This window comes from Arachis hypogaea, chromosome 12, assembly GCF_003086295.3.
Source record: "Arachis hypogaea cultivar Tifrunner chromosome 12, arahy.Tifrunner.gnm2.J5K5, whole genome shotgun sequence".
NCBI lineage: Eukaryota > Viridiplantae > Streptophyta > Magnoliopsida > Fabales > Fabaceae > Arachis > Arachis hypogaea.
This window is the reverse complement of record NC_092047.1, coordinates 41,120,921-41,193,009: the sequence shown is the minus strand read 5'-3', so window position 1 is coordinate 41,193,009 and position 72,089 is coordinate 41,120,921. Positions and strand designations below refer to the sequence as shown.

Genomic DNA, 72,089 nt, shown 5'->3' with positions numbered 1-72,089 from the left:
TACACAGACCAAAAGGCATCCTTCTGTAGGCAAACACTCCAGAAGGACATGTGAATGCTGTTTTCTCTTGGTCCTGAGGATCTACTGCAATTTGGTTATAACCTGAATAGCCATCCAAAAAGCAGTAATATTCATGACCTGCTAGTCTCTCTAGCATCTGGTCTATTAATGGTAAAGGAAAATGATCCTTCCTGGTGGCTGTATTGAGCCTTCTGTAGTCAATATACATACGCCACCCTATAACTGTTCTTGTAGGAACCAGTTCATTCTTTTCATTATGAACCACTATCATTCCTCCCTTCTTAGGGACAACATGGACAGGGCTAACCCAGGGGCTATCAAAAATAAAATAGATAATCCCAGCCTCTAGTAACTTAGTGACCTCTTTCTGCACCACCTCCTTCATGGCGGGATTTAGCCGCCTCTGTCGTTGAACCACTAGCTTAGCATCATCCTCCAATAGTATCTTGTGCATGCATCTGACTGGGCTAATGCCCTTAAGATCACTTATGGACCACCCAAGAGCTGTCTTGTGTGTCCTTAGCACCTGAATTAGTGCTTTCTCTTCCTGTGGCCCTAAAGCAGAGCTTATGATTACAGGAAAAGTGTCACCTTCTCCCGGAAATACATATTTCAGGGATGGTGGTAGTGGTTTGAGCTCGGGTTTAGGAGGTTTCTCCTCTTTCTGAGGACTTTTCAGAGGTTCTTTTATTTCCTCTGGTTCCTCCAGATCAGGCTGAACATCTTTAAAAATGTCCTCTAGCTCTGATTCGAGACTCTCAGTCATATTGACCTCTTCCACCAGGGAGTCAATAATATCAACGCCCAAGCAGTCGTCTGATGTGTCTAGATGTTGCATAGCTTTGACAACATTCAACTTAAACTCATCATCATTGACTCTCAGGGTTATCTCCCCTTTTTGGACGTCAATGAGGGTTCGTCCAATTACTAGGAATGGTCTTCCTAGAATGAGAGTTGCACTCTTGTGCTCCTCCATTTTTAGAACTACAAAGTCAGTAGGGAAGGCAAATGACCCAACCTTGACAATCATGTCCTCAATTATGCCTGATGGGTATTTAATGGAGCCATCAGCAAGTTGAAGACAGATCCGGGTTGGTTTAACCTCTTCAGTCAAGCCAAGCTTTCTGATAGTGGATGCAGGGATTAGGTTGATACTTGCCCCAAGATCACATAGAGCTGTCTTGGTGCAATTACCCTCTAATATGCATGGTATCATAAAGCTCCTGGGATCTTTAAGCTTTTCTGGGAAGCTTTTCAGAATGACTGCACTGCATTCTTCAGTGAGGAGAACTCTTTCAATTTCTCTCCAATCCTTCTTATGACTCAAGATATCTTTCATGAACTTGGCATAAGAGGGTATTTGCTCAAGTGCCTCTGCAAACGGAATCTTTATTTCAAGAGTCCTGAGATAGTCTGCAAAGCGGGCAAATTGCTTATCCTGCTCCTCTTTGTGGAGTTTTTGAGGATAAGGCATCTTGGCTTTGTATTCCTCAATCTTAGTTGCTGCAGGTTTATTTCCTACAGAGGTAGGTTGAGAAGCCTTCTTAAGGGATTTATTATCAGCACTTGCAGGTGTCTGATCCCTCACTGGCATTCGGAAGCCAGGGCTGGAAGCTGGAGTGGCGTTGGACACCAACTCCTTACTTGTTCCTGGCGTTTGAACGCCAGAACTGAGCTTCCATTGGGCGTTTGACGCCAACTCCTTGCCTGTTTCTGGCGTTTGAACGCCAGAGTTATTCCTCTCTGGGCTCTTACTGTCCTCAGAGGGATTTTGGATTGCCGGTTGTTCATTTCTTGGCATCCTGCTGCCTTGAAGTGAGGTATTTAATGTTTTTCCACTTCTTAATTGAACTGCTTGGCACTCTTCTGTTATTTATTTTGATAACTGCTGTTCTGTTTGCTTCAACTATACTTCCATATTCAGATTAGCCATTCTTGTGTCTTGTAGTATCTCCTTGAATTCGGCCAGTTGTTTTGTTAGAAAGTCTAATTGCTGATTGAATTCTATAATTTGTTCTGCAGGACTGAGTTCAGCAGTTACTGTTTTAGCCTCTTCTTTCATGGAAGATTCACTGCTTAGGTACAGATGCTGATTTCTGGCAACTGTATCAATGAGCTCTTGAGATTCTTCAATTATTTTTCTCATATGTATAGATCCACCAGCTGAGTGGTCTAGAGAAATCTGAACTTTCTCTGTAAGCCCATAATAGAAGATGTCTAACTGCACCCATTCTGAAAACATTTCAGAGGGGCATTTTTTTAGCATCTCTCTGTATCTCTCCCAGGAATCATAAAGAGATTCATTATCTCCTTGTTTAAAGCCTTGGATGTCCAGCCTTAGCTGTGTCATCCGTTTTGGAAGGAAGTATTGATTCAGGAATTTTTCTGACAGCTGTTTCCATGTCCTTATGCTAGCCTTAGGTTGGTTATTTAACCACCTCTTAGCTTGGTCTTTTACAGCAAATGGAAATAGTAATAATCTGTAGACATCTTGATCTACTTCTTTATCATGTACTGTTTCAGCAATTTGTAAAAACTGTGCCAGAAACTCTGTAGGTTCTTCCTGTGGAAGACCGGAATACTGGTAACTTTGCTGCACCATGATAATGAGTTGAGGATTCAACTCAAAGCTACTGACTCCGATGGGGGGTATACAGATATTACCCCCATATGAAGCAGTAGTGGGGTTAGCATATGACCCTAGAGTCCTTCTGGACTGTTCATTTCCACTTAGGTCCATGATGGAGAAAGGGAGATGATGTGGATTGTAAATACTTGTTATTTTTTTATTTTTTATTATTTTTTTTGGAAACCGAAAATAAAATAAAATAAAATAAAATAAAATAAAATAAGTGAAAATTTGAATATAAGTTCAAAAATTAAAAGGAAATTGAAAACTGAAATACTTAATTAATTAAAAAGATTTGAAAAATAAGGGATAAGGATTTTCGAAAAATGAAGAGAGAGAAAGTGGTTAGGAAGTTTTGAAATTTAAATTTTAGATTTGAAAATTAAAATTTGAATTTTTAAATTTTTGAAATTTGAAATTCGAATTTTGAAATTTGAATTTTGAATTTTGAAAAAGTCAACAATATAAGATAAGGATTTGAAAGAGATTTAAATTTTGAAAAGATTTGATTTTTAAGTTTGAAAATTAAATTTTGAAATTTGAATTTTGAATTTTGAATTTTGGAAGTTGAAAATTGAAATTTGAATTTGAAATAAGATAAGATAAGATTTTGAAAAAGATATGATTTTTTTTTTTGAAAAAGATTTGAATTTTGAAATTTTAAAACTAAGATAAGTTAAAATTTTGAAATTGAAATCTGAATTTTTATAAAAATTTCGAAATATTTGCTTAAAAATAGTTAGAAAAGATATTTTTTTGATTTTGAATTTTATGATGAAAGAGAAAAACACACAAAAGACACACAACTTAAAATTTTTAGATCTAATGCTCCTTGTTTTCGAAAATTTTGGAGAGAAAACACCAAGGAACACCAAACTTAAAAATTTTAAGATCAAAACAAGGAAGACTTAAGAACACTTTGAAGACTCACAAGAACACAAGAACATGAAGAAAGAACACCAAACTTAAAATTTTTAGAAAACCAAAATAAAATTTTTGAAAACTAAAGAAAAGTTAACAGGAGAACACCAAGCTTAAAGTTTGGCACAAGAATTATTCAAAGAAAAATTATTTTTGAAAAAGTTTTAAAAAGAAGATAGCCAGTTACCAAGAACATAAGCACCATGCTCTAGCCAATTGAGCTATAAATTTAAAGTGTTTTAACAAGGTATAAATAAATCTTTTTTTTAGATGCTAATAATTCGAAAATGCACAAGAAAAACAAGAAATATCACAAAACAAGAAAAACTAAAGATCAAACGAGGAAAATAAACAAGAACAACTTGAAGATTAAGAAAGAACAAAGAACATGCAATTCGAAAATTTAAAGGGAAATAAAAACATGCAGTTGACACCAAACTTAAAACATGACACTAAACTCAAACAGAAGAACTCAATTATTAGTAAAAATAAAAATAAAATAAAATAAAATAAATAAAAAAATAAAGTTTCGAAAAAAAATTTTGAAAAAGAAAATAAGGATTCTAAAATTTTAACAAGAGCAATAATAAAAGACTCTGACCCAAAAGACAAAATCTTCCTAATCTAAGCAACAGGATGAACCGTCAGTTGTTCAAACTCGAACAATCCCCGGCAACGGCGCCAAAAACTTGGTGCACAAAAATTACTTCACACTATGTAATTCCGCACAAATAACCAGCAAGTGCACTGGGTCGTCCAAGTAATACCTTACGTGAGTAAGGGTCAAATCCCCCGGAGAATTGCTTAAGTCTCAGCCCAAAATGGATCCAAACCTTGCGTTGAACGCCCAAAATGGCCTTATGCACGTGAATTGCTTAAGTCTCAGCCCCAGCACACACCAAGTGGGCCCCAGAAGTGGATCTCTATACCATCTGTTATGGTTTACTCATTTTCTGTAAACCTAGGCTACTAGTTTAGTATTTAAACAACCTTTAGAGATTTATTTTGTATCTCATGACATTTCAGATCTGAACTTTGTACTCTTTAACGGCATGAGTCTCTAAACTCCATTGTTGGGGGTGAGGAGCTCTGCTGTGCCTCGATGAATTAATGCAAGTATTTCTGTTTTCTATTCAACATGCGTGTTCCTATCTAAGATACTCATTCGCACCTCAATCTGAATGTGATGAACGTGACAATCATCATCATTCCCTATGAACGCGTGCCTGACAACCACTTCTGTTCTACTTTAGATTGAATGAGTATCTCTTAGATCTCTCAACTAGAATCTTCGTGGTATAAGCTAGATTGATGGCGCCATTCATGAGAGTCCAGAAAGTCTAAACCTTGTCTGTGGTATTCCGAGTAGGACTCTGGGATTGAATGACTGTGACGTGCTTCAAACTCGTGAGTGCTGGGCATAGTGACAGACGCAAAAGGATAGTAAATCCTATTCCTGTACGATTGAGAACCTGCAGATGATTAGCCGTGCAGTGCCAGCGCACCTGGACCGTTTTCACTGGAAGGATGGATGGTAGCCATTGACAACGGTGATCCACCAACACACAGCTTGCCATAGGAGGACGTGCATGCTTGAATCAGAAGACAGAGGAAAGCAGAGATTCAGAACACAAAGCATCTCCAAAACTTCAACATATTCTCTATTATTGCACAACAAGTAACCTTTAATCCATGCTCTCTTGTTTATTCGCAATTCAACTGATAAATATAATTGACTTCCTGACTAAGAATTACAAGATAACCATAGATTGCTTCAAACCAACAATCTCCGTGGGATTCGACCCTTACTCACGTAAGGTATTACTTGGACGACCCAGTGCACTTGCTGGTTAGTGGTACGCGTTGTGAAAAGTGTGATTCACAATTCGTGCACCAAGTTTTTGGCGCCGTTGCCGGGGATTGTTCGGGTTTGGACAACTAACGGTTTATTTTGTTGCTTAGATTAGGAAAAATTTCTCTTTTTGTTTAGAGTCTCATATTATTGTCGTGCTAAAACTTTAGAATCCTTATTTTCTTGTTAAAATCTTTTTCAAAAATAATTTTTCTATTAAATCCTATGCCAAATTTTAAGTTTGGTGTTTTCTTGTTGATTTCTCTGTGTTTTTCGAAAATTTTAGTTTGGTTTTCTAAAAATTTTAAGTTTGGTGTTCTTCCTTAGTGTTCTTGAGTTTTTCTTGTGTCTTGATCTTAAAATTTTTAAGTTTGGTGTTCCTTAGTGTTTTTCCCTTAAAAATTTTTGAAAACAAGGAGCATCAGATCTAAAAATTTTAAATCTTGTGCTATCTTATTGTTTTCTCTCTCCTCTTTAAATTCAAAAATATCTTTTCTCTCTGTTTTAAAAGCAAATTTTCGAAATCTATTTCTAAAATTCAGATTTTTATTTCAAAATTTAAAACCTTTTTAAAAAAAATCATCATATCCTTTTCAAAACTTCCTAACCACTTTCTCTCTCCTCAGTTTTTCGAAATTCTTCACTCAATTTTTTATTTATTTTATTTTAATTTATTTCATTTTTGAAATAAATAAATAAATAAATAAAAATATTTTCTCTATTTTACATCATATCCCTTTCTCCATCATGGACATAAGCGGAAATGAACAGTCCAGGAGGACTCTGGGGTCATATTCTAACCCCTCTACTGCTTCATATGGGAGTAGTATCTGCATACCCTCCATTGGAGTCAGTAGCTTTGAGTTGAATCCTCAGCTCATTATCATGGTGCAGCAAAATTGCCAGTATTCCGGTCTTCCACAGGAAGAACCTACAGAGTTTCTGGCACAGTTTTTACAAATTGCTGACACAGTACATGATAAGGAAATAGATCAAGATGTCTACAGACTATTACTGTTTCCATTTGCTGTGAAACATCAAGCTAAGAGGTGGTTAAATAACCAACCTAAGGCCAGCATAAAGACATGGAAACAGCTGACAGAAAAATTCCTGAATCAATACTTTCTCCCAAAACGGATGACACAGCTAAGGCTGGACATCCAAGGCTTTAAACAAGGAGATAATGAATCTCTTTATGATGCTTGGGAGAGATACAGAGAGATGCTAAGAAAATGCCCCTCTGAAATGGTTTCAGAGTGGGTTCAGTTAGACATCTTCTATTTTGGGCTTGCTGAAGGAGCTCAGATGTCTCTAGATTACTCAGCTGATGGATCTATCCACATGAGAAAGACAATTGAAGAGGCTCAAGAGCTCATTGATACAGTTGCCAGGAATCAGCATCTGTACCTAAGCAGTGACCCTTCCATGAAAGAAGAGGTTAAAACAGCAACTGCTGAACTCAGTCCTGTAAAACAAGCTGCTGAATTCAATCAGCAATTGGACTTTCTAACAAAGCAGTTAGCCGAATTCAAAGATAGACTACAAGAGACAAGGATGGCTAATATATATATGGACGAACAGTTTAAGCAAACAAAGCAGCAGCTGTCAAGGCAAATAACAGAAGAATGCCAAGCAGTTCAACTAAGAAGTGGGAAAACATTAAATACCCCACCTCAAGGCAGCAAAAAACCAAGAAATGAGCAAACCACCCAAGATTCACCTGAGGACAGTAAGAGCCCAGGGAAAAATAATTCTGGCGCTAAACCGCCAGAAAATTGGTGGAAGGCTGGCGCTGAACGCCCAGACCATGGCCAAAACTGGCGTTCAACGCCAGAAATGGGCAAGGATCTGGCGTTGAACGCCCAAAATGGGCAGGATCTGGCGCTGAACTCCCAAAATAGGCACAATTCTGGCGTTCAGACGCCAGGAACAGAGAAGGAGTTGGCATCTAACATTACTCTAGTCTCTAACTCTGGCACTCAATTGCCAGTGAGGGATCAGACACACACAAATGCTGAAAGCAACCCCTCTAAAAAGACTTCTTCAACCACTTCTGTAGGCAATAAACCTACAACAACTAAGGTTGAAGAATATAAAGCCAAGATACCTTATCCTCAAAAACTCCGGAAAGAGGAGCAGGATAAGCAATTTGCTCGCTTTGCAGATTATCTCAGGACTCTTGAAATAAAGATTCCTTTTGCAGAAGCACTTGAGCAAATACCTTCTTATGCCAAGTTCATGAAAGAGATCTTGAGTCATAAAAAGGATTGGAGAGAAACAGAAAGAGTTCTCCTTACTGAAGAATGCAGTGCAGTCATTCTGAAGAGCTTTCCTGAAAAGCTTAAAGACCCTGGGAGTTTTCTGATACCATGCATATTAGAAGGTAATTGCACCAAGACAGCTTTATGCGATCTTGGGGCAAGCATCAACCTAATACATGCATCCACTATCAGAAAGCTTGGCTTAACTGAAGAAGTTAAACCAACCCGGATATGTCTCCAACTTGCTGATGGTTCCACTAAATACCCATCAGGCGTGATTGAAGACATGATTGTCAGAGTTTGGCCATTCGCCTTTCCCACTGACTTTGTTGTGCTGGAAATGGAGGAGCACAAGAGTGCTACTCTCATTCTAGGAAGACCCTTCCTAGCAACTGGACGATCTCTCATTGACGTCCAACAGGGGGAAATAACCCTGAGAGTCAATGATGATGAATTCAAGTTCAACGCTGTCAAAGCCATGCAGCATCCAGACACATCAAAAGACTGCATGAAAGTTGATCTTATTGACTCTTTAGTAGAAGAGATCAACATGGCTGAGAGAGTCTTGAATCAGAGTTGGAAAACATCTTTAAAGATGTTCAGCCTGATTTAGAGGATTCAGAGGACATGAAAGAGCCTCTGAAATTTCTTCTAGAAGAGGAAAAACCTCCTAAACCTGAGCTCAAGCCATTACCACCATCCTTGAAATATGTGTTTCTGGGAGAAGGTGACACTTTTCCAGTGATCATAAGCTCTGCTTTAAATTCACAGGAAGAGGAGGCACTTATTCAAGTGCTAAGGACACACAAGACAGCTCTTAGGTGGTCCATAGGTGACCTTAAGGGCATAAGCCCAGCTAGATGCATGCACAAAATCTTATTGGAGGATAATGCCAAACCAGTGGTTCAACCACAGAGGCGGCTAAATCCAGCCATGAAAGAAGTGGTGCAGAAAGAGGTCACCAAATTACTAGAGGCTAGGATTATTTATCCTATTTCTGATAGCCCCTGGGTGAGCCCTGTCCAAGTCGTCCCAAAAAAGGGAGGCATGACAGTGATTCATAATGAAAAAAATGAACTGGTTCCTACAAGAACAGTTACAGGGTGGCGCATGTGTATTGACTACAGAAGGCTCAATACAGCCACCAGAAAGGATCATTTTCCTTTACCATTCATAGACCAGATGCTAGAAAGACTAGCAGGTCATGATTATTACTGCTTTTTGGATGGCTACTCAGGCTACAACCAGATTGCAGTAGATCCCCAGGATCAAGAGAAAACAGCATTCACATGTCCATCTGGAGTGTTTGCTTATAGAAGGATGCCATTTGGGCTATGTAATGCGCCTGCAACCTTCCAGAGATGCATGCTCTCTATTTTCTCTGATATGGTGGAAAATTTTCTGGAAGTCTTCATGGATGACTTCTCAATATATGGAGACTCATTCAGGTCCTGTCTTGATCACCTGAAACTTGTTCTGAAAAGATGCCAAGAGACCAACCTAGTTTTAAACTGGGAAAAGTGTCACTTCATGGTGACTGAAGGAATTGTTCTTGGGCATAAAATCTCAAACAAGGGAATAGAGGTGGACCAAGCAAAAATAGAGGTAATTGAAAAATTACCACCACCTGCCAATGTTAAGGCAATCAGAAGCTTTCTGGGGCATGCAGGATTCTATAGGAGGTTTATAAAGGATTTTTCAAAAATCGCAAAACCTCTAAGCAATCTGCTAGCTGCTGACACGCCATTTGTGTTTGACACAGAGTGCCTGCAGGCGTTTGAAACGCTGAAAGCTAAGCTGGTCACAGTACCTGTTATTTCTGCACCAGACTGGACGTTACCATTTGAGCTAATGTGTGATGCCAGTGATCACGCCATTGGTGCAGTATTGGGACAGAGGCATGACAAGCTTCTGCATGTCATTTATTATGCTAGTCATATTTTAAATGATGCCCAAAAAAATTACACAACCACAGAAAAAGAATTTCTTGCAGTGGTTTACGCCATTGACAAGTTCAGATCATACTTAGTAGGATCAAAAGTGATTGTGTATACTGATCATGCTGCTCTTAAATATCTATTCACAAAGCAGGATTCAAAACCCAGGCTCATCAGATGGGTGTTGCTTCTGCAAGAGTTTGATATAGAAATAAGAGACAGAAAAGGGATAGAGAACCAAGTAGCTGATCATCTGTCCCGGATAGAGCCAGTAGAAGGGACGCCCCTCCCCTCTCTTGAGATCTCTGAGACTTTTCCGGATGAGCATTTATTTGCCATTCAGGAAACACCATGGTTTGCCGATATTGCAAACTATAAAGCTGCAAGGTTCATACCCAAGGAGTACAACAGGATACAAAAGAAGAAATTAATTACTGATGCAAAGTACTACTTGTGGGATGAACCCTATCTCTTTAAGAGATGTGCAGACGGAATAATCCGTAGGTGTGTGCCTAGAGAAGAAGCACAGAGGATCCTATGGCATTGCCATGGATCACAATATGGAGGCCATTTTGGAGGTGAGTGAACAGCCACCAAGGTCCTCCAATGTGGCTTCTATTGGCCCACACTCTATAAAGATTCCCGAGAGTTTGTACGTAACTGTGACAGTTGCCAAAGAGCTGGTAATCTGCCTCATGGTTACGCCATGCCTCAACAAGGAATCTTGGAAGTTGAGTTGTTTGATGTATGGGGAATTGACTTCATGGGACCTTTCCCACCATCATACTCAAACACCTATATTCTGGTGGCAGTTGACTATGTATCAAAATGGGTTGAGGCCATTGCCACACCCACCAATGATACTAAAACAGTGCTGAAGTTCCTCCAGAAACATATCTTTAGCAGGTTTGGTGTCCCGAGAGTACTAATCAGTGATGGGGGCACTCACTTCTGCAATAAACAGCTTTACTCTGCCATGGTTCGGTATGGAATTCGTCATAAGGTGGCTACTCCATATCATCCACAAACTAATGGGCAAGCTGAAGTCTCTAACAGAGAATTAAAGAGAATCCTGGAACGGACAGTAAATACCCGTAGAAAGGATTGGGCACGGAGCTTGGATGATGCTCTGTGGGCTTACAGAACAGCATTCAAGACCCCTATAGGGACCTCTCCATACCAACTCGTGTATGGTAAGGCATGTCACCTGCCCGTGGAACTGGAACATAAAGCCTACTGGGCAACCAGATTCCTAAACTTTGATGCCAAATTAGCAGGAGAAAAAAGATTGCTCCAGCTAAATGAGCTAGAGGAATTCAGATTCACAGCTTTCGAAAATGCCAAGCTTTATAAAGAAAAATAAAAAAAGTGGCATGACAGAAAGCTGTCATCTAGAATCTTTGAACCAGGACAGAAGGTTCTGTTGTTTAACTCTAGACTCAGGCTATTCTCCGGGAAACTGAAATCCTGGGGGAGGGGACCATACGTGATTACAAGTGTATCACCATATGGTTATGTGGAGCTTCAAGATATTGATTCTGATAAGAAGTTCATTGTCAATGGACAGAGAATCAAGCATTATCTTGAAGGCAACATTGAGCAAGAATGCTCAAGGCTGAAGCTAGATTAAAAGCTCAGCAAGGTCCAGCTAAAGACAATAAAGAAGCGCTTGCTGGGAGGCAACCCAGCCATGGGGCAACAATCCTCTAAGCATTTTGCCCTATTTTTATTTTTATTTATTTATATAAAGTTCACTGACACTAAGGTGAGGAATCATTTGTATAAGTCCACAGAGTTACAGAAGGACTCGGCACACAAAACAGAGAAAAAGAGCTCACTGGCAAGAAAACGCCAGTAAAAGTGTATTTTGGGCGTTCAACGCCCAAAATGGGCATCCACTGGGCGTTGAATGCCAGTAATGGTAGCAATCTGGGTGTTCAACGCCAGAAATGGGCACCCACTGGGCGTTGAACGCCAGTAATGGCAGCAGCTGGGCATTGAACACCCAGGAGAGCAGCATTTGGGCGTTGAACGCCCAAAACAAGCAGTGTTTGGGCGTTCAAACGCCAGGATGGCAGGGAGGAGACAAAACTCATTTTTATTCAAATTTTTTCATTCTAAATCTTGATTTTCATACTTCAATTCATGATTTCTTACATAAACATGTTAAGAACCTTGATTTCTAAATTCCATAATTTCTAAAAACCCTACCCTAAAAATATCAAATGTATTTTAATCCATAAGCACCAGGCCTCTTTGCAAATTCAATCCAACTCTTTTCAAAACTTTTTTTTTACAAATCTATCTTTTCAACTCATCAATATCTTTTTCAAAACCTCCACTTCATCTTTTTCAAAATTTAAATCTATCTTTTTCAAAAATCTTTCATATCCTCTCAATTTTAAACTATATCTTCTCTTATCATATCTTCTATCTTATCTTTTCCAAATAAATCTTTTATCATATCTTTATCTCTTCTTTTTCGAAAAACCCACCCTCCCTCCCTATAAATTTGAGTTCGGCCTCCCTCCCCTCCCATCAACAATTGCACCTAGCTCTCCTTCTCTCCCTCTCCTTTCTTTTCTTTTGCTTGAGGACAAGCAAACCTCTAAGTTTGGTGTGTTTATCCGCGATCACTAAGATCATGGCTCCCAAAGGAAAACAACCCACTCCAAGAGGCAAGAAAGAGAGTGTTCCAAAACCACTTTAGAATCAAGGGAAGTTCTTATCTAAAGAACATTCAGACCATTATAATAAAATAATGGGTCTGAGATCAATGATCCCGGAAGTTAGATTCGATCTGAAGGAAGATGAATATCCGGAGATCCAGGAGCAAATTCGAATCAGGAACTGGGAAGTCCTAGCTAATCCTGAAACGAAAGTGGGAAGGAATATGATCCAGGAGTTTTATGCTAATATGTGGCAGACTGACAAGCAAAAACTATCTGGAACTGCTTTCTATGAATATCGGACCATGGTCAGAGGAAAGATTGTTCATACCACCCCTGACAAGATCAGAGAGATCTTAAAGCTACCTCAGCTTAAAGATGATCCAGACTCCTTCAACAGGAGAATGATGAGAACAGACAAGGGCCTGGATAAGATTCTAGAGGACATATGTATCCCTGGAGCCAGGTAGACCACCAACACAAAGGGTGTCCCAAATCAACTCAAGAGAGAAGATCTCAAACCAGTCGCCAGAGGATGGCTGGACTTCATTGGGCATTCTCTGTTGCCTACCAGCAACCGTTCTGAAGTCACAGTTAAAAGAGCAGTGATGATCCATTGCATTATGATGGGAAAAGAAGTGGAAGTTCATCAACTAATCTCAGCCGAACTCTACAAAATTGCTAACAAAAATTCTAAAGAAGCCAGGTTGGCTTATCCAAGCGTGATATCGCTGCTCTGCAAGGATGCTAGAGTAAGGATGGGAATAACTGAGTACATCTCAGTTGAGAAGCCAATCACCAAGGCATCAATGGAAAAACAACAAGCACAGGATGATCCCATCAAGAAGAAAACGCAGGAATTCCTCCCAGAAATCCCTCAATCTGAATATTGGGAGTATCTTGAGACGTCTGTTACCAAGATACGGGAAGCTATGGAACAAATCATAAAAGAACAAAAGGAACACAGTCAAATTCTTACCTATATGTTTAAAGAACAAGAAGAGCAAGGGCGTGACTTAAGGGACTTGAAGCGCCAGAAGTTATCTCTTGCAGGACCAAGCACCCCAAAGATCAGAGGAACCCCCGTTCTCCCAGAATAAAGGTTGTTAATTTCCAATTTCTGCCTTAACTCTGTGATAGTGTCCTTATAGAAGTTTACCTTAGGAGTCATGTAGTAGTAACTAGTGTCTATTTTGATTTTTTTTCTCCAATTAAGCTATAGTTTATTTTTCTCATCATCAGCAAACATGAATAAAGTAGTAGATCTTTTGAATAAGAGGCAATAAAATTTTGAGTTTTAATAAGAAAAATTCTAATTAATTAAATGTGGTGGCAATGCTTTCTGTCTTCTGAATGAATGCTTGAACAGTGCATATGTCTTTTGAATTTGTTGTTTAAGACTGTTAAATATGTTGGCTCTTGAAAGAATGGTGAACATGAGACATGTTATTGATAATTTGAAAAATCATAAAAATGATTCTTGAAGCAAGAAAAAGCAGCAAAAAAAAAAAAGCAGACAAAGCCAATAGCCCTTAAAATCAAAAGGCAAGGGTAATAAAAAGGATCCCAAGGCTTTGAGCATCAGTGGATAGGAGGGCCTAAGGGAATAAAATCCTGGCCTAAGCGGCTAAACCGAACTGTCCCTAACCATGTGCTTGTGGCGTGAAGGTGTCAAGTGAAAACTTGAGACTGAGCGGTTAAAGTCAAGGTCCAAAGCAGAAAGAAGAGTGTGCTTAAGAACTCTGGACACCTCTAATTGGGGACTTTAGCAAAGCTGAGTCACAATCCAAAGGGTTCACCCAATTATGTGTCTGTGGCATTTATGTATCCGGTGGTCATACTGGAAAATAAAGTGCTTAGGGCCACAGCCAAGACTCATGAAATAGCTGTGTTCAAGAATCATCATACTGAAATAGGAGAATCAATAACACTATCTGAATTCTAAGTTCTTATAGATGCCAATCACTCTGAGCTTCAATGGATAAAATGAGATGCCAAAACTGTTCGGAAGCAAAAAGCTACTAGTCCCGCTCATCTAATTAGAATCTGAGCTTCACTCAAAAACTCTGAGATATTATTGCTTCTCAACCTATTAGTCTTCTATTTTATTTGTCTAGTTGCTTGAGGACAAGCAACAGTTTAAGTTTGGTGTTGTGATGAGCGGATATTTTATACGCTTTTTGGGGTTAATTTCATATAGCTTTTAGTATGTTTTAGTTAGTTTTTAGTTTATTTTCATTAGTTTTTAGGAAAAATTCATATTTCTGGACTTTACTATGAGTTGTGTGTTTTTCTGTAATTTCAGGTATTTTTCTAGCTGAAATTGAGGGAGCTGAGCAAAAATCTGATTCAGGCTGAAAAAGGACTGCTGATGCTGTTGGATTCTGACCTCCCTGCATTCAAAATGGATTTTCTGGAGCTACAGATCTCGATATGGTGTGCTTCCAATTGCATTGGAAAGTAGACATCCAGGGCTTTCCAGCAATATATAATAGTCCATACTTTTCTCAAGGATAGACGACGTAAACTGGCGTTCAACGCCAGTTCTCTGGCTAATTCTGGCGTCCAGCGCCAGAAAAGGATTAAAAGTTGGAGTTCAATGCCAGAAATCGATCCAAACCTGGCCTTGAACGCCCAAAATGGCCTTATGCACGTGAATTGCTTAAGTCTCAGCCCCAGCACACACCAAGTGGGCCCCAGAAGTGGATCTCTATACCATCTGTTATGGTTTACTCATTTTCTGTAAACCTAGGCTACTAATTTAGTATTTAAACAACTTTTAGAGATTTATTTTGTATCTCATGACATTTCAGATCTGAACTTTGTACTCTTTGACGGCATGAGTCTCTAAACTCCATTGTTGGGGGTGAGGAGCTCTGCTGTACCTCGATGAATTAATGCAAGTATTTCTGTTTTCTATTCAACATGCGTGTTCCTATCTAAGATACTCATTCGCACCTCAACCTGAATGTGATGAACGTGACAATCATCATCATTCCCTATGAACGCATGCCTGACAACCACTTCCGTTCTACTTTAGATTGAATGAGTATCTCTTAGATCTCTCAACCAGAATCTTTGTGGTATAAGCTAGATTGATGGCGGCATTCATGAGAGTCCGGAAAGTCTAAACCTTGTCTGTGGTATTCCGAGTAGGACTCTGGGATTGAATGACTGTGACGTGCTTCAAACTCGTGAGTGCTGGGTGTAGTGACAGACGCAAAAGGATAGTAAATCCTATTCCTGTACGATTGAGAACCTACAGATGATTAGCCGTGCGGTGACAGCGCACCTGGACCATTTTCACTGGAAGGATGGATGGTAGCCATTGACAACGGTGATCCACCAACACACAGCTTGCCATAGGAGGACGTGCATGCTTGAATCAGAAGACAGAGGAAAGCAGAGATTCAGAACACAAAGCATCTCCAAAACTCCAACATATTCTCCATTATTGCACAACAAGTAACCTTTAATCCATGCTCTCTTGTTTATTAGCAATTCAACTAATAAATATAATTGACTTCCTAACTAAGAATTACAAGATAACCATAGATTGCTTCAAACCAACAATCTCCGTGGGATTCGACCCTTACTCACGTAAGGTATTACTTGGACGACCCAGTGCACTTGCTGGTTAGTGGTACGCATTGTGAAAAGTGTGATTCACAATTCGTGCACCATGCTACTTCCCGTCCTCTCAGTGAAAATGGTCCAAATGCTTTGTCACAGCACGGCTAATCATCTGTTGGTTCTCGATCATGTCGGAATAGAATCCCTTGATTCTTTTGCGTCTGTCACTACGCCCAACAATCGCGAGTTTGAAGATCGTCACAGCCATTCAATCCTTGAATCCTACTCGAAATACCACAGACAAGGTTTAGACTTTCCGGATTCTCATGAATGCCGCCATCAATTCTAGCTTATACCACGAAGATTCTGATTAAGAAATCTAAGAGATACTCATTCAATCTGATGTAGAACGGAGGTGGTTGTCAGGCACACGTTCGTGGATTGAGAAAGGTGATGAGTGTCACGGATCATCACCTTCTTCATAGTGAAGCGCGAATGAACATCTTAGATAGGAACAAGCGTGTTTGAATGGAAAACAGAGACAATTGCATTAATTCATCAAGACGCTGTAGAGCTCCTCACCCCCAACAATGGAGTTTAGAGACTCATGCCGTCAAAGAGTACAAAGTTCAGATCTAAAATGTCATGAGGTACAAAATAAATCTCTAAAAGTTGATTAATACTAAACTAGTAACCTAGGTTTACAGAAAATGAATAAACTAAGATAGATAGTGCAGAAATCCACTTCTGGGGCCCACTCGGTGTGTGCTGGGGCTGAGACTTAAGCTTCTCACGTGCCTGGGCTGTTTTGGGCGTTCAACGCCAGGTTGTAACCTGTTTCTGGCGTTGAACTCCAACTTGTAACTTGTTTCTGGCGCTGGACGCCAGACTGCAACATGGAACTGGCGTTGAACGCCAGTTTACGTCATCTATCCTTGAGCAAAGTATGGACTATTATATATTGCGGGAAAGCCCTGGATGTCTACTTTCCAACGCAATTAAGAGTGCGCCATTTGGAGTTATGTAGCTCCAGAAAATCCACTTATAGTGCAGAGAGGTCAGAATCCAACAGCATCAGCAGTCCTTTTTCAGCCTGAATCAGATTTTTGCTCAGCTCCCTCAATTTCAGCTAGAAAATATCTGAAATCACAGAAAAACACACAAACTCATAGTAAAGTCCAGAAATGTGATTTTTAATTAAAAACTAATAAAAATATACTAAAAACCAACTAAATCATACTAAAAACTAAGTAAAAACAATGCCAAAAAGCGTATAAATTATCCGCTCATCAGTCATTCTGTAAATCTTAGTCAGGCAGATTCAAGTGGTTATGAGGTTTTGATAATTAAAAGATAAATAAAACATAAAATAAGATAAAGATACTTATGTAATTCATTGGTGGGAATTTCAGATAAGCGCTTGGAGATGCTTTGTTGCTTCTGAACCTCTACTTTCCTACTGTCTTCATCCAATCATGCGTGCTCCCTTCCATGGCAAGTTGTATGATCCTCTCGGATGAAAAATACCAGGTACGGTTTCTGTACAGCTAATCAACTGTCGGATTTCTCGTCTCGGATTAAAAATACCAGGTACGGCTACCGCACGGCTAATCATCTGTCGGTTCTCACTAGCGTCAGAATAAGATCTCTCTATCTTTTTGTACACTGTCACTGCGCCCAACATTCGCGAGTTTGAATCTCGTCATAGTCATCCCTTCCCAGATCCTACTCGAAATACCACAGATAAGGTTTAGACTTTTCGGATCTCAGGAATGCTGCCAATTAGTTCTAGCCTATACCACGAAGGTTCTAATCTCACGGACTCGGTCCTTGTATTAGAGACCCAAGAGAATATACTCCGGCTGTCGTCCAATGACTACGTTGAACATCAGATAGACCGCTTGTGGTTGTCAGGCACGCGGATCTTGGCTAAGCGAGTAACGAAGATAATGGGTGATTGTCACAAGTCACCCCTTCATTCTGACTTAACTGAATTAAGTATGAGAGTATATCTTGGAGAAGAAGTAAGCATGAATTGAAAGAGAAACAATAGTACTTGCATTAATTCATGAAGAACAGTAGAGCTCCGCACCTTAATCTATGAGGTGTAGAAACTCCACCGTAGAAAATACATAAGAGAAGGTAGTCTAAGCATGGCCGTGTGGCCAGCCTCAAATGTCTAAGGACTAAACATCCAGAGATGATAAAGGATGCGAATACAATAGTAAAAAGTGCTATTTATACTAAACTAGTTACTAGGGTTTACAGAAAATAAGTAACTAAGTGCAGATAGTGCAGAAATCCACTCCCGGGGCTCACTTGGTGTGTGCTTGGGCTGAGCATTGAGCTTTACACGTGCATAGGCCATTTCTAGAGTTAAACACCAGCTTGGGTTCCAGTTTGGGCGTTTAACTCCAGTTCTTGTGCCAGTTCTGGCAATTTACGCCAGAAAAAGGGTCTCTGGCTGGCGTTTAACACCAGCTTGGCCCATCAAATCTCGGGCAAAGTATGGACTATTATATATTTCTGGAAAGCCCATAATGTCTACTTTTCAACGCAATTGAGAGCGTGCCAATTAGGCTTCTGTAGCTCCAGAAAATCCACTTCGAGTGTAGGAGAGTCAGAATCCAACAGCATCTGCAGTCTTTTCTCAGCCTCTGAATCAGACTTTTGCTCAGGTTCCTCAATTTCAGCCAGAAAATACCTGAAATTATAGAAAAACACAAAAACTCATAGTAAAGTTCAGAAATATGATTTTTTCATAAGAACTAATAAAAATATAATAAAAAGTAACTAAAACATACTAAAAACTATATAAAAACAATGCCAAAAAGGGTATAAAATATCTGCTCATCAAACCCTTTCTCCAAAATGATGAACCATCCTATCCACCTCAAGCCTCAATGATGATTCTCTCACTTTGTTACTTCAAGGGCAAAGAGAAATGCAAAGGGAGACACTAGAATTTGTGGCTACCTTGACCGAGGTAGTAAGCCGGTTAACCTCCCAATGCTTGAGCACTCAAAGCACTCCCATGGCCACATGTGGAAAATCAATTGAAGAGCATAGCATGAAGGAGAGATTGGAAACTCCGGTGGGTGATAAGGAATGCCACTTTGTATTAGAATAATTAGAGGAACCTATGCTTGTTAAAGAAATGGAAGAAGTGGTTGAAGACTTAGGGGTTGCGGAACCTCCATGGGAATCTAGAACCATAGAACATACCTCCAAGAAGATTGAATTTGATGTTGAGGAGGAGAGTGTACGACCTCCAAAACAATTGTTGAATGAAGACTTGGAAGGAATGAAGCAAGAGTTGAGTTCCCATGGTGATGAAGATCATGCATCAAACCTCCTTGGTGGTGAATCTTTTGAGTTGGAAGAACCTTCTCCCGATGAGATAGGAAGCGATGTGGAGGTAGATTTCTCTCACCCTCCCATTTATGATTTGAGTGAGGGAGAAGAGTTAGATGAAATTGATGAACAAAGGATTGAAAGTGAAGAAGTTTATGAAGAGGTGGAGGTAACCAAGGAAGAACACAAGGGAGTAGAGCTTGCAAGAACATTAGAAATACCTCTCCCCAAGCCATCACCATCCATTCTTTCATTCAAGTGGGTAAATTCCTTATACTTAAGCTTCAAGATTCCCCTTGAATACAGTTTGCTTGAGACGGATGGTCAACTTAGACATATTTGTGGCTTTAAGAGCAAAAGGGAGATGGTTAGTGGTTGGCATCGTAAATCAAGGTTCATTATGGTTAAATGTTCAAAGCTTAATTGCAAGGGTTAGTGTAGGACTAGATTGCTTGGGTCTAGGATGATGTTTGGTTACTTCATTGAGAATTCACCTTGCTTACCACCCACATGGATTAATGATAGTCAACTTGAAGATGGGTGTAGAAACAAGATATGGGATCCGGGAATACATGAGGATCCACTTTGGAAGCCCATGGTTTGTGAAGAACTCCATCAAAGCTTGGAAGAATTAATTTTGAAGAATGGAGCTTATCGGAGATTCAAGCATTGGTGGATGTTCCAAGATGAATTTAAGCACAAGCCACCTTGATGAGGAGCTCCCCGTAAGTCCAACTTAATGACAATAAACAAAAGTGCTAGGTGGGAGACACCCCACCATGGTAAAATCTTTCCTTTTTCTCTTTTGTAAATATTTGTAAAAGTAGTTTAATTTCATGTTTTTATTAGTTTGTTGAGTTTAGTTAGTAGTCTAGTATTTTAGATAAGGTTTGTGGTGTTTTGGTAGCTGTATAGAGGTTTGGAATGCTTGGTTTGGTGCAAAAATATGAAAAAGTTTGAAAAATAGAGCACCAACCCACGCGTACGCGTCACCCACGCGTACGCATAACCCAAGTATTTTCAACCATCCACGCGCACGCGTCATGAACGCGCACGTGTGGATACCAAATTTTCACCTCCCAGCCAAAAAACTCGAGAGTTGCGCCTACACCGCGCGAACATTGTGCCTGAAGCACAAAACCAACCTACGCGTACGCGTGCGTCATGTGTACGCATCGCCTCTCTGGTTTGCCACGCACGCGTACGCGTGACCCACGCATATGCGTCGCACCCATTTCGCCACCACCCACGCGCACGCGTCACTTACGTGTACGCGTGGATTGCATTCCTTCATCATCTTCTTTTCTTTTCTTCTTTCCATTTCTTTCCTTCTCCTTTCTTCTTCCCTTCTCCTAACCCTCATCCAACACTTTCAAACACCATGTATAACCATTTAGGTAGTTAGTTAGTTTGTTTAATTTTCATTTAAATTTCTATTTTTTATTATAAGTGTTGGATTACTAATCTTGTTTACTGTTACTGCTGCTAATCACTGATAAGATATTATTTTAACATCATTGTTGTTAATTTTCATTGTTAGACTCTCTTGTTGAGGTCATACTTCATTACTTGGCTTTGGATTTTTCATGCTTAACTTTTGTGAATACCAAGTGAATGAGAATTGCCTTCAATGCACTTTAAATCTTTTTTTTTTGAATTGCATGATTTGGCCACCATGTGATTTGAATCCTATTCTTGGATTAGGCAATTCTTGATGGATGATGTGCATTTACCTTAATGCATTGTGTTTCTTGATCATATGCATCCATATGTTTTTAGCTTGAATGCTTTCGCGCTTCTTTATTGCTTGTTTGGTTGTCTTCACTACAAGTTTAGAGCATCTCATGCACACTAGAATGAGTGAAGTGCATTCTTCTTTGGTGACATAGCTTTTTATGCTAGTGTGTGTTCTTTACCGCATGCAATTTAGGACCCACACACCTTTTTTCCATTAATGTCACACTAATTCACTCACTTCATTCTAGTGATTTACCTCATTCCAACAATGGATGCTTCCTTGCTTTTGCATTTACTTTTCTCACTATCCTGTCTTCTAATTTCAAGATGAGTCAATATAAGCTAAAATGGAAGCAGAAGATAGAACACGCAGCAACCAGTTGATCCACCAGCTAAAGGTGGTAATCTGGAGAGTCGTTGTACCCCCTTGCTCATCTTTGAATGCACCAAGGACGGTGCAAACTTTTAAGTGTGGGGAGGTCATCCGACCGTTCGGCGTTCTTGGGTGATAAGTTTCTAATCCCAACACTTGTGCATTTCATTTTTTTAGGTCTTTTAGGATTCTTATTTGCATATATGTATAATAAGCTTAGTCAAAATCATGATATTTTCCAAGAAAAACATTCTTAATAGGGCATTAACATTCCAATCGATTTGAGTAAAAACTTTTCATAGAACTTGCTTGAATTATATATATATTGTGGAACATGTTTTGAGCTAAGAACACAAGCTTGTGAGACTTGAGCCTTAATTGTATGGTTACATCTTATAACCACTTATTTTCCTTCTTGTGTGCATTGTTCTCTTTCTATGAATGTAATCTTTGATTTGTTTAATTCTCTATGTCCATTATTTTGTATATTCATGCATTTATATGATTGAGGCCATCATTTCATTTAGCTCACTTACCCAAATAGCCTTACCTTTTATCATCCTTTGTTAGCCAACTTTAAGCCTACGATTAACCCACTTGTTCTCTAATTTTAGCACATTACAAGCCTTAAAGCAAAAAACAATAAATGTCATTTATTTGGATCTTTGATTAGCTTAGGCTAGTGAGTGTGTAACATTCAAGTGTGGAAAAACTTGGGACATTGGTTGAGTAAAAGGTGTGTGTTGTATTTTTGTTGCAAATATTGGGAATTGGGTTACATGCTCATGTGTTAATTAAATGTATAACCATATGCATTGACACTTTTGTATATGCTTTATTGTAAAAAAGAAAAAAAAGAAAATAAAAAAAAGAAAAAAATATATATACCAAAAGAAAAAAGTTATAGAAAAAGAAAAAAATAGCAAAGCAATAAAAAGGGGACAAAAATACCCCAAAGTGAAGTTCAATAAAAAAAATCAATGCATATGAGTTGTGATCAAGAAAAGAATGCATGAGTATGTGAAAAAGTGAAGAATGGGTAGTAAGGTTAGCTTTGAAATTGTATAGGTTGCTATATAGGTTAGGTGGGAAGTCTAAGCTTATCAAAGATTCAAATTTCAAGTCCACTTGACCAAATATGCATCCTACCTTGACCCTAGCCCCATTACAACCTATGAAAAGACCTCATGATATATGTATGTATGCATGAAATAACTGTTAATTGTTAGATGAAAAACAAATCTTGGAAAGCATGATTAGGAGAGAATTGAGTGGATCGACCCTAAACACTTGAGCGACTAGAGTGCAAACACTTCCGATGAGGGTTCGATTGCTCAATTACATGTTTCCACCTATGATCATCAATTTTCTTGCAAGTTTGTAAAAATATTTAATAACTCAATTCAATTGTGGATTAGATTTGCTAGCCCTTGGCCCTTGTGCCTATATATGTTCTCTTGAGAATTGATTTATTTTGACCAAGTAGTTGTATTCATATAGACAATTGCATTTAGATAGGATGCATTTAGTTAGTTGTTACATTGAATAAATGTTGATACCCTTTGTTTCCTTCTTGATTTTAGCATGAGGACATGCTATGGTTTAAGTGTGGGGAGGTTGATAAACCCCATTTTTAGGGTTTATCTTGTGCTCAATTTAGGGGATTTTATCACCTTTTCTCACATTTATCCAAGGAAATAGTATGGTTTCATGATTGTCTCTTAATTTGTGCTTAAGTGTGAAAACATGCTTTTTAGGCCCTTAATTGCTAATTTTGATTCACCTTTGATTCCACTAGATGCCTTGATATATTTGTTAGTGAATTCAGATTGGAAAGGCTAGGAAAGGATCAAAGGGATGGAGAGGAAAAGCATGCAAGTGGAGAACTCATAAAGAAACAAGGATTTGGGATGTTGAGATCGACGCGCACGCGCACGCGTGGATTGTGGAGTTGCATGGCGGCGCGTACGCGTGGAACGCAAATTGTCAAGTGATGCGTACGCATGAGCCACGCGTACGCGTCGATGCTCGCACGTGACTCACTTAAAGGCAAAATGCAGTGGGCGAATTCTGGGCTTCCTGGGCCCAAATTCAACTCATCTCTGATGCTATTTAACCCAAGGATTGAAGGGGAATCAACACATTACATTACTAGGAACTAGTTTAGTTTAGTTTTGGAGAGAAAGTTAGTTTTTAGAGAGAGAAGCTCTCTCTTCTCTCTAGAATTAGGATTAGGTTAGATCTAGATTAGGATTTCTTAGATCTAGGTTAATTTCATGCTTTGATTTACTTTTCCTTTATCAATTCTTGTTCCTCTATCTCTCCTCTCTCTAGTTTTGTACTTTAATCTTTGTAATTCTTTACTTTTATGTTGATGCACTTTTGTTTCTCCTATTTTCCTGCTAATGCAATTCATGTTTTGATTTCCTTTATTGCTTAATTGAATTGTTGTTGTTTAATTCCTTGCAATTGAGTAGTGTAGATTTACTTTTCTTGCAATTCTATCTTGTTTTGCTTTTATGCCTTTAGAGTGTTTGATTAAATGCTTGGAAGGATGTTAGAGTAGATTTTTGTGCTCTTGGCTTGGAAAGGTAACTTAGGAATTCTTGAGTCACTAATATCCAAGTGATTGATCATTGGTAACCATTGACGCTAGCTTGCATTAATTCAATTAGTGAGTGGCTAGGACTTATGGACTTGGATTGATATAACTCATTTAACTTTTCTTTACTTGTTAGAGGATGACTTAATGGGATTGATCCTTGCAATTATCATGTTGTGGTTAGTGATAAGGATAGAGATCCTTTACCACCAAACCTTGCCAAGACCCCTTTTTACCATTTAATTTTCATTGCAATTTACTTTTCTTGTTTCTTACCCAAAATCCCAAAATATACAACTGGTGCACGAATTGTGAATCACACTTTTCACAACGCGTACCACTAACCAGCAAGTGCACTGGGTCGTCCAAGTAATACCTTACGTGAGTAAGGGTCGAATCCCACGGAGATTGTTGGTTTGAAGCAATTTATGGTTATCTTGTAAATCTTAGTCAGGAAGTCAATTATGTTTATCAGTTGAATTGTGAATAACCAGTAGAGCATAAATTAAAAGTTACTTGTTGTGCAGTAATGGAGAATATGTTGGAGTTTTGGAGATGCCTTGTCCTCTGAATCTCTGCTTTCCTCTGTCTTCTGATTCACGCACGCACGTCCTCCTATGGCAAGCTATGTGTTGATGGATCACCGTTGTCAATGGCTACCTTCCATCCTTCCAGTGAAAACTACGCTGACGCGCTCTGTCACAGCACGGCTAATCACCGGTTGGTTCTCGATCCGGTTGGAATAGGATTTACTATCCTTTTGCGTCTGTCACTAACGCCCAGCCTTCAGGAGTTTGAAGCTCGTCATAGTCATTCAATCATTGAATCCTACTCGGAATACCACAGACAAGGTTTAGACTTTCCGGATTCTCATGAATGCCGCCATCAGTTCTAGCTTATACCACGGAGATTCTGATTAAGGAATCTAAGAGATACTCATTCAGTCGGATATAGAACGGAGGTGGTTGTCAGGCACACGTTCATGGTTTGAGGAAGGTGATGAATGTCACAGGTCATCACCTTCATCACAGTTAGGCGCGAATGAACATCTTAGATAGGAACAAGCGTGTTTGAATGGAAAACAGAAATACTTGCATTAATTCATTGAGACACAGCAGAGCTCCTCACCCCCAACAATGGGGTTTAGAGACTCATGCCGTCAGAGAATACAAAGTTTAGATCTAAAATGTCATGAGATACAAAATAAGTCTCTAAAAGTTGTTTAAATACTAAACTAGTAGCCTAGGGTTACAAAATATGAGTAGACTATGATGGATGATGCAGAGATCCACTTCTGGGGCCCACTTGGTGTGCTGGGGCCCACTTGGTGTGTGCCGGGGCTGAGACTTTAAGCAATTCACGTGCGGAGGCCATTTGTGGAGTTGAACGCCAGTTTTTATGCCAGTTTGGGCGTTCAACTCCAGTTTTTGATCCTTTTCTGGTGCTGGACGCCAGAATTGGGCAGAGAACTAGCGTTGAACGCCAGTTTACGTCGTCTATCCTTGTGCAAAGTATAGACTATTATATATTTCTGGAAAGCCCTGGATGTCTACTTTCCAACGCAATTGGAAGCACGCCATTTCGAGTTCTGTAGCTCCAGAAAATTCACTTTGAGTGCAGGGAGGTCAGAATCCAACAGCATCAGTAGTCATTTTTCAGCCTGAATCAGATTTTTGCTCAGCTCCTTCAATTTCAGCCAGAAAAATACCTGAAATTACAGAAAAACACACAACTCATAGTAAAGTCCAGAAATATGAATTTTTCCTAAAAAATACTAGGAATAGACTAAAAACTAACTAAAACATACTCTAAACTATATGAAATTATCCTCAAAAAGCGTATAAAATATCCGCTCATCACAACACCAAACTTAAACTGTTGCTTGTCCTCAAGCAACTAGACAAATAAAATAGAAGACTAATAGGTTGAGAAGCAATAATATCTCAGAGTTTTTGATTGAGGCTCAGATTCTAATTAGATGAGCGGGACTAGTAGCTTTTTGCTTCTGAACAGTTTTGGCATCTCACTTTATCCATTGAAGCTCAGAGTGATTGGCATCTATAGGAACTCAGAATTCAGATAGTGTTATTGATTCTCTTAGTTCAGTGTGATGATTCTTGAACACAGCTTCTTTATGAGTCTTGGCCGTGGCCCTAAGCACTTTGTTTTCCAGTATTACTACCGGATACATAAATGCCACAGACACATAACTGGGTGAACCTTTTCAGATTGTGACTCAGCTTTGCTAAAGTCCCCAATTAGAGGTGTCCAGAGTTCTTAAGCACACTCTTCTTTTTGCTTTGGACCTTGACTTTAACCGCTCAGTCTCAAGTTTTCACTTGACACCTGCACGCCACAAGCACATGGTTAGGGACAGCTTGGTTTAGCCGCTTAGACCAGGATTTCAGTCATTTAGGCCCTCCTATCCACTGATGCTCAAAGCCTTGGGATCCTTCTTAATTGCCCTTGCCTTTTGGTTTTAAGGGTTATTGGCTTTTTCTGCTTGCTTTTTTTTTTTCTGCAAGCTTTGTTCTTTGCTGCTTTTTCTTGCTTCAAGAATCATTTTGATGATTTTTTCAGATTATCAATAACATGTCTCATGTTCATTATTCTTTCAAGAGCCAACATATTTAACAGTCTTAAACAACAAATTCAAAAGACATATGCACTGTTCAAGCATTCATTCAGAAGACAGAAAGCATTGCCACCACATTTAACCAATTAGAATTTGTTTTATTTAAACTCGAAATTTTATTGCTTCTTATTCAAAAGATCTACTACTTTATTCATGTTTAATGATGATGGGAAAAATAAACTATAGCTTAATTGGAGATAAAATCAAAATAGATACTAATTACTACTATATGACTTCTAAGGTACTTTTTATACGGACACTGTCACAGAGTTAAGGCAGAAATTGGAAATTAACAACCTTTATTCTGGGGGTATGGGGGTTCCTCTGATCCTTGGAAGGCTTGGTATCACAGAAGACTTTTGGCGCTTCAGTTCCCTTAAGTCATGTCCCTGCTCCTCTTGTTCTTTAAGCATATGGGTCAGCATTTGACTGTGTTCCTTCTGTTGTTTTATTATTTGCTCCATAGCTTCCTGTATCTTGGTGACAGACGTCTCAAGATATTCCCAATATTCTGCTTGAGGAATCTCTGGGAGGAATTCCTGTGCTCTCTTCTTGATAGGATCCTCCTGTGCTTGTTGTCTCTCCATTGATGCTTTGGTGATTGACTTTTCAATTAGGATATATTCAGTTATTCCCATCTTGACTCCAGCGTCCTTGCAGAGTAGAGAAATCACACTTGGATAAGCCAACCTGGCCTCTCTTGAATTTTTGTTAACGATCTTATAGAGCTCTGTTGAAATCAGCTGATGAACCTCCACTTCCTTTCCCATCATGATGCAATGAATCATCACTGCTCTTTTAACTGTGACTTCAGAACGGTTGCTGGTGGGCAACAGAGAACGCCCAATGAAGTCCAGCCATCCTCTGGCAACTGGTTTGAGATCCTCCCTCTTGAGTTGATTTGGGACGCCCTTTGTGTTGGTGGTCCACCTGGCTCCAGGGATACAGATGTCCTCTAGAATCTTATCCAGGCCAATGTCTGCTCTCATCATCCTCCTGTTGAAGGAGTCTGGATCATCCTTTAGCTGAGGTAGCTTTAGTATCTCTCTGATCTTGTCAGGGGTGGTATGAACAATTTTTCCCCTGACCATGGTCCGAAATTCGTAGCAGGCAGTTCCAGATAGTCTTTGCTTGTCAGTCTGCCACATATTAGCATAGAACTCATGGACCATGTTCCTTCCTACTTTCGTTTCAGGATTAGCTAGGACTTTCCAGTTCCTGATTCGAATTTGCTCCTGGATCTCCGAATATTCGTCTTCTTTCAGATCGAATCTAACTTCCGGGATCACTGATCTCAGACCCATTACTTTAAGATAATGGTCTGAATGTTCTTTAGATAAGAACTTCCCTTGATTCCAAAGTGGTTTTGGAACGCTCTCTTTCTTGCCTCTAGGAGTGTATTGTTTCCCTTTGGGAGCCATGATCTTAGTGATCTCGGAAAAACACACCAAACTTAGAGGTTTGCTTGTCCTCAAGCAAAAGAAAAGAAAGGAGAGGGATAGAAGGAGATCGAGGTGCACTTGGTGATAGAGGAGGGGGGAGGCCGAACCCAATTTTTAAAAGGGTGGGGGGGTGGCTTTTCGAAAAAAAGAAGAGATAAGATAAAAAGATTGAGTTGAAAAAGATAAGATAGAAGATAGAGTTTAATTTTGAAAAGATATGATAGATTTTTGAAAAAGATAACTCTGAATTTTGAAAAAGATAATATGGATATTTGAAAAAGATATGGATTAGTTGAAAAGATTTTTGAGTGAAAAAGATAGATTTGTTTTCAGAAAAGATTTTGAAAAGAGTTGGATTGAATTTGGAAAGATGGATTTTTAGAAATTAAGGATTTTAGAAATCGGGGTTCTTGATATGTTCATGTAAAAATCATGCATTGAAGCATAAAATTTGAAATTAAAATGGAAATACGTGTGGGTTTACTGGATTGGCTCCTCCCTGTCCTCCTGGCGTTTGAACGCCCAAACACTGCCTGTTTTGGGCGTTCAGCGCCCAAATGCTGATCTCCTGGGCGTTCAGCGCCCAGTTGCTGCCATTACTGGCGTTCAACGCCCAGTGGGTGGCCATTTCTGGCGTTGAACGCCCAAATGCTGCCATTACTGGCGTTCAGCGCCCAGTGGATGCCCATTTTGGGCGCTGAACGCCCAAAATGCCCCTTTACTGGCGTCTTCTTGCCATTGAGCTCTTTTACTCTGTTTTGTGTGCCGAGGTCTTCTGTAAATGATTATTTACCTTGTTGTCAATGAACTCTATATAAACAAATAAAAATAAAAATAGAAATAGGGCAAAATGCTTAGAGGATTGTTGCCCCATGGCTGGGTTGCCTCCCAGCAAGCGCTTCTTTATTGTCTTTAGCTGGACCTTTGCTGTGCTCTTAATCTAGCTTCAGCCTTGAGCATTCTTGCTCAATGTTGCCTTCAAGATAATGCTTGATTCTCTGCCCATTGACAATGAACTTCTTATCAGAATCAATATCCTGAAGCTCCACATAACCATATGGTGACACACTTGTAATCACGTATGGTCCCCTCCACCGGGATTTCAGTTTCCCGGGGAATAGCCTGAGTCTAGAGTTAAACAACAGGACCTTCTGTCCTGGTTCAAAGATTCTAGATGACAGCTTTCTGTCATGCCATTTTTTTTATTTTTCTTTATAAAGCTTGGCATTTTCGAAAGCTGTGAATCTGAATTCCTCTAGCTCATTTAGCTGGAGCAATCGTTTTTCTCCTGCTAATTTGGCATCTAAGTTTAGGAATCTGGTTGCCCAATAAGCTTTATGTTCCAGTTCCACGGGCAGGTGACATGCCTTACCATACACAAGTTGGTATGGAGAGGTCCCTATAGGGGTCTTGAATGCTGTTCTGTAAGCCCACAGAGCATCATCCAAGCTCCTTGCCCAATCCTTTCTACGGATATTTACTGTCCGTTCCAGGATTCTCTTTAATTCTCTGTTAGAGACTTCAGCTTGCCCATTGGTTTGTGGATGATATGGAGTGGCCACCTTGTGGCGAATTCCATACCGAACCATGGCAGAGTAAAGCTGTTTATTGCAGAAGTGAGTGCCCCCATCACTGATTAACACTCTAGGGACACCAAACCTGCTAAAGATATGTTTCTGGAGGAACTTCAGCACTGTTTTAGTATCATTGGTGGGTGTGGCAATAGCCTCAACCCATTTTGATACATAGTCAACTGCCACCAGAATATAAGTGTTTGAGTATGATGGTGGGAAAGGTCCCATGAAGTCAATTCCCCATACATCAAACAACTCTATTTCCAAGATTCCTTGTTGAGGCATGGCGTAACCATGAGGCAGATTACCAGCTCTTTGGCAACTGTCACAATTACGTACAAACTCTCGGGAATCTTTATAGAGTGTGGGCCAATAGAAGCCACATTGGAGGACCTTGGTGGCTGTTCGCTCACCTCCGAAATGGCCTCCATATTGAGATCCGTGGCAATGCCATAGGATTCTCTGTGCTTCCTCTCTGGGGACACACCTACGGATAATTCCGTCTGCACATCTCTTAAAGAGATAGGGTTCATCCCACAAGTAGTACTTTGAATCAGTAACTAATTTCTTCTTTTGTATTCTATTGTACTCCTTGGGTATGAACCTTGCAGCTTTATAGTTTGCAATATCGGCAAACCATGGTGCTTCCTGAATGGCAAATAGATGCTCATCAGGGAACGTCTCAGAGATCTCAAGAAAGGGGAGGGACGTCCCTTTCACTGGCTCTATCCGGGACAGATGATCAGCCACTTGGTTCTCTGTCCCTTTTCTGTCTCTTATTTCTATATCAAACTCTTGCAGAAGCAATACCCATCTGATGAGCCTGGGTTTTGAATCCTGCTTTGTGAGTAGATATTTAAGAGCAGCATGGTCAGTATACACAATCACTTTTGATCCTACTAAGTATGATCTGAACTTGTCAATGGCGTAAACCACTGCAAGTAGTTCTTTTTCTGTGGTTGTGTAATTTTTCTGGGCATCATTTAGAACGCGACTGGCATAATAAATGACATGCAGAAGCTTGTCATGCCTCTGTCCCAATACTGCACCAATGGCATGATCACTGGCATCACACATTAACTCAAATGGCAATGTCCAGTCTGGTGCAGAAATAACTGGTGCTGTGACCAGCTTAGCTTTCAGCGTTTCAAACGCCTACAGGCATGCTGTGTCAAACACAAATGGCGTGTCAGCAGCTAGCAGATTGCTTAGAGGTTTTGCGATTTTTGAAAAATCCTTTATAAACCTCCTATAGAATCCTGCATGCCCCAGAAAGCTTCTGATTGCCTTAACATTGGCAGGTGGTGGTAATTTTTCAATTACCTCTATTTTTGCTTGATCCACCTCTATTCCCTTGTTTGAGATTTTATGCCCAAGAACAATTCCTTCAGTCACCATGAAGTGACACTTTTCCCAGTTTAAAACTAGGTTGGTTTCTTGGCATCTTTTCAGAACAAGTTTCAGGTGATCAAGACAGGAGCTGAATGAGTCTCCATATACTGAGAAGTCATCCATGAAGACTTCCAGAAATTTTTCCACCATATCAGAGAAAATAGAGAGCATGCATCTCTGGAAGGTTGCAGGTGCATTGCATAGCCCAAAGGGCATCCTTCTATAAGCAAACACTCCGGATGGACATGTGAATGCTGTTTTCTCTTGATCCTGGGGATCTACTGCAATCTGGTTATAGCCTGAGTAGCCATCCAAAAAGCAGTAATAATCATGACCTGATAGTCTCTCTAGCATCTGGTCTATGAATGGTAAAGGAAAATGATCCTTTCTGGTGGCTGTATTGAGCCTTCTGTAGTCAATACACATGCGCCACCCTGTAACTGTTCTTGTAGGAACCAGTTCATTTTTTTCATTATGAATCACTGTCATGCCTCCCTTTTTTGGGACGACTTGAACAGGGCTCACCCAGGGGCTATCTGAAATGGGATAAATAATCCCAGCCTCTAGTAATTTGGTGACCTCTTTCTGCACCACTTCCTTCATGGCTGGATTTAGCCGCCTCTGTGGTTGAACCACTGGTTTGGCATTATCCTCCAGTAGGATTTTGTGCATGCATCTAGCTGGGCTTATGCCCTTAAGGTCACCTATGGACCACCCAAGAGCTGTCTTGTGTGTCCTTAGCACTTGAATAAGTGCTTCCTCTTCCTGTGAATTTAAAGCAGAGCTTATGATCACTGGAAAGGTGTCACCTTCTCCTAGAAATGCATATTTCAAGGATGGTGGCAGTGGCTTGAGCTCTGGTTTAGGAGGTTTTTCCTCTTTCAGAAGAAAGTTCAGAGGCTCTTTCATGTCCCCTGAATCCTCTAAATCAGGCTGAACATCTTTAAAGATGTTTTCCAACTCTGATTCGAGACTCTCAGCCATGTTGATCTCTTCTACCAAAGAGTCAATAAGGTCAACTTTCATGCAGTCTGTTGATGTGTCTGGATGCTGCATGGCTTTGACAGCGTTCAACTTGAACTCGTCATCGTTGACTCTCAGGGTTATTTCCCCCTGCTGGACGTCAATGAGGGATCGTCCAGTTGCTAGGAAGGGTCTTCCTAGAATGAGAGTGGCACTCTTGTGCTCCTCCATTTCCAGCACAACAAAGTCAGTGGGAAAGGCGAATGGCCCAACTCTGACAATCATGTCCTCAATCACGCCTGATGGGTATTTAGTGGAACCATCAGCAAGTTGGAGACATATCCGGGTTGGTTTAACTTCTTCAGTTAAGCCAAGCTTCCTGATAGTGGATGCAGGTATTAGGTTGATGCTTGCCCCAAGATCGCATAAGGCTGTCTTGGTGCAATCACCTTCCAATATACATGGTATCAGAAAACTCCCAGGGTCTTTAAGCTTTTCAGGAAAGCTTTTCAGAATGACTGCACTGCATTCTTCAGTGAGGAGAACTCTTTCTGTTTCTCTCCACTCCTTTTTATGACTCAAGATCTCTTTCATGAACTTGGCATAAGAAGGTATTTGCTCAAGTGCCTCTGCAAAAGGAATCTTTATTTCAAGAGTCCTTAGATAATCTGCAAAGCGAGCAAATTGCTTATCCTGCTCCTCTTTCCGGAGTTTTTGAGGATAAGGTATCTTGGCTTTATATTCCTCAACCTTAGTGGTTAAAGAAGCCTTTTTAGAGGGGTTGTTATCAGCACTTGTGTGTGTCTGATCCCACACTGGCAATTGAGTACCAGAGTCAGAAGCTGGAGTGACGTTAGACGCCAACTCACTGTCTGTTCCTGGCGCCTGAACGCCAGAAATGTGCCCATTTTGGGCGTTCAATGCTGGATTATGCCCCCTTTGGGCGTTCAACGCCAGATTCTTGCCCATTTCTGGCATTGAACGCCAATCCTGCCTTGTTTCTGGCGCTGAACGCCAGTTTTGGGCATGGTCTGGTGATGCGCATAAACTAGTTATGCTACGATTTAGGAAATGGCACGATCGGCAAAATTCCTTCCGGCAAGTGCACCGGTTATCGTCAAGTAAAAACTCACAATAGAGTGAGGTCGAATCCCACAAGGATTGGTTGAGTGAGCAATTCGGATTAGAAGTGTGTTCTAGTTGAGCGGAATTAAGATTTGAGATGAGAATTGCGGAATGTAAAATTGGCGGGAAAAGTAAATGACAAGAAAATTAAATGGCGGAATCTTAAATTGCGTGAATTAAAGAGCAGAAACTAAGTTGCTGAAATTAAAAGGGAATGGGGGTGATTGCATGAATTGAGTTGCAGAATGAAAAGAGAAGATGGAAATCAGAATTAGGGGATTCATTGGGTGTTAGGAGATATTGAGATCTCCGAATCAAAACATGTATATCTCTTCCTCAACCAATGCGTTCATTAAATTTTGCTTGGCAATCTTATATGATTGGATCCCAATCCCTTGGCTCACCAATTCTCTCAAAAAATGAACAAATTCCCAATCCCTTGGTTTAAATGTTCATAAGAAGAGATGATGCTCGATCACTGATTATACCACACAATTTCATGAACCACAATTTGGTAGGATTACATGTCATAATATCCATCCAAACCCCAATCCAATTCACTGTGAGAAAGCTTCTCTAGCATGAATCCTCCATTCCTTTCCCAAGGTTCCGAAGGATTCCAATTATGGGTAGTTTCTTTCCCAAGACAACTACCCAATGGAATTAGAACGAGAAGCTTTCTAACAAAATTCAAGAGAAAAGATTGAAGAAGAAGATAAACTATTATTGATTCATTGAATTACAATAGAGCTCCCTAACCCAATGAAAGGGGTTTAGTGAGTCATAGCTCTGAATTCAACTACAAAGATATGAAAACTAGCTAAAAATGAAAAGGTAAAAGTTCCAAAAGTTTTTTTTTTCACTTAAATTCTATCCTATTTATACACTTTCTATATTGAGCTTCTGTTGTGTTTCTTGGGCTTTGAGGCCTCTCCCTGCTTTCCTTTTGCCTTGGGTTTATGATCCATAATCTTGATGAGGCTGCTGATCCAAATTCTGTAACATTCATTGAGCCAACTTAGTGATAATCAAATAATGGCACATGACTCAATAAATTGAAATTTCAGACTCATCAATCCTTCAGGCCCAATCCCATAAACCATGATATTCAATTGGGTTTCATACCAGAGTAAGTTTAAGTTAATGTTTGTGCTCAAATACTAACTTAAACCACAATATTTTTGGTCCAGAAACCTTTTTCCAAGAGTGGCGTTTAAGTTGCAGTTTAAGCTTAAACTGCAGCTTAAACGCCAGACACTTCCAGTGAGGCCTTTTGTAGAAGCACGTTTAAGCTTCAGTTTAAGGTTAAACTGAAGCTTAAACGTGGAAATGGAAGAAGGCAGCCCTGGAGAGTCATGTAGTCGAACACGTTTAAGCTTCAGTTTAAGGTTAAACTGAAGCTTAAACGTGGATATAGGAAGGGCAGCCCTGGAGGTCGAACACGTTTAACCTCCAGTTTAAGGTTAAACTGGAGGTTAAACGTGGAAATGGAAGGAGGCATCCTGGAGGTCGAACACGTTTAACCTCCAGTTTAAGGTTAAACTGGAGGTTAAACGTGGAAGCTTAGAAGGGTAGCCCTGGAGGTGTCGAACACGTTTAAGCTCCAGTTTGAGGTCAAACTGGAGCTTAAACGTGGAAATGGAGAGAGCAACCCTGGAGGAGAGTTCTTGGTCGAACACGTTTAAGCTCCAGTTTGAGGTCAAACTGGAGCTTAAACGTGGAAATGGCTCCCTGGTGCTTTTCCCATTCTGGCGTTTAACCTCCAGTTTAAGGTTAAACTGGAGGTTAAACGTGGAACTCCTTCCTGAGTGGCATTATCATTCTGGCGTTTAACCTCCAGTTTAAGGTTAAACTGGAGGTTAAACTTCAATTCCAGCATTTCTTAGCCTTCATGATTCTGGCGTTTAAGCTCCAGTTTAGGCTTAAACTGGAACTTAAACTCCACATGTGATATTCAAGCTTCCTTTATTGATTTTGTTGCTTCCTTGCTTAGCCTCTTCTTCCCTGAAATCATCCAAACAATTGCATCAAAGTCTTGCAAAATTTCATGAGAAATCTTCCATTCATAGCATTCAAGTAATATAACTAAAACTCATGGAATTTGCATAAAAATCATACTGTTTGGATGGTTCATTGCTTTGTTCTTCATTTAACCTTTTTTGGTTACTTTAAGCTCAAGAAAATGCATAAAACAACTAAAACTAACAGAAAAATGCTAGTGAAACTAGCCTAAGATGCCTTGGCATCACAACACCAAACTTAATACTTGCTTGTCCCTAAGCAAGTCCTGAGTTATTTGAGAAGAAAGTATGAAACAGAAAGCAATTACATTGGCTATATTAGCAAGCATTTGAAGTTCATCAGAAGGGTTTTATGCAGAAAGTTGCAGCATCACTTTTTCATACTTATCAGGTAAGATTATCACTTTTTCATTGCATCCATCAAACACTGCTATGGCCTCTTGTTATTCTTATGTCTTTGGCACTTTTCTCTTCTTTGTTTTTCTTTTCTTTTTCTTAGAGCTACTTTGCTCCTTGTTTGCTTAGTGTCATGTGTTGCACAAGCCTTTGGCATTTTCTTTTTCTTATCAGTGCACTACACATATCCACTTTAGGCATTTTAGTTCACATTTCTTCTTGAGACATTGGTGCCCAGCACCTCTTTGTGTGACTAAATGTTTTGTATTTAGGTTGCTCTTGATAATGGACTTTTGGTTGATAATCCCGGGTTAGTTAACCCAAGTTACCAAGTGTTGAAACACTCCTCAGAACCTATTCATCCAAGCATATCCTTAATACATAAACACCACAGGCATTTGTCTCAGAAGTTCAAACCATTGGTACCTAGCTTATTTTCTCAATTTTTTTGCTTTTTGGTTGCCCTTTTTCAGTGGCTTTTTCTTCTTCTTTTTCTTTCTTTTTCATGGCCCAAGACATTTATTCATCAAGATCCATAGACAGTTTTCAATTTCTACACAAAGAATGATAATTCTACACTCTAATTCCAGTGATCTGACTTAAACAATCAAGCATGCATACCACCACTTAATTCTACTTGATTTGTCACTAATTGAGCCAAGTTACTTTTGTTCAAACTTTTCTTTTATTTTTGGAAACAGAACAAGCATGGCAAGCATTTGTTTAAGAAGGTGGAGTTATATCCAAACATCTAGGTATTCACTTTATTCAAAGCAATAAACAGACAAATATACTAAAAACTTCACATTCCAGAAAGATTCAACATTTACAGTTTAAACCAGAACAAGCATGCTTTTGTTTGCCCTTTTTAAAGAATTATCAAGGAACAATACCACCTTGTGAAATTCCTTGTTTTCTCTTTGTTGCCAGGAAACAATTTGATTTCTCCTTCTTCTCCTAATTGTTGCTTCATGCTTTAATATCCTTGTTTCCTTTCCTGCAAAGAGTGATGAAGTTGCTTGCTTCTCAAGCATTTGAGTGGTTAGCTCAACTATGTGTGGATAAGTATCTGAGTTTTAAGTTGGTGTGTGAACACCAAACTTAGTCTTCCACTTACTTCTCTGTTCTTTGAATCCTTGAGTTCTCTTTGGAATGAAGTTGCTGCTAAGGGTTTTAAGCATTTCTGTGACTGCTTAGAATGGTTGTTCCTTTCATATAATTCAAAGGTTGTTGTGTTCAGTTGATCTTTATGGTGGAACACCAAACTTAGAGTCACACATTCCCCTTTGAATTATTGATCCATGAATTCATTGTTTGGTGTGAAACACCAAACTTAATCCTTTGCAATGCACAGAAACTACTTCACCCTTTTTATTGAAACAAATAAAAGAAACAGCAAAAGGGTATTACCTCCGGTTGGGTTGCCTCCCAACAAGCGCTTCTTTAACGTCATTAGCTTGACGGTTGTCCCTTGTTAGGGTGGATTGTAGTGCTTGACGTCTTCTCCTCTCACTATGCAAACGTCCCCATTTGATTCATTCATGACCTCTAAATGTTCCATAGAAAGAACTTTCCTGATTGTGAACACTTGAGGGAGCTGGGAAGGAATGGTTTTGAGGCCAGGTGGGATTGGCAGATAATGACTTGATATCACGTTATCTCCCGGAGAAAAACCTTCAGTGGGAATTTTCTTGTTTCTCCACCCTCTTGGCAATCTCCCTATCACTCTTCCCTTTCTCTTGAGGATTTCTTCATTGATCCTTATGTCAGGAGGATCCTTCTGATCTGTTTCCACTGATTCTTGTGGCTTTAACTCTTGTAACTCTTGTTTGCCTTCCAAGGACTGTTTTAGAGTTTCAGCTGCTGGATTACTTTCCTCCAAACACAGTTGGCTACTATCATCCTTAGGCTTTTCAGGTTCTGGTTCAGGCTCAGATGCAGGTTTGAAAACTTTGAAAATGAGCTGTTCATCACGTATTCTCAGAATTAGCTCTCCTTGTTCTACATCTATGAGCGCTCTAGTAGTGGCTAGAAATGGTCTGCCCAGAATGATAGGGTGTAAGTAGCTTTCCTCCATGTCCACAATGACAAAGTCTGTGGGGAAGTAATAATCCCCCACTTTCACCAGCACATTTTCAACTACCCCTTCAGCTTGCTTCTGAGTTTTGTCAGCCAGTTGTATGATTACATCAGTGGATCTCACCTCATTCAGTTGTAGCCTCTTCATAAGAGTTAGAGGCATCACATTTATGCTAGCTCCTAGATCACAGAATCCTCTGTCAATTTTTGTTTCCCCTATGATGCAAGGGATATGAAAACTTCCTGGGTCCATTTTCTTAGAGAGTGTGTCCTTCTTGATGAGAGCACTGCATTCTTTGTTCATTGTTACCGTTTGTCCTCCCTTCAAAACTCTTTTCTTGCTTAACAATTCCTTTAAATACTTGATGTGTGTAGGCATTTGATGGAGAATCTCAAGAAAGGGAATATTGACATGGAGAGAGTTAAATGTCTCTAAAAACCTTGAATAGGTTTTCCCTTTTTCACCTCCTCCTAACCTCTGAGGAAATGGTGCTTTTGGTTGGTATATTTCCAGCATGCCTTTTTGCAGTTCCTTGGCTTGCTCAGTTCCACTTTCCTGCTCAACTTCTTCCACACCTTCCTTCAAGATTTCTGGCTCCTGCTCTGAGGGCCTGATTCCTTCTTCTTCTGAAACTTCCTTCAATATGGTGATGGCCTTGCATTCTTCCCATCTCACTCTCTTTTGTTCCCCTTTAGGATTCTTTTCTGTGTCACTAGGGAACACTGCAGTTGATTTGACGGCCTGTTGAGATAGCTCTCCTACTTGAGACTCCATCCTCTTGAGTTTTTCACCATGGCTTCTTAAGGTAGCTCTCACATCATCCCTGAAGCTTTTCAATTCGGTTATGTCTTGACTCATGGTTGCCATCATTCCTTCTATCCAGTTTAATTGATCTTGGAATTGTTGGTTCGGATTAAGTTGGGTAGGTTGGTTATTTTGGCCATGATATGGTGGTTGGGGGTAAGTGTTTTGTGTGGCTTGGTATGATCTTTGGTTGGAGTTTTGGTATGTGGAATTGTTATGTTGGTTGTGGTTGTAAGGTTTGTGGTTTTGTGGTTGGGTTTGTTGGTTCCCCCACCCAAAGTTTGGGTGATTTTTCCATCCTGGGTTGTAAGTGTTGGAATGTGGATCATATGATTGCCTTTGTTGGTTTCCCACATAGTTGGCCTCTTCCCAATCACCTCCTTCAATGCTTACTTCCTCTTGATCTTGTGTGTGTATTGCAGCCACTTGCTTTGTTTCTAATTGCCTGGTAAGCTCTGCTAGTTGCTTGGCAAACACCTTGTTTTGGGCTAGAATTGTATCAACATGGTTCAGCTCCATGACTCCCTTAGTGTTGTGCCTTTCTGATGCATAGTAGTACTCATTCTCAGCCACTGTCTCAATCACTTCAATGGCCTCTTCCACAGTCTTTTTCCTGTTCAATGAACCTCCTGATGAATGGTCTACAGCCTTCCTTGATTCATAAGAGAGTCCATCATAGAAAATATGCAATTGCACCCAGTCATGGAACATGTCCGGTGGGCATTTCCTTGTCAAATCCTTGAATCTCTCCCATGCCTCGTAGAGAGTTTCACCATCTTGTTGTCTAAAAGTCTGAACCTCAGATCGAAGCCTATTGACCTTTTGTGGGGGGTAGAAACGTGCCAGAAACTTGCTTTCCACCTCATCCCATGTTGTTAGACTCCCCCTTGGGAATGATTCCAGCCACTTAGCTGCTTTGTCCCTAAGTGAAAATGGGAACAAAAGCAGTTTATAGGCATCTTCCTGGACTCCATTAGACTTCACAGTGTCACAAATTCTCAGGAATTTTGTGAGATGTTGGTTTGGGTCTTCATTAGCACTTCCACCAAATGAACAATGATTCTCCACAAGTGATATTAGCTGTGGTTTGAGCTCAAAATTGTTGGCCTGAATGGGTGGTTTCTGGATGCTGCTACCACAATTCCCAGAGGTTGGGTTTATGTATGAACTAAGAACCCTCCTCTCAGGAATGGCATTGTTTCCATCAGCTCTCTCATGGTTGTGAACTTCTCTATCCATGTTGAGGTCTAGAGCTTCCTCAAAATTGTCCTCAGATTCTCCTTCAGATTCTTCTTCTCCCACTACTCTCTTCCCTCTTGCTTCCCTTCTCAGTCTATGAAGGGTCCTCTCTGGTTCGGTATATGGAGGAGTTGATGTCTCTCCTCTCCTACCTGTCATACAAGAACACAACACAGGCAACAAACAAGTGAAATACTCTTGGTTAATGGAAGAGTATGGTTAGAGCAATTGAGAAATAAATTCAAACAGTTAGTGAGTCAGTGAGTTAGTTGCTTGAATTTAAAGGCATAAAGAAAGAAAACATGTGCAGAAATTAAAATTCAACAAGTAACTTGTACTGAATTAATCAAAACAAAAAAAATTGCTCAATCTAGTTAACTTCCAATTGGAGAATTGTCAATCGAAAACCAATCCCCGGCAACGGCGCCATAAACTTGATGCGCATAAACTAGTTATGCTACGATTTAGGAAATTGCACGATCGGCAAAATTCTTTCCGGCAAGTGCACCGGTTATCGTCAAGTAAAAACTCACAATAGAGTGAGGTCGAATCCCACAAGGATTGGTTGAGTGAGCAATTCGGATTAGAAGTGTGTTCTAGTTGAGCGGAATCAAGATTTGAGATGAGAATTGCGGAATGTAAAATTGGCGGGAAAAGTAAATGACAAGAAAATTAAATGGCGGAATCTTAAATTGCGTGAATTAAAGAGCAGAAACTAAGTTGCTGAAATTAAAAGGGAATGGGGGTGATTGCATGAATTGAGTTGCAGAATGAAAAGAGAAGATGGAAATCAGAATTAGGGGATTCATTGGGTGTTAGGAGATATTGAGATCTCCGAATCAAAACATGTATATCTCTTCCTCAACCAATGCGTTCATTAAATTTTGCTTGGCAATCTTATATGATTGGATCCCAATCCCTTGGCTCACCAATTCTCTCAAAAATGAACAAATTCCCAATCCCTTGGTTTAAATGTTCATAAGAAGAGATGATGCTCGATCACTGATTATACCACACAATTTCATGAACCACAATTTGGTAGGATTACATGTCACAATATCCATCCAAACCCCAATCCAATTCACTGTGAGAAAGCTTCTCTAGCATGAATCCTCCATTCCTTTCCCAAGGTTCCGAAGGATTCCAATTATGGGTAGTTTCTTTCCCAAGACAACTACCCAATGGAATTAGAACGAGAAGCTTTCTAACAAAATTCAAGAGAAAAGATTGAAGAAGAAGATAAACTATTATTGATTCATTGAATTACAATAGAGCTCCCTAACCCAATGAAAGGGGTTTAGTGAGTCATAGCTCTGAATTCAACTACAAAGATATGAAAACTAGCTAAAAATGAAAAGGTAAAAGTTCCAAAAGTTTTTTTTTTCACTTAAATTCTATCCTATTTATACACTTTCTATATTGAGCTTCTGTTGTGTTTCTTGGGCTTTGAGGCCTCTCCCTGCTTTCCTTTTGCCTTGGGTTTATGATCCATAATCTTGATGAGGCTGCTGATCCAAATTCTGTAACATTCATTGAGCCAACTTAGTGATAATCAAATAATGGCACATGACTCAATAAATTGAAATTTCAGACTCATCAATCCTTCAGGCCCAATCCCATAAACCATGATATTCAATTGGGTTTCATACCAGAGTAAGTTTAAGTTAATGTTTGTGCTCAAATACTAACTTAAACCACAATATTTTTGGTCCAGAAACCTTTTTCCAAGAGTGGCGTTTAAGTTGCAGTTTAAGCTTAAACTGCAGCTTAAACGCCAGACACTTCCAGTGAGGCCTTTTGTAGAAGCACGTTTAAGCTTCAGTTTAAGGTTAAACTGAAGCTTAAACGTGGAAATGGAAGAAGGCAGCCCTGGAGAGTCATGTAGTCGAACACGTTTAAGCTTCAGTTTAAGGTTAAACTGAAGCTTAAACGTGGATATAGGAAGGGCAGCCCTGGAGGTCGAACACGTTTAACCTCCAGTTTAAGGTTAAACTGGAGGTTAAACGTGGAAATGGAAGGAGGCATCCTGGAGGTCGAACACGTTTAACCTCCAGTTTAAGGTTAAACTGGAGGTTAAACGTGGAAGCTTAGAAGGGTAGCCCTGGAGGTGTCGAACACGTTTAAGCTCCAGTTTGAGGTCAAACTGGAGCTTAAACGTGGAAATGGAGAGAGCAACCCTGGAGGAGAGTTCTTGGTCGAACACGTTTAAGCTCCAGTTTGAGGTCAAACTGGAGCTTAAACGTGGAAATGGCTCCCTGGTGCTTTTCCCATTCTGGCGTTTAACCTCCAGTTTAAGGTTAAACTGGAGGTTAAACGTGGAACTCCTTCCTGAGTGGCATTATCATTCTGGCGTTTAACCTCCAGTTTAAGGTTAAACTGGAGGTTAAACTTCAATTCCAGCATTTCTTAGCCTTCATGATTCTGGCGTTTAAGCTCCAGTTTAGGCTTAAACTGGAACTTAAACTCCACATGTGATATTCAAGCTTCCTTTATTGATTTTGTTGCTTCCTTGCTTAGCCTCTTCTTCCCTGAAATCATCCAAACAATTGCATCAAAGTCTTGCAAAATTTCATGAGAAATCTTCCATTCATAGCATTCAAGTAATATAACTAAAACTCATGGAATTTGCATAAAAATCATACTGTTTGGATGGTTCATTGCTTTGTTCTTCATTTAACCTTTTTTGGTTACTTTAAGCTCAAGAAAATGCATAAAACAACTAAAACTAACAGAAAAATGCTAGTGAAACTAGCCTAAGATGCCTTGGCATCATCTGGGCGTTCAGCGCCAGCCTTCCACCCATTTTCTGGCGTTTTAGTGCCAGAATTATTTTTCCCTGGGCTCTTACTGTCCTCAGGGGAATCTTTGGTGGGTCGCTCATTTCTTGAATTTTTGATGCCTTGAGGTGGGGTATTTAATGTTTTCCCACTTCTTAATTGAACTGCTTGGCATTCTTCTGCTATTTGCTTTGATAGCTGCTGCTTTGTTTGCTTAAACTGTTCGTCCATATGTATATTAGCTATCCTTGTCTCCTGTAACCTGTCTTTGAATTCAACTAGCTGTTTTGTTAGAAAATCTAATTGCTGATTGAATTCAGCAGCTTGTTTTACAGTACTGAATTCAGCAGTTACTGTTTTAACCTCTTTATTCATGGAAGGGTTGCTGCTTAGATACAGATGCTGATTCCTGGCAACTGTATCAATGAGCTCTTGAGCTTCTTCAATTGTCTTTCTCATATGGATAGATCCACCAGCTGAGTAATCTAAAGACATCTGAGCTCCTTCCGCAAGCCCATAGTAGAAGATGTCTAACTGAACCCACTCTGAAAACATTTCAGAGGGGCATTTTCGTAGCATCTCTCTGTATCTCTCCCAGGCATCATAAAGAGATTCATTATCTCCTTGTTTAAAGCCTTGGATGTCCAGCCTTAGCTGTGTCATCCTTTTTGGAGGGAAATATTGATTCAGAAATTTTTCTGTCAGCTGTTTCCATGTTCTTATGCTGGCCTTAGGTTGGTTATTTAACCACCTCTTGGCTTGATCTTTTACAGCAAATGGAAACAGTAATAGTCTGTAGACATCCTGATCTATTTCCTTATCATGTACTGTGTCAGCAATTTGTAAAAATTGTGCCAGAAACTCTGTAGGTTCTTCCTGTGGAAGACCGGAATACTGGCAACTTTGCTGCACCATGATAATGAGCTGAGGATTCAACTCAAAGCTACTGACTCCAATGGAGGGTATGCATATGCTACTTCCATATGAAGCAGTAGAGGGGTTAGAATATGACCCCAGAGTCCTCCTGGACTGTTCATTTCCACTTATGTCCATGATGGATGTATGGATATAACTTGGACTGATTTATCTTTTTATTTATTTTATTTTATAAGAAGTAAACACTTAAATAAAATAAAATAACTAAAAAGAATTTGAATTTTGAAATTAAAATTTTTTTTTTTCGTAAAAAAAATAAAAATATTTAGTAAAAAAAAACAGAAATTTTTTGAAAAAGAGGGAAGATATTTTCGAAAATTAGAGAGAGAGAGTTAGTTAGGTAGTTTTGAAAAAGTTAAGAAACAAACAAAAAGTTAGTTAGTTAGTTGAAACAAATTTTGAAAAGATAAGAAGTTAGGAAGTTAGAAGAGATATTTTGAAAAGATATTTTTGAATTTAGTGAGGAGAGAGAAAAACAATAAGATAGTACAAGATTTAAAATTTTTAGATCTAATGCTCCTTGTTTTCGAAAAATTTGGAGGGAAAACACCAAGGAACACCAAACTTAAAAATTTTAAGATCAAGACACAAGGAAAACTCAAGAACACTTTGAAGACTCACAAGAACACAAGAACATGAAGAAAGAACACCAAACTTAAAATTTTTAGAAAACCAAACCAAAATTTTCGAAAACCAAAGGGAAATCAACAAGAAAACACCAAACTTTAAGTTTGGCACAAAGTTTAATAGAGAAAATATTATTTATGAAAAAGAAGGTTTTGAAAAGAATATAAAAGACTCTAACCCAATTACCAAGAACACAGATTAATGCTCTAGCCAAATGAGTTATGGGACCTTCAAAAATTTTAAGAAAGATTATTTTTGAAAACACCAAACTTAAAGTTTGGCACAGGATTTAATAGAAAAATTATTTTTGAAAAAGGTTTTAAAAAATTATGATAGCCAATTATCATGAACATAAACACCACGTTCTAAATAACTGAGCTATAAGTTTAAAGTATTTTAACAAGGGATAAATAATAAAAGACTCTAAACCAAAAAAAAGAAAGATTTTTCCTAATCTAAGCAACAAAATAATCCGTCAGTTGTTCAAACACGAACAATCCCCGGCAACGGCGCCAAAAACTTGGTGCACGAATTGTGAATCACACTTTTCACAACGCGTACCACTAACCAGCAAGTGCACTGGGTCGTCCAAGTAATACCTTACGTGAGTAAGGGTCGAATCCCACGGAGATTGTTGGTTTGAAGCAATTTATGGTTATCTTGTAAATCTTAGTCAGGAAGTCAATTATGTTTATCAGTTGAATTGTGAATAACCAGTAGAGCATAAATTAAAAGTTACTTGTTGTGCAGTAATGGAGAATATGTTGGAGTTTTGGAGATGCCTTGTCCTCTGAATCTCTGCTTTCCTCTGTCTTCTGATTCACGCATGCACGTCCTCCTATGGCAAGCTGTGTGTTGATGGATCACCGTTGTCAATGGCTACCTTCCATCCTTCCAGTGAAAACTACGCTCACGCGCTCTGTCACAGCACGGCTAATCACCGGTTGGTTCTCGATCCGGTTGGAATAGGATTTACTATCCTTTTGCATCTGTCACTAACGCCCAGCCTTCAGGAGTTTGAAGCTCGTCACAGTCATTCAATCATTGAATCCTACTCGGAATACCACAGACAAGGTTTAGACTTTCCGAATTCTCATGAATGCCGCCATCAGTTCTAGCTTATACCACGGAGATTCTGATTAAGGAATCTAAGAGATACTCATTCAGTCGGATATAGAACGGAGGTGGTTGTCAGGCACACGTTCATGGTTTGAGGAAGGTGATGAATGTCACAGGTCATCACCTTCATCACAGTTAAGCGCGAATGAACATCTTAGATAGGAACAAGCGTGTTTGAATGGAAAACAGAAATACTTGCATTAATTCATTGAGACACAGCAGAGCTCCTCACCCCCAACAATGGGGTTTAGAGACTCATGCCGTCAGAGAATACAAAGTTTAGATCTAAAATGTCATGAGATACAAAATAAGTCTCTAAAAGTTGTTTAAATACTAAACTAGTAGCCTAGGGTTACAAAATATGAGTGGACTATGATGGATGATGCAGAGATCCACTTCTGGGGCCCACTTGGTGTGCTGGGGCCCACTTGGTGTGTGCCGGGGCTGAGACTTTAAGCAATTCACGTGCGGAGGCCATTTGTGGAGTTGAACGCCAGTTTTTATGCCAGTTTGGGCGTTCAACTCCAGTTTTTGATCCTTTTCTAGCGCTGGACGCCAGAATTGGGCAGAGAACTGGCGTTGAACGCCAGTTTACGTCGTCTATCCTTGTGCAAAGTATGGACTATTATATATTGCTGGAAAGCCCTGGATGTCTACTTTCCAACGCAATTGGAAGCACGCCATTTCGAGTTCTGTAGCTCCAGAAAATCCACTTTGAGTGCAGGGAGGTCAGAATCCAACAGCATCAGCAGTCCTTTTTCAGCCTGAATCAGATTTTTGCTCAGCTCCTTCAATTTCAGCCAGAAAAATACCTGAAATTACAGAAAAACACACAACTCATAGTAAAGTCCAGAAATATGAATTTTTCCTAAAAACTACTAGGAATAGACTAAAAACTAACTAAAACATACTCTAAACTATATGAAATTATCCCCAAAAAGCGTATAAAATATCCGCTCATCAACAACTCATTACCAATAAAAAGAACACTTTATTGCAATTCCTAGGGAGAACGACCTGAGGTTTGAATACTTCGGTTATTTTTAGGGGTTTGTACTTGTGACAAATAATTTTTTGTATGAGAAGATTCTTTGTTGGTTTAGGAACTATACTTGCAACGAGAACTTCTTTGAGAAATTCTAAACCGTCAAAAATCCATTCATCAATCATTTATAAGAGCTCTTGGAATCACATATCTGCTGAATATATTCTTCCTCAAGAAGTTAATTACCACCTTGTTATCATTGGTTGATGCAGGTATTGCCTCCACCCACTTTGACACATAATCCACAGCTACCGATATATAATTGTTTGAGTATGAGGATGGAAATTGTCCCATGAAATCAATCCTCCATACATCAAACAACTCCAACTCCATGATAAACCTCTATGGCATTTCATTTTTCTTGGGTAGGCTTCCAGCTCTTTGACACTCATTGCATCTTGTTTCCAAGTCCTTTGCATCCTTGAATATTGTTGGCCAAAAGAACCCACACTGCAGCACCTTGGATGCAGTTCTTTCTCCACTAAAATGGCCTCCATATGTAGATCCATGACATTGCCAGAGGACTTCTTGTCCTTCCTCATGGGAAATGCACCTTCTCAAGATCCCATCAGTACATTTTTTGAACAAATAGGGCTTATTCCAAATGTAGTGTTTAGCATCTTTGAGTAGCTTTCTCCTCATGTGTTTGTTGATGTTGGTTGGTAATTCCCCAATAGCCTTGAAGTTGGCTATATCTGCAAACTAGGGAGCTTCTTGGACCATCATCAACTGCTCATCAGGGAAGCTCTCATTCACTACAAGTTGGTGTGCTTCATCTTCTTCTTATGGGATTCGTGATAGGTGGTTAGCCACCTTGTTGCTCCACTTCTATCTTTGATTTCAATGTTGAATTCTTGAAGCAGCAAAATCCACCTTATCAATCTAGGCTTGGACTCTTGTTTCGTAAGCAAATATTTGAGAGCTGCATGGTTAGTAAATACAATGACTTTAGAACCAATAAGATATGATCTGAACTTATCAAATGCAAAGACTATAGCAAGAAGTTCCTTCTTTGTAGTAGTGTAATTCCTTTGATTCTCATTAAGAACTTTGCTAGCATAATAAATAACATGCACCAACTTATCTCTCCTTTGTCCTAAAACAGCACCAACAGCAAAGTCTGATGCATCACACATCAACTCATAAGGTAAATCCCAGCAAGGTGGTGCTATGATAGGTGCAGAGGAAAGTCTGTTTTTAAGTTCATCAAAGGCTATCATGCATTCTCTATCAAAGATAAAAGGTACATTAGAGACAAGCAAGTTACTTAGAGATTTGGCAATCTTTGAAAAATCTCTAATGAACCTTCTATAAAAACCAGCATGTCCTAGAAAACTTCTAATTGCTTTAACATTGCAAGGTGGGGGCAATTTTTCAATCACCTCCACCTTGGCCTTGTCCACTTCTATGCCTCTTTTTGAGATCTTATGACCAAGAACCACCCCCTCTGTAACCATAAAGTGGCACTTCTTCCAATTCAAAATGAGGTTAGTTTCTTGGCATCTCTTTAGCACCAAGGCTAAGTGGTGTAAGCATTTAGAATATGAATCACCAAATACAGAGAAGTCATCCATAAATACTTCAATAAATCTTTTAATCATGTCTGAAAATATGGAGAGCATGTACCTTTTGGAATGTTGCAGGTGCATTGCACAATCCAAAGGGCATTCTCCTATAAGCAAAGACACTATAGGGACAAGTAAATGAGGTCTTTTCTTGGTCCTTAGGGTCTACAACTATTTGGTTGTAGCTGGAATAACCGTCCAAGAAGCAATAATATTCATGTCCCACAAGTCTTTCTAGCATCTAGTCCATGAAAGGTAGGGGGAAGTGATCCTTCCTGGTAGCTTCATTAAGCTTCCTATAATCTATGCACATGCGCCAGCCAGTCACTATTCTTGTTGGTATCAATTCATTCTTCTCATTTGGCACAACAGTGATCCCTCTTTTCTTGGGGACTACATACACTGGGCTTACCCAAGGGCTGTCTGAGATTGGGTAAATCACCCCTGCTTGCCACAACTTCAATACCCCTTTCTGGACTACTTCATTCATTGTTAGATTCAGCCTTCTTTGTTGCTGCCTGAAGGGCTTGGCATCTTCCTCAAGGAAGATTTTGTGCATGCACATTGAAGGACTAATCCCTTTTAGATTCGCAACTGTCCATCCTATAGCATCCTTGTGTTGCTTCAGCACATGGATAAGTTCCTCTTCTTGTCCCTCACTCAAGCTTGAATTGATGATTACTGGGTATGTGTTGTTGTCACCCAAGTAAGCATACTTCAAGCTTAGAGGTAAGGTTTTCAACTCTAGTTTTGGTGCTTCCACTTTCTTGTTGCTTGTGTGGTTCAACATGATTGAATCTTCTATGGTTTCTTATGATACTTCTCCACCTGATGCTTGCTGCTCTAGCTCCATGGCTTCCTCACATTGTTTTTCTTCCAAAACTCCTTGAACTATCTTTTCCATTGTGTCCACCATCATGCATTCACCTATGGACTCCTTGGGGTAACTCATGGCTTTGAAGACATTGAAAACCATCTTCTCTTCATGCAATCTCAAGACTAACTCTTCTTTTTGAACATCAATTATAGCTCCGGTAGTAGCTAGGAATGGCCTTCCTAGGATGATAGATGTGTTAGCCTCTTCCTCCATATCCAGCACAACGAAATCAGCTGAAAAGATGAACTCTCCTACTTTTGCCAACAAATCTTCCACTACCCCATGAGGGAACTTGAATGTTCTATCAGCTAATTGAAGTGCCATTCTTGTTGGTTTGGCCTCTTCTATCCTCATTCTTTTCATCATGGCCAAGGACATAAGATTGATGCTAGCTCCCAGATCACATAATGCTTTCTCAATTCCCTATGATGCAGGGGATTTGGAAGCTCCCAGGATCTTTCATCTTTTGGGGAATTCTTCTGTATGATGGCACTATATTCCTCTATTAGCACTATGGTTTCCTTCTCTCCCCAGTTTCTTTTCCTTGTCATGAGCTCCTTCAAGAACTTAGCATAGAGTGGCATTTGCTCTAATGCCTCAGCAAAGGGTATGTTGATTTGGAGCTTCTTAAAGATTTCTAGGAATCTAGAAAACTGGTTGTCGTTCCCATCCTTCCTCAGCCTTTGTGGATAGGGTTCCTTTGGCACATAAGGTTTTAGGACTTGCTTTGGTGGGGATGGTGCAGGGGTCTCTTCTTCATTCTTAGTTTTAGGGTTATTTGCAGCTTCTTCTCCTTGGTTGCTTTGACTTGGGAGTGATTCCTCCACAACTTTTCCACTTCTCAGTGTGATGGCCTTGCATTCCCCTCTTGGGTTGGCCATGGTATCACTAGGGAATGTATGTGTAGGCATTGGTATTTATTTAGACAGGCTCCTTAGTTGTGCTTTCAGTTTTGAAATTGCTGCCCCTTGGTTCCTTATGTTGGATCTGAACCCCTCTTGGTTTGCATCTATCTTTCTGTCAGCCTGCATTTGTTTCTCCAAAACTGTGGAAACGGTCCCTGTTATTTGTGCTAACAGTTATGCTATGGTAGCCTCCAATTTTGCAAAATTGCTACTGATATCACATAGTCGCATGGTTGAGGATGATGTATCTTGATGGTGGTTGTTGTGTGTTTGTTGAGTGGAGTGGTATGATGCATTTTGTGAGTTGTGATAGGGTGTATTTTGTGAGTTGTAATAGGGTCTGTTGTTGCCTGATTGATGGTTGAGGTTGTGGTTGTTGTATTAGTTAGATTGGTATGGTTTGTGATCTTGGTTGTGGTTTTGTTGGTTTCCCCACCCAAAATTTGGGTGTTCTTCCATCCTGGGTTGTATGTCTTGGCATTGGGATCATATGGTGGTCTAGAGGGATTGTTCACATAGTTAGCTTGCTCTCATTCACATTCAACTTCTGGTGTATCTCCTTCTTGTGGAGGGGCTTGGGCTTGAACAGCTGAGACTTGGTTCTTCTCTCTTCTTGGTTAAGGCTGCTAGTTGTGCAGTGATCACCTTGTTTTAAGCTAACAAGGCATCCACAGAATTGAGCTCCATCACTCCTCTCTTTTGAGTTCTTTCTGAGGCATAGAAGTACTCATTTTCGGCTACAGTCTCTATGACATCTATGGCCTCTTCAATGGTCTTCTTGTTAAGTGAGCCCCCTGAAAAATGATCTACTGCCTGTTTTGACTCATATGATAGCCCCTCATAGAAGATGTGCAGTTGCACCCACTCATTGAACATATCTGGAGGGCATTTCCTTGTCAAGTCTTTAAATCTCTCCCAGGCCTCATAAAGGATTTCACCATCTTGCTGTCTGAAGGTTTGCACCTCAGCTCTCAATCTATTGACTCTCTGTGGAGGGTAGAATCTTGCTAGAAACTTGTTCACAACATCATCCCAAGTTGTCAAGCTCTCCTTGGGGAATGCTTCCAACCACTTTACTGCCTTATCTCTGAGAGAAAAGGGAAAAAAAAGTAGTTTGTAGGTGTCAGGGTGTACACCATTTGACTTTACAGTGTCACAAATCCTCAAGAATGTAGTCAAATATTGGTTGGGGTCCTTGGTGCACGAAATTACAATCACACTTTTGCAACTCCGCACAACTAACCAGCAAGTGCACTGGGTCGTCCAAGTAATACCTTACGTGAGTAAGGGTCGATCCCGCAGAGATTGTCGGCTTGAAGCAAGATATGGTTATCTTGTAACTCTTAGTCAGGATATCAATAATTCTCAGATTTAATTGTAAAAAGTAAAAGAACATGAAATAAATACTTGTTATGCAGTAATGAAGAATAGGTTGAGGCTTTGGAGATGCTTTGTCTTCTGAATATCTGCTTTCCTACTATCTTCTTCTTCATGCACGCAAGGCTCCTTCCATGGCAAGCTTTAAGTTGGGCATCACCATTGTCAATGGCTACTTCCCGTCCTCTCAGTGAAAATGTTCCAAATGCGCTGTCACCGCACGGCTAATCATCTGTCGGTTCTCGATCATGTCGGAATAGGATCCATTGATCCTTTTGCGTCTGTCACTACGCCCAACACTCACGAGTTTGAAGACTTCCAGGAACTTCTCTACCATATCAGAGAAGATAGAGAGCATGCACCTCTGAAAGGTTGCAAGTGCATTGCACAGACCAAAAGGCATTCTTCTGTAAGCAAATACTCCAGATGGACATATGAATGCTGTTTTCTTTTGGTCTTGAGGATCCACTGCAATTTGGTTGTAGCCTGAATAGCCATCCAAAAAACAGTAGTATTCATGGCCTGCTAGTCTCTCTAGCATCTGGTCTATGAATGGTAAAGGAAAATGATCCTTTCTGGTGGCTGTATTGAGCCTTCTGTAGTCAATACACATACGCCACCCTGTAACTATTCTTGTGGGAACCAGTTCATTCTTTTCATTATGAACCACTGTCATGCCTCCCTTCTTGGGGACAACTTGGACAGGGCTCACCCAGGGGCTATTAGAAATAGGATAAATAATCATAGCCTCTAGTAACTTAATGACCTCTTTCTGCACCACTTCCTTTATGGCTGGATTTAGCCGCCTCTGTAGTTGAACCACTGGCTTGGCATCATCCTCCAATAGGATTTTGTGCATGCATCTTGCTGGGCTAATGCCCTTAAGGTCACTTATGGACCACCCAAGAGTTGTCTTGTGTGTCCTTAGCACTTGAATTAGTGCTTTCTCTTCCTGTGGATTTAAAGCAGAGCTTATGATCGCTGGAAAAGTGTCACCCTCTCCCATAAATGCATATTTCAAGGATGGTGGTAGTGGTTTGAGCTCTGGTTTAGGAGGTTTCTCCTCTTCCTGAGGGATTTTTAGAAGTTTTTTTATTTCCTCTGGTTCCTCCAAATCAGGCTGAACATCTTTAAAGATGTTCTCTAGCTCTGACTCAAGACTTTCAGTCATATTGATCTCTTCCACCAAAGAGTCAATAATATCAGTGGTCATGCAGTCATTTGCTGTGTCTGGATGCTGCATAGCTTTGACAGCATTTAACTTGAACTCATCCTCATTGACTCTCAGGGTCACTTCCCCTTTTTGTACATCAATAAGAGTTCGTCCAGTTGCTAGGAAAGGTCTTTCTAGAATGAGAGTTGCACTCTTGTGCTCCTCCATTTCTAGCACTACAAAGTCAGTGGGAAAGGCAAATGGCCCAACCTTGACAATCATGTCCTCAATGATGCCTGATGGATATTTAATGGAGCCATCAGCAAGTTGAAGATATATTCGGGTTGGTTTGACTTCTTCAGTCAACCCAAGCTTTCTGATAGTGGATGCAGGTATTAGGTTGATACTTGCTCCAAGGTCACATAGAGCTGTCTTGGTGCAAGCACCCTCTAGTGTACATGGTATCATAAAGCTTCCTGTATCTTGAAGCTTTTCTGGTAAGCTTTTTAGAATGACTGCACTGCATTCTTCAGTTAGAAACACTCTTTCAGTTTCTCTCCAATCCTTCTTATGACTTAAGATCTCTTTCATGAACTTAGCATAAGAGGGTATTTGCTCAAGTGCCTCTGCAAACGGGATCTTTATTTCAAGAGTCCTGAGATAGTTTGCAAAGCGGGCAAATTGTTTATCCTGTTCCGCTTGGCGGAGCTTTTGAGGATAAGGCATCTTGGCTTTATATTCTTCAACCTTAGTTGCTGCAGGTTTATTCCCTACAGAAGTGGTTGGAGAAGCCTTCTTAGAGGGGTTACTATCAGCACTTGCAGGTGTCTGATTCCTCATTGGCGTTTGAACGCCAGGATTGGGTGCTGGATGGGCGTTTAACGCCAGCTTCCCATCCTTTTCTGGCGTTTGAACGCCGGAACTGGGTAAGGAATGGGAGTTTAACGCCAACTTTTCCCCCTTTTCTGGCGTTTGAACGCCAGAGTTATTCCTCTCTAGGCTCTTGATGTCCTCAGAGGGATCTTGGGTAGTGGTTTGGTCATCCTCTGTCATTTGTTCCTTTCTTGACTTTTTGCTATTTTGAGCTAAGTTATTCAATGTCTTCCCGCTCCTTAGTTGGACAGCTTGGCATTCTTCTGTTATCTGTTTAGATAGCTGCTGTCTTGTCTGATTCAATTGTGCTTTTATATTCTTGTTAGCATTTTTACTGTCTTGGAGCATCTCTTTGAATTCTGCTAATTGTTTTGTCATAAGGAGTAATTGCTGATTAAGTTCAATAATCTGTTCTTGAGGATTAGGATCAGTAGTTATTGCCATACCCTCTTCTTTTATGAAGGACTCACTGTTTGAGTACAGATGTTGATTTCTAGAAACTGTATCTATGAGTTCTTGAGCCTCTTCAATTATTTTTCTCATGTGTATAGATCTACCAGCTGAGTGGTCTAGAGACATCTGAACTTTTTCTGTAAGTCCATAGTAGAAGATGTCTAACTATACCCACTCTGAAAACATTTTAGAGGGGCATTTTCTCAGAATCCCTCTGTACCTTTCCCAGGCATTATAAAGAGATTCATGATCCTCTTGTTTAAAGCCTTGGATGTCCAGCCTTAGCTGTGTCATCCTTTTTGGAGGGTAAAATTGATTAAGGAATTTGTCTGTTAATTGTCTCCATGTTTTTATGCTTGCTGTAGGTTGGTTATTTAACCACCTCTTAGCTTGATCTTTTACAACAAATGGAAATAATAATAATATGTAGACATCCTGATCCACTTCTTTATCACGTACTGTGTCAGCAATTTGTAAGAACTGTGCCAGAAACCCAGTAGGTTCTTCCTGTGGAAGACCGGAATACTGGCAATTTTGCTGTACCATGATAATGAGCTGAGGATTTAGCTCAAAGCTGCTTGCTTTGATGGGAGGTATACAGATGCTACTCCCATATGCATCTATAATGGGGTTAGCATATGACCCCAGAGTCCTTCTGGACTGTTCATTTCTACTTATGTCCATGATGGAGAAAAGAGAATTGATATGAATTGCAATTATATATTTATTATTATTTTTTTAATTAAAAGTAACCGAAAATAATAAGTAAAATAAATGGAAAATAAAATAAAATTTCGAAAACAAAAAGAAAATAAAATAAAAGCAAATTGAAAACTAAATTAATTAATTAATTAAAAAGATTTTGAAATTAGCAATCAAAAAGATATGATTGAAAATTATTTTGAAAAAGATATGATTGAGAAGATATGATTGCAATTTAAAAAAAAAATGATGTGATTGAAGAAATTAAAAAGATTTGATTTTTGAAAAAGATTTGAAAAGATCAATTTTGAAATTAGAATTTTGACTTGACTAAAAAAAGATATGATTTTGAAAATTTTTGACTAAATTAATGCAAAATTTTGAAATTTATGAGTAAAATAAGGAAAGGATATTTTTTTTATTTTTGAATTTTAATGCGGAAAGAGAAAAACAACAAAATGACACTAAACTTAGAAATTTTAGATCGAAACACAGAGAACAAATAAGAAAACTTTGAATGTCAAGATGAACACCAAGAACACTTTGAAGATCAAGATGAACACCAAGAACAAATTTTCGAAAAATTTTTAAGTAAATAAAAGCACAAAAACACACCAAACTTAAAATTTTTAGATAATCAAACACAAATTTTCGAAAAATTAAAGGAAAACACAAAGAAGACACCAAACTTAGAATTTTTAAAAATCAAGAAAGAACTAAGGACATGCAATTTTGAAAAATTAAAAGAAAATAAAAGCATGCAATTGACACCAAACTTAAAATATGAAACTAAACTCAAATAAAAGACTCTAAACCAACAAAAATAAAATATTCCTAATCTAAGCAACAAGATAAACCGTTAGTTGTCCAAACTCGAACAATCCCCGACAACGGCACCAAAAACTTGGTGCACGAAATTACAATCACACTTTTGCAACTCCGCACAACTAACCAGCAAGTGCACTGGGTCGTCCAAGTAATACCTTACGTGAGTAAAGGTCGATCCCACAGAGATTGTCGGCTTGAAGCAAGCTATGGTTATCTTGTAACTCTTAGTCAGGATATCAATAATTCTCAGATTTAATTGTAAAAAGTAAAAGAACATGAAATAAATACTTGTTATGCAGTAATGAAGAACAGGTTGAGGCTTTGGAGATGCTTTGTCTTCTGAATCTCTGCTTTCCTACTATCTTCTTCTTCATGCACGCAAGGCTCCTTCCATGGCAAGCTTTAATTTGGGCATCACCGTTGTCAATGGCTACTTCCCGTCCTCTCAGTGAAAATGTTCCAAATGCGCTGTCACCGCACGGCTAATCATCTGTCGGTTCTCGATCATGTCGGAATAAGATCCATTGATCCTTTTGCGTCTGTCACTACGCCCAACACTCACGAGTTTGAAGCTCTTCACAGTCATCCCTTCCCAGATCCTACTCAGAATACCACAGACAAGGTTTAGACGTTCCGGATCTCAGGAATGGCCGCCAATAATTCTAGCTTATACCACGAAGACTCTGATCTGAATCATGAGGCTAAGAGATATGCATTCAGTCTAAGGTAGAATGGAGGTGGTTGTCAGGCACGCGTTCATAGATGAGAATGATGATGAGTGTCACGGATCATCACATTCATAATGTTGAAGTGCGAATGGATATCTTAGAATAGAAGCAAGCGTGATAGATTGGAAAACAGTAGTAATTGCATTAATTCATGAAGAACAGCAGAGCTCCTCACCCCCAACAATGGGTTTAGAGACTCATGCCGTAGAGAATACAATAGGAAATGTGTAAAGTGTCATGAGGTACAATATGAATCACTAAAAGTAGTTTTTATAGTAAACTGGTGACCTAGGGTTACAGAAAATGAGTAAGCTAGGGTGTTTAGTGTAAAAATCTACTTCCGGGGCCCACTTGGTATGTGCCTGGGCTGAGCATTGAAGCTTTCATGTGTAGAGACTTTTTTTGGAGTTAAACGCCAGCTTTTGTGCCAGTTTGGGCGTTTAACTCCAATTTTTATGCCAGTTCTGGCGTTAAACGCCATAATTTCTGAGCTGACTTAGAATGCCTGTTTGGGCCATCAAATCTCAGGCAAAGTATAGACTATTATATATTGATGGAAAGCCCAGGATGTCTAATTTCCAACGCAATTGAGAGCGCACCAATTGGGCTTCTGTAGCTCCAGAAAACCCACTTTGAGTGCAGAGAGGTCAGAATCCAACAGCATCTACAGTCCTTTTTCAGCCTCTGAATCATATTTTTGCTCAGGTCCCTCAATTTCAGCCAGAAAATACCTGAAATCACAGAAAAACACACAAACTCATAGTAAAGTCCAGAAAAGTGATTTTTAAATAAAAACTAATAAAAATATAATAAAAACTAATTAAAATATACTAAAAACATACTAAAAACAATGCCAAAAAGCGTATAAATTATCCGCTCATCAGTCCTCTTGGGCACTCCCTCCAAATGAGCAATTATTCTGGACAAGTGTGATGAGTTGAGGCTTCAACTCAAAGTTGTTAGCGTGAATTGTTAGCTTTAGAATGCTGCTACCACAGTTTCTTGGATTTGGGTTAATGTAAGAGCCTAGAACTCTCCTCTCTTGCCCAACATGATTGCCAGCATCCTCTCCAACATGGTTATGCACCTCTTCCTCCATAGTAACTCCCAGATCTTCCTCCACTACTTCTTCTCCAACTATTCCTTTGCCTCTTGCTTCCCTTCTTAATCTAAGGAAGGTCTTCTCAAGTTCACTATCAAAAGAGGATGAAGTTTCTCCTCTTCTACCTGTCATACATTCAACAAATAGCAAACAGAGAACAAGTGAAGGAATCACTCTTGTTAAGACTGGTGGTTAGTTTGGTTGGGGCAATTAATCAAATAGTTGATAGAGCAGTAAAGAAATGGAAGTATAAACAATGAACAACTGAAACAATCAAATGAAAAAAATGAGAAAATTAAAGAACTGAAATTAAAGGAATTAACAAGGTAATTAAAAGTGCTTAATCTAGCTACCCATTAATTTAATCATTGTCAAATTCAAACCAATCCCCAGCAAGGCACCATAAAACTTGATGACCGGAATTCACTCCCCATATAAAATAATGAATCCATTCTTTTGGCAAGTGCACCAAAAATATCATCAAGTAATAACCCACTAGGAGTGGGGTCAAATGAACATAGATTGGTAGATTCGAGTAATTTTAATCAATGGGTGAATTAGTCAAGCTGAGCAATATAGATTGTGATTGCAGAATTTAAATGAGCAGAATTGTAAATGACTCAAAAGTAAAGAGAAGCAGTAAAATGCAGAAAAGTAAATGGCGAGAATGTAAAGTGCTGAAACATAAATGACTGAATTATAAATGGGAATGGGAAAATAACAGAATGTAGATAAAGCTATAAAGAATATAGAAGGTAAGAATAGGGGAAATTCATTGGGATCAGGAGATATTATTCTCTTTGGATTAAATCCAGCTCATCTCATCTTCAATCATGCAACTCATTGACCTCTTGGCAATCATGATTGATTGAACCCCAATCCCTTGGTGATTCAATTTCTCGAATCTTGATAATCAGCCAATTCCTTGGTCTAATTGCTCATGAAGAGAGATATGCTTGGTCCCTGATTATACCACATATCCTCATAGATCCAAATAGTGGGTGGATTATATGTCACCATATCCAATCACCAAAACCCAGATCTACTCAATTGTGAGAAGAGATTTCAAGCAAGGTTTCATGTTTCCTTTTCCAAGGTTCCTATGAAACCCATTTTGCATTCAACCTCTTTCCCAAGATGATTGAACACTAGCATTAAAATGAAATTCCTTCTAGCAAATCAAAGAGAAGAAGAGAAGAAGAAATTCACTATCATTAATCCATCAAGTACAACAGAGCTCCCTCTTCCAATGAGAGGGAATTTAGCTACTCATTGCTTAGAGAAATGTACAAGGGATGGAAGAGATGAAGGGAAAAGTTAACTACACTACTTGCCAACGACCCAACTACTCAACAACCCCTTTCTCAGTACTTTCAGGGGTTATTTATACTACTCCTATCACTAGAATTAAGAAAATACAAAAGAGAAAAGAAAATTACAGCTGGAGGGAAAGAAAAACTCAATAAACGTGACTCCACAAAGCTTGGCGTGTGGTAGGTGTTTGAGTGGCGTGCCACGCCTAGCCACTAAATTTGGCTTGGCGCACCATGCCCAGCTCCTCAAGTGGCACGCCCTTTGAACCATCTTCCCTGGCGTGCCACGCCTTCGAGCCCAAGTGGCACGCCCAAGGTCTTTTTCAACCATTGGTTAGCCTGGCATGCCACGCCTTCAATCCCAAGTGGCATGCCCAGGCCTTTTCTTCTTCTTCTCCTCTCTGGAAAATTGAACTGGCGTGGCACGCCTGATAAACCCCATTTGAAGGGTTTATCTTGTGCTTGATTTAAGGAATTTTATAACCTTTCACCCACATTTATTCAATGAAATAGCATGGTTTCATGATTGTATCCTAATTTGTGCTTAAGAGTGAAAACATGCTTTCTAGGACTAAAAATAGCTAAACTTAATTTACCTTGATTCCATTAGGTACCTTGATATATTTGTTAAGTGATTTCAGATTTAGGAGGCAAAGATTGGATCAAGGGAATGAAAGAAAAGCATGTAAAAATGGAGAACTCATGAAGAAATGAAGGAATCGCAAAAGCGGTCAAGCCGACCTCTTCGCACTTAATCGACCATAACTTGAACTACAGAGATCCAAATGATGCGATTTTAGTAGCGTTGGAAAGCTAACATCCGGGGCTTCGAAATGATATAAGATTTGCCATAGTTGCATCACGGATAGAGATGCGCACGCGCACAGTACACGTACATGCCGATGGTGCCACATGATTTACTTAATGCAACTCGTGGCCAGCGAATTCTAAAGCCTTGTGGGCCTAATCCAACTCATTTCTGATGCTATTTAAGCCAAGGATTGAAGGGGAATTAGGGGAGTTCTCACACATTAGTTTAGTTTAGTTTAATTTTTGGAGGGAAAGTTAGTTTTAGAGAGAGAAGCTCTCACTTCTCTCTAGGATTAGGATTAGGTTAGATCAAGCTTAGAATTTCTTAGATCTAGGTTAATTTCATGCTTAGATTTACTTTTCCTTTGCAATTTCTTCTTCTTCTACATCTCCTCTCTCTAGTTTAGCATTTAATTCTTGTAATTCTCCACTTTTATGTTCATGCACTTCTGTTTCTTCTATTTCTCTTTAATGCAATTTATGATTTATGTTCCTTTATTGTTCAATTGAATTGTTGTTGTTGTTTAATTCCTTGCATTTGAGTAGTGTAGCTTTACCTTCCTTGCAATTTTACTATGCTTTCCTTTTATGCCTTCCAAGTGTTTGATAAAATGCTTGGAAGGATTTTAGAGTAGAATTTTATGCTCTTGGCTTGGGAAGGTAACTTAGGAACTCTTGAGTTACTAATGTCCAAGTGATTGATGATTGGGAGCCATTAACTCTAGATCTCATTAATTGATTTGGTGGAGAACTAGGACTTATGGACTTGGATTGATATAGCTCACTTAACTTTTCTCTACTATTAGTTAGGGGTTGACTTAGTGGAATTGATCCTTGCCAATTCTCATGTTGCGGTTAGTGATTAGGATAGAGATCATTGACCACCAACCCTTGCCAAGGCCTTTTTGTTATTTGCATTTCCTTGTCATTTACTTTTCGTGTTTCTCATCCAAAAACCCCAAATATAACTCATAACCAATAATAAGACACTTTGTTGCAATTCCTAGGGAGAACGACCCGAGGTTCAATACTTCGGCTGATAAATTTAGGGGTTTGTTACTTTTGACAAACAAATTTTTGTATGAAAGGATTGATGTTGGTTTAGAAACTATATTACAACGAGACTTATTGTGAATTCTAAACCATACAAAAGTCATCTCCTCAAAATGGCGCCGTTGCCAGGGAATTGCAATGGTGTTGTGTTATTGGTTATTGTATATATGTGAATAGTGTGAATATGTTTGCTTTTGTTAGCTCTTGCTAGTTTTAGGATTTGGTTTTCTTTATTTCTTATTTGATTCTATTTTCCTTTCCTCTTGCTATCATGAATTCTCACTTTGGCTATGAGTTTGGTTCTAACTATGTTGTAGGAAATGAGGGCTACAATGAGAATGTGTATCAAGGATGGGACAACCAAAGGTGGGAGGAGTCATATGTATATGATCAATCTTCATGGCAACAACCTCCACCAATGCACTATGAAGAAGAGCCATTTTTTATGCATATCAATCCAATGGCTATGGTGAGCAACCTTGTGACTTTCAAGAACCACCACCATATAAGGGAGTAGAGCTTGCAAGGACATTGGAGATACCTCTCCCCAAGCCACCACCATCCATTCTTTCATTCAAGTGGGTAAACTCCTTATACTTAAGCTTTATTATTCCCCTTAAATATGGTTTGGTTGAGACGAATGGTCAACTTAGAAACATATGTGGCTTTAAGAGCAAGAAGGAGATGGTTAGTGGTTGGCATTGTAAGGGTTGGTATAGAGCTAGATTGCTTGGGTTTAGGAGGATGTTTGGTCGCTTAAATGAGAATTCTAAAGTCATGCCACCCGGATGGACTAATAATGATCAACTTCAAGATGGGTGTCAAAATAAAGTGTGGGATCCCGGATCGCACAAGGAGAATCAATTTTGGGAGCCCCAAGCTTGTGAAGAACTCCATCCACACTTGGTGCAACAAATAAGGAATCTTGGGGCACAATGGAGGACCAAGCATTGGTGGATGTTCAAAGATAGCTTCAAGCACAAGCCACCTTGAGAGGAGCTCCCCATAAGTCCAACTTAAGGACAATAAACAAAAGTGCTAGGTGGGAGACACCCCACCATGGTAAATTTTTTTCATTTTTTTTCTCTTTTGTACATACTAATAGAATTAGCTTAATTTCATGTTTTGTTGAGTTTGTTGAGTCTAATTGGTAGTTTAGTATGTTAAATAAGGTTTTATGGTGTTTTGGTAGTTGTTTGGAGGTTTGGAATTCTTGGATTGGTGCAAAAAACATAGAAAAAAATTTTGAAAAACAGAGCACCATCCGCGCGTACGCGCACTGCGCGCGTACGCGTTCATCAAGCATTTTCGCTTACCCACGCGGACACGCCATGTATGCGTACGCGTGGATTGAGAAATTCCACCCCCAAGCCAAAAACCCGAGAGTTGTGCGAACGTTGCGCGCGCATTATGCCCTTGGCACAAAACAACTTGCGCGTACACGCACATGACGCTTACGCGTCACTCTCGAAATAAGCCATGCGCGCGCGTGCACCATGCGTGCACGTGCGTCATGCGCACGTACGCGTGGATGTCCTTCCTTCAACACATCTCTTTTCTTCTCCTCTTTCCATTTCTTTCCTTCTCCTTTCTTCTTTCCTTCTTCTACCCCTCATCCAACACTCCCAAACACCATTGATAACCATTTATTTTGGTTAACTAATTACTTAGTTAGTTAGTTGATTAGTTAGTTTTAGTTAGTTTTCATTTTATTTTCTCTTTTTCATTGTTAGTGTTGGATTGTTATTCTTGTTTACCATTAATTGCTGCTGAGTATTAAAAAAGGGATGTTATCTTAACATCATTATGTTTATAATCTTTGTTGGATTCTATTGTTGAGGTTATATTTTGCTACTTAGTTTTGAGTTTTTTATGCTTACCTTTTAAGAATACCAAGTGATGAGAATTGCCTTCGAACTTGTAACTCTTCTTGAATTGCATGATTTGGCCACCATGTGATTTGAATCCTATTCTTTGATTAGGCAATCTCTTGACATTGGATGGTGTGCATTTACTTCAATGCATTGTATTCCATTATCATATGCATCCATACGCTTTTAGCTTGAATGCTCTCGTGCTTCTTTAATGCTTGTTTTACCTTACAAGCTTACTTAAAGCATCTCAAGCATACTAGAATGAGTAAAGTGCATGCTTCTTTAGTGACATAGCTTTTATGCTAATGTGTGTTCTAATCTGTGTAATCTAGAATTCACATACCTAATATTTCTTAATGTCACACTAATTCACTCACTCATTCCTAGTGATTAGTACCTCATTCCAACAATGTATGCTTTCTTGCTTTTGTTTTCTCATCTTATGGTGTTATATTTTTATTTTTCATGAATGATGCACCGCAAGCAAAAATGGAAGCGGAAGAAAGAACGCGCAGCAACCGGTTGATCTATCAGCTGAAGGTAGCAATCCAGAGAGTCGCCGTACCCCCTTGCTCATCTTTGAGTGCACCGAGGACAGTGCAAACTTTTAAGTGTGGGGAGGTCGTCCGACCGGTCGGCGATTTTGGGTGACAAGTTTCTAATCTCAACACTTTTGTATTTCATTTTTTTTTTAGGTTTTTAGGATTTTTGTTGCATTTTCTTAATTTTGCATATATATACATAATAAGCTTAGTCAAAATAATGAGGTTCTTCAAGATTTCTATCTATAGGGCACCAATTGATTTGAGTGAAAACTTTTCATAGGACTTGCTTGAATTATATATATTGGGGATCATGTTTTTGAGCTAAGAACACAAGCAAGTGAGATTTGAGCCTAATTGTGTGGTTACATTATATAGCCACTTATTTTTCCTTCTTGTGTGCATTATTCTCTTTCTATGATTGTAATCTTTGACTTGTTTGATTTTTTATGTCCATTATTTTGTGTATTCATGCACTTATATGATTGAGGCCATCATTTCATTAGCTCACTTACCCAAATAGCTTTACCTTTTATCTTCCTTTGTTAGCCAAATTTGAGTCTACGATTAACCCACTTTGTTCTTAATTTAGCACATTACAAGCCTTAAAGCGGAAAACAATAAAAGCCCTTATTTGGATCTTTGATTAGCTTAGGCTAGAGTGTGTGTAACATTCAAGTGTGGGAAAAATTGGGACATTGGTTGAGAAAAAGGGTTGTTTTGTATTTTTGTTGTAAATATTAGGAATTGGGTGCATGCTCGTGTATTAATCAAATGTAAAACCTTATGCATTGATATTCTTGTATATAGTTTGAAAGAAAGACAAAAATGAGAAAAACAAAGAAAAAGAAAGAAAAAAAGAAAAAAACAATATAGAAAAGAAAAGAAAAAAAAAGGGGGGGGGGGAAAGAAAGAAAAAGAAAAGAAATAAAAAGGGGATAAAATGCCCCAAAGTGAAGCTCAATTAAATCAATGCATATGTGTTGGGATCAAGAAAAAAAAATGCATGAGTATGTGGAAAAAGTGAAAAATGGGTAGTTAGGTTAGTTTTGAATTTTATAGGATGTCATAGGTTATGTGGGAAGTTTAAGCTTATCAAAGATTCAAATTTTAAGCTCACTTGACCAAATATGCATCCTACCTTAACCCTAGCCCCATTACAAGCAATGAAAAGACCTCATGATATGTGTATGCATGCATGAAATGTATGTTGATTGTTAGAAGAAAAATAAATCTTAGAAAGCATGAAATAGAGGAGAATTGAGAGAATCAACCCTAAACATTTGAGCAAATAGAGCGCAAACACATCTGGTGAGGGTTTGATACTCAATTACATGTTTTCACCTATGATCATCTCTTCTCATGCAAGTTTGTAAAAATATTTAATAACTCAATTCAATTGTGGATTAGACTTGCTAGTCTTTAGCCCTTGTGCGCATATGTTCTCTTGGGAATTGATTTGTTTTGACCAAGCAATTGCATTCATGTAGATAGTTGCATATAAGTAGATTGCATTTAGTTAGTTTTCATTGAATAAATGCCATACCCTTACTTCATTCTTGGTTTAAGCATGAGGATATGCTTGGTTTAAGTGTGAGGAGGTTGATAAACCCCATTTGTAGGGTTTATCTTGTTCTTGATTTAGGGGATTTTATAACCTTTCACCCACATTTATTCAATGAAATAGCATAGTTTCATGATTGTATCCTAATTTGTGCATAAAAGTGAAAACATGCTTTCTAGGACTTAAAATAGCTAAACTTAATTTACCTTGATTTCATTAGGTGCCTTGATATGTTTGTTAAGTGATTTCAGATTTAGGAGGCAAAGATTGGATCAAGGGAATGAAAGAAAAGCATGTAAAAATGGAGAACTCATGAAGAAATGAAGGAATCGCAAAAGCGGTCAAGCCGACCTCTTCGCACTTAATCGACCATAACTTGAACTACAGAGGTCCAAATGATGCGTTTTTAGTAGCGTTGGAAAGCTAACATCCGGAGCTTCGAAACGATATAAGATTTGCCATAGTTGCATCACGGATAGAGATGCGCACGTGCACAGTACACGTACATGCCGATGGTGCCACATGATTTACTTAATGCAACTCGTGGCCAGCGAATTCTAAAGCCTTGTGGGCCTAATCCAACTTATTTCTGATGCTATTTAAGCCAAGGATTGAAGGGGAATAAGGGGAGTTCTCACACATTAGTTTAGTTTAGTTTAATTTTTGGAGGGAAAGTTAGTTTTAGAGAGAGAAGCTCTCACTTCTCTCTAGGATTAGGATTAGGTTAGATCTAGCTTAGAATTTCTTAGATCTAGGTTAATTTCATGCTTAGATTTACTTTTCCTTTGCAATTTCTTCTTCTTCTACATCTCCTCTCTCTAGTTTAGCATTTAATTCTTGTAATTCTCCACTTTTATGTTCATGCACTTCTGTTTCTTCTATTTCTCTTTAATGCAATTTATGATTCATGTTCCTTTATTGTTCAATTGAATTGTTGTTGTTGTTTAATTTCTTGCATTTGAGTAGTGTAGCTTTACCTTCCTTGCAATTTTACTATGCTTTCCTTTTATGTCTTCCAAGTGTTTGATAAAATTCTTGGAAGGATTTTAGAGTAGAATTTTATGCTCTTGGCTTGGGAAGGTAACTTAGGAACTCTTGAGTTACTAATGTCCAAGTGATTGATGATTGGGAGCCATTAACTCTAGATCTCACTAATTGATTTAGTGGAGAACTAGGACTTATGGACTTGGATTGATATAGCTCACTTGACTTTCCTCTACTATTAGTTAGAGGTTGACCTAGTGGGATTGATCCTTGCCAATTCTCATATTATGGTTAGTGATTAGGATAGAGATCCTTGACCACCAACCCTTGCCAAGGCCTTTTTGTTATTTGCATTTCCTTGTCATTTACTTTTCATGTTTCTCATCCAAAAACCCCAAATATAACTCATAACCAATAACAAGACACTTTGTTGCAATTCCTAGGGAGAACGACTCGAAGTTCAATACTTCGGTTTATAAATTTAGGGGTTTGTTACTTGTGACAAACAAATTTTTGTATGAAAGGATTGATGTTGGTTTAGAAACTATATTATAACGAGACTTATTGTGAATTCTAAACCATACAAAAGTCATCTCATCAACGCCCAAGGTCTGGCGTGCCACGCCCACTTTGTGCTTCATCTTCTTTTCTGGAAAGTTGAACTGGCGTGGTACGCCCAGGGTCTGGCATGCCACGCCCACTGTGTGTGCACCATTTTCTTCTCTGGAAAATTGAACTAGCATGGCACACCCAGGGTCTGGCGTGCCACGCCCATTGTGTGTGCTTGGTTCCTTGGTGGGCGTGCCACACCCTGAATTCAAGTGGCACGCCCATGGTCTTCTGGTCTTGGCGTGCCACGCCTTGAAGCTCAAGTGGCACGCCCAATCTTCTTCTTGTTGAGTGATGAGGCTGGCATGCCACGCCTTCGACACCAAGTGGCACGCCCAGTGAGTGGTTTAGCATTGGCGTGCTACGCCTGAGACTCAAGTGGCATGCCCAAGTGAGGAGTGATAGTTGGCGTGCCACGCCTTCGATACCAAGTGGCACGCCCAAGTGTTTGGCCCTTTACCTCCTCCTTTGGAAACTTGTACTGGCATGCCATGCCCTGATGTTCAAGTGGCATGCCCAAGTGTTGGGTTAGAGTTGACGTGCCACGCCTTCGATACCAAGTGGCACGCCCAGTGTATGTCTTCATCTGGCGTGTCACGCCCAGAAGTTCAAGTGGCACGCCCATGGTGTATAGTGGAGTTGGCGTGCCATGCCCAGCCTGGTGTGCCACGCCCCCTTTTGTGGCCTTCAACTTTGCTCTCTGGAAAATGTAACTGGCGTGCCACGCCTGGCTCCTGGCGTGTCACGCCCACATTAAAGCTTTGAGAACCCTTTTTGGAAAATACAACTGGCGTGCCATGCCTGGCTCCTGGCGTGCCACACCCATACACTTTCATGGCGTTTGTTTCAAGTGGCACGCCTAGTTCCACACGCCCAGCTTTATTTGTTGTTTTCTTCCCTTTTTGTTGCTCTTTTCACCTGAAATTCAGCACAAACCCATTTCAAAGCAATGTACCATAATATTTATCATTTAGTTCATGAATTTCAATGATTTAATGAGATTATGCTCTTTTATGCTCCTTTTTAGATAAGAAAAAAGGGTAGATGATGCAAGTCATCACGTGGTCGCAAACGGTGCAGCGATCGGAGCTCCGGATCAAAAGTTACGTGGATTTGAATGAAATCAAGGGTTTTGGAACTCAAGGTATTCTTCCCCTTGTTTGGCTTGCTTCCAGCGTGCTTTACCATGCAAAAATGTGAAAAAGGAGCTTCAGCTCATTTTATTTAATGAGCTAGTTGGGCCCACGGGCCCGGTTTGGGTCCGATTTGACCGGTTCGGCCCAATTTTGTACCAAATTCTTTGAAATTAGCGCCAAAATTCTCGTTTTAATTAGCTCTATCTTATTTTAATATAAAATTTACATTTCCAATTTATTTTATTAAAATTTAATTTATTGATTAATTATTCGCTAATTTTCTGGGATTTACAATTGCACGATCCTCCGTGCACGAACACAATCCGAAGAGAATGGCTCTAAAGCACTCCACCTTCAGCTGGCAGATGCAGGGGCTCGGGCTACAGTAAAATTGCCAAGTTTAATGCAGGCTCGGCATTTCCATCCTCGGCGTCCTCCTATTCTCCCGACTCCTTGCCTTTATGGCTCATCCTCAAAGAGAATGAATAGATTATAATTAGGAATCATAAGGCAACTGGCATAAAAAGACAAAGGAGGAAGCAAATACAGTGTATACTTTGAGGCAATATAAAACAAACAAGTGTTTAATTGAGGAAGTGTGCATAGTGGTGTGGTATGATAAGATACAATGTGTGTATTCTAAATGTGCATGTGGTTAGAACACACACATTGGTTGGTTATAACGGCAACCACACAATCAAAAAGTATGCATAAGTTTCTCAATTAAATGGCCTAAGATGCAAGCAAGTGATGAACATCAATTAAAATACAAGCAAGCTTAGGCAATCACAACAAGAGTGAATTGAATTTAGGAAATATTGGGTTTGAAGGTGTGCAAATGAAAGCACAAGATTAATATGAAATAGCACAACAAACAATAACCAATTCAATGATGAAAAGAAAACTGCTTATTCATCCTTAAGAATAATGAAATAATAACATGGATAAAGGTGCTTGCTGCAAAAAGTGACAAGCTTGATAAGAATCAAGTCAAATCACTCAAACAAATGCAAAACATTAAAAACAAACAAGTATCTTGTAATGTGATTATGTTGATTTGAAAACCATGATGAACAAGAAGGTCAATTCAATTCACGAATATTCAATGTACTTGTAAATAATTTGTCCTAGGATACAATCAAAACATGAATATTCAAACACACAAGGTACTAGTAAATTAAGGCAAAGTACAAGTGCATTGACAAAATTCAATCTTAAATAACATTAACGATCATCTAAGGTGCACAATTTATGATTAAGTTGCCAAACAAGGATATAATTTAACACATATGGTAGCTACAACATATGAATCAAACTCAAAATTCATTTAGGCAATTAAACAAAGACTTAATTCTTAGTGCACATATTCATAAAAAATTATTCCAAATTTCAAGTAAGAAGCAACTCAATCAACATCAAGCAGACACTTGCAACTTATTTAATTAACAAACAACTAAACTAAACTTAATATAATTACTAAAATCAAAATGAGATGCAATTAAAACTAACTAAAATAAGTAGAAAAACATAGCAAAAGCAAGAGAAGAAAGCGATGGAGGGGGGCAGAAGTGCGTTAGGGCTTAATTCAAAGTGCAATCAAAAGTATGCCCAAAACAGCATTTGTGCATACGCACATACATGTGTTCGTATGCACACTAGGGGAAAATGGAGGTATGCGGACGCACAAGGGTGTGCGAGAGCCTTGAGCAGAGAGGGAATTGAGCAGTATGCGTGCGCACAATTGAGTGCGTACGCACAAAAGACTTTTTTTAAGACAAAAGGGGGAAGTGTGTGTGCGCACATGAGTGTGCGTACACACAGGGATGAAAAAGGGTTGGGTTGCTATGGGGTGTGCATACGCACAGGTTGGTGCGTACGAACATATGTCAAAAACTAGGGAAAGTGTGCATACGCATAGGTCTGTGCGTATGCACAATGCTCTATTTCTGCAAAAATTTTAGTGCCTCTAAGGCACCAAATATGATATCAATCAAAGGTTTTCAACCCCAAAACATATTATTCATCAAAAATACATGATCGAAACTAAAATACAACTAAATTAAGCCTAGGGTCCAATTAAACTAACACTAACCAATGGAAGCAAAATTCAATGAACAAAATCTAAAAGGAAAGAGGAGTTAGAAGGGTGTTACCATGGTGAGGTGCCTCCCACCTAGCACTTTGGTTTAAAGTTCTTAAGTTGGACTTTTTGAGTGAAGCTTGTGTCAAGGTGGCTGATGTAGGGTTATCGTAGGTTAAGAATTTCACACAAATAATTCCGTTGCAAGTATAGTTCCCAACCAACAAACAACCTTCAATCAAAGTTTAATTTTGTTTGTCACAAGTACAAACCCCAATAAAAACTGAGAGTATTTAAACCACGGGTCATCTCACAAGAAATTGAATGAAGTACTCAATTATTGGCTATGAAGGAACAAGGGGGTTTGATTTGGTGATTGACAAGAAATGTAAATAGCAAGAAAGTAAATAAGCATGCAAGGAATTAAATGAATGGTAACTAAAGTAACAAAAATAGAAATTAAATGCCAAAAAGAACTCTTGGCTAAGGCTTGGAAATTGAGATCACCATCTTTGTCTACAAACCATATATTGACAATTATGAAGGACCAACCCATCAAGTCTACTTCTGTGCTTGAAGTAAGTCAAATAGGCTTGATCAATATCAACTCATAAGTCCCAACCTAGCTACTAATTGACTTAGTAGTAGGCTAGCATTAATGGGTATCAAATTGACCACTAAGGGTTCTCAAATCACCAATTCAATGAGACCCAATGACTTAAGGTCACCCAATTCTCTTAGCCTTGGCCAAGAGTATAGAAAACTACTCTAAAACTAGTGAAAATATTTTATTAAACACCTAGAGTGCAATAAAAGTAAACATCACAAAATGCAAGAATTAATGAAATCCATAACTAACATAAACAAGAAATCAACAATAGCAATTAAGATAAACATGAAAAGACATGGAAACATAAAATTGCATTAAAAGAAAATAAAAATCCAACAAGAGTTCATGAAATTAAAAATGGCAAAATAAGGAAATTAATAAAGAAAACTAAGAAGATTGAGACAAAAGAAAAATAAAATATAAAGAGAGTTGAACTAAAAACAAGAATTAAAACTTGGATCTAAGAAAATTTGACCTAAACTACCTTAAATTCTAGAGAGATGGGAGAACTTCTCTCTCTAGAATTCTAACCTAAAACATGATAAAAACTAAACTATGACTACTTGGTTCATTCCCCCTTCAATCCCTGGTTCAATAGCATCAGAAATGGGTTGGATTGGGTCCAAAATGCTTCAGAAATCGCTGATCACGTGTTGCCTTTAAGTAAGTCACGCTGATCCTGCGACGCGCACGCATGGGCGACACGTACGCATCACCTAACTGCAAGGAAAATATGGCAAATTGGATATCATTTTGAAGCCTCGGATGTTAGCTTTCCAACTCAACTAAAACCGCCTCATTTGGACCTCTGTAGCTTAAGTTATGGTCGATTTTGTACAAAGAGGTCAGGATTGATAGTTTAGCAATTCCTTCATTTCTTCATGAGTTCTCCCACTTTGCATGCTTTTCTTCCATTTCTTTCAAGTCATTCTTGCCTTCAAAACCTTAAATCACTCAAACAAACATATCAAGGTATCGAATGGAATTAAAGTGAATTAAATTTAACAATTTTAAGGCCTAAAAAGCATATTTTCACTCTTAAGCACAAATTAGGGAGAGTTTACAAAGCCATGCTATTTTAGTGAATAAAATTTCCTAAATTCAACACAAGATAAACCACAAAATTGGGGTTTATAAAACCTCCCCACAATTAAACCAAACATGTCCTCATGCTAAGAATAAAGAAGGACAAGAAAAGAGAGTATGAACATTTATTTAATACAATCTATCTACATAAATGCAACTAGATGTAAAATGTTTCTACTTACTTGGTTAAAAATGAATCAATCTCCAAGAACATATATAAGCATGTAGGGCTCACATAGCATGATGATTCATGAATTTTACCAATTCAAATCTCAAAATAAAGTACAAGTAGACTTACAAGAAGAAAGCTCGTGAAAGCAGGGAATAGGGAATTGAGCATCGAACCCTCACCGGAAGTGTATCCGCTCTAGTCGCTCAAGTGTATAGGATTGATTCACTCAATTCTCTTCTAATAATGCTTTCTATGATTTGTCTTTCATCTAACAATCAATAGTTATTCAATGCATACATACGTTTATCATGAGGACTTATCTTTAGGTTGTAATGGGGCTAGGGTAAAGGTAGGGATGCATATGGTCAAGGTAGCTTGAAATTTGAATCTTTGATTAACATAAACTCTCACCCAACACACATAACAACCTATACAATTCTAATACAATACCTAGCTACCCATAATTCCCACTTTTTTTTTCACATACTCATGCATTTTCTTTAATTCACATTCCATATGCATTATTATTATTACTTTGCCTTGGAGAATTTTTGTCCCCTTTTTATTACTTTTCTTTTTCTCTTTTTCTTTTTCTTTTATATATTTTTTTCTTCTTATTTTCCTTTTTCTTTATCATATTCTTTTCACTAAAGTATATACAAACGTATTAATGCATATGGTTTTACATATTTAATGCATGAGTATGTACCCAATTCCCAATATCTTCAACAAAAATACAAAAATACACTTTTACCTCAACCAATGTTCCCAAGCTTTCCCACACTTAAATGATAAACACTCTCACTAGCGTAAGCTAATCAAAGATCCAAATTAAGGACATTTATTATTTTTCACTTAGGGGTATTGATGCGCTAAAATTAAGAACAAATGGGTTTAGCATAGGCTCAAAGTTGGCTAACAAAGGTGGATAAAAGGGTAAGGTCATTTGGGCAAGTGAGCTATTTGAAATGAGAGCCTCAATCATATAAATGCATTCATACACGAAGTAATGGACATAAAGAATCAAGCAAATCAAGGATTACAATCATAGAAAGAGAATAATACACACAAGAATGGAAAATAATGGTTATATGATGTAACCACACAATTAGGCTCAAAACTCACATGCTTATGTGTTCTTAGCTCAAAAATCATGTTCCAAAATTAATTCTTCAAGCAAGTTCACACAAAAAAAAATTTAATAAAATTGGTATTATACCTTAAAACAGTTTTCTTGGAAAAGAAATCATTACTCTAACCAAGTAGTCCTAACAAGAAAGAAGTGGTAAAATATGTACAGATTCTAACTAACATGCAATCTATCATACAATGCAACAACTAGCTAACAAAGAAGATTAAGAATTGGTGTTGGAAAAGGAAGTAGTTGCCCACGGAGGTCGGTCCTCGACTTCTCCACACTTAAAGATTGCACCGTCCTCGATGCATGCAAAGATGAGCAAGGTGGACAGGCTGCTACAACTGATGAGCTCCTTCAAAAGGTTATGCGGAGGAAGTTGTTTGTCGCCCCATTTAGAAGCTTTTCCTTTCCCCTTCTTGGTGGCTAGCCTAAAAGGAGAGAAATAGAAAGA

General features: G+C 39.1%; 2 non-coding genes across 2 annotated transcripts; both read left to right on the top strand.

Moving 5' to 3' along the window:
• The first annotated feature begins 39,070 nt into the window (after positions 1–39,070).
• On the top strand, positions 39,071–39,174 carry LOC112730897 (small nucleolar RNA R71). The gene has a single exon (XR_003166699.1). It is a non-coding gene; the product is annotated as a small nucleolar RNA R71 (small nucleolar RNA).
• An 11,149-nt stretch (positions 39,175–50,323) lies between these two features.
• On the top strand, positions 50,324–50,429 carry LOC112732006 (small nucleolar RNA R71). The gene has a single exon (XR_003167749.1). It is a non-coding gene; the product is annotated as a small nucleolar RNA R71 (small nucleolar RNA).
• The last annotated feature ends 21,660 nt before the right edge of the window (positions 50,430–72,089 follow it).